Consider the following 70060-nt stretch of genomic DNA (forward strand, 5'->3'; position numbering starts at 1 on the left):
CGCTCTAAGGGGTGCCCCCCTCTCGGTCCCAACCGGAAACACCCATGCCCCCTGACCGGATGACTGGCTTTAATCCAGGGCCATGGAACCATCATCACGGCCTCTCCTTTTGGTGTGTACCAGAAAAGCGGTTTGCAACTTACTAAACCATATTCCTTGCGGAAAACATGTGGTAGTACAGGGAAGGAAATGAGAGGAACTGGACCGATACGGTTTGACACTGAAGTCACATAGTCTGGCATAAGACTGGCATGCTACGACACTGCCATCTTACCCATCCTCATGCCAACACATGGCCATTCATACTCACATCCATCCACTTATGGATCATCGAACTCACTTACCTCATATTGCATAAAATAACGTTCATCGATATGCTCCTCAACATGCCATGAAACTAACTAAATGCAAAACATGCCAGGACACTCATCATATCAAAAGTTCAAACATGCTTGCCTGGTTCAGAGTAGTCGGAGCCTAGCTCGGTGAAGTTCGCGGCTCCGTCACCTCCTTCGGTATCTACGGTATAAAGAAAATATATGCGCTATCGTAAATACCAAGGAGTGCACAAAAAGTATTCCAAATTTTTTTCAAATAAATCTGATAAAAAACTAGACAAAATTTTAAAGAGAACAGAAAAAGAATCAATCAAAAATACTTTTCTATTTAAAAGTTATAAAGGTTTTTGCCCAGGGACTCATCTGTAATGAAACGGAAAGTTTCCAGGGGCTAGCTTATAAAAACAGAAATGCTTCGGCAGAAACTACGCCAGCCCAAAGGGAAAACGCATTTTGCCCGAAGGCGCTTCCAGAAAACGATTCAATAGAGAGGGCAGAGACTCTGACGGTGGGGTCCCACTCGTCAGGTTTGAACTTTCAAAAAAAGGGGGGACGAAGCTCGTCGGCGCCCGAGAGCCGCGGTGGTCGCCGGCGGCGATCCACGGCGAGGCAGGGGAATCGGAGGGTACCTCCATGCTCAGGGCGCCATTCCGCGTCGGTTGGTGGTGGTGGTGGTCGCCGGCGAGTACCACGTCGACGGCGAGCTTTGCTCCGGCGGACGGCGGCTCGGGTGGTCGAGGGACTCGTCGGAGAGGGCTGCAGAGATCAAATTGAGGAGGGGGTTAGGCTCCTGGTAGCTAGAGGGAGTAATTGACGGGGTTTGGGCGCCGGAGATGGCCTCACCGGAGCGAATCGTGGTGGAGGCCGAGGCGGATCGGGGCGGCCGGAGTTGGGGGAGGAGACCTCCTCGAGGTCCTCCTAGTGGCCTGGCGGGGCGTTGGTGAGGAGTGGTGATGATGCGTACACGAGGGTGAGCTCGGGGGCCCTTTTTATAGGCGGCCCGAGGCGGTTGCCGTGAACGGGGGTCTCCGGCGAGTGATTACGGCGGTGCTGTGGTTGGGCAGTGGGATTAGGGGCTTGGGCATCGCCGTTGAGGTCCACCGGTTCCATTTAGGTGCTAAACGGGCTGGGATTTGGTGCTATGGGCGAGCTCGACGGAACGGGGGTGGCGCGGCCCGTCGGCGGCAGGGAGCACGTTCCGTGCTTGCCGGGCCACGGCGACGGTGCCACGGGCGTGCGCTGGCATGGCAGGGACACGCGGAGAGCCAGGGGGTGTTGGGCGGCGCCGGGTGGCGTGGCGAGAGGGCTCGGGCCCTTGTTGGCCGCCACGGAAGGTGCAGCCACCGCAGAAGCTTCCAACGCCGGCGAGGCTCGTTGCTACCGACGCCAGGAATCGGCCAAGCGTGCGTGCGGGGTGCTGGCCAGGGAGAAGAGGCTGCGTGCAACGCGCCAGGGCGCACTGTGGCCGCATGACCGAATCTGACGAAGGGAAAACGACTGAATCTCTGAACTTTCTGAACTTTGCAAAGGAACAGTGCAGCTCAGGTGTTCGACAGAATGAATTTGGCCTCTGGGGATTTTTCCTTGAGCTGATTTTTGGTGGAGTGGCTTCTCATTGCTCAAGTAGGCTGCCTGATTTTTGGTGGAATTTTTGGAGGAGTGTAGATATGAATTTCATCAAATTTGGCAAATCTGGTCCAAACTTGCAGAGACTGAATTTTGAAAAATTTGAAAAGAGGAGGAGTGGATCAAGATGGTTCTGGGTTGTGGGTACAAAGGACTATCCAGGAGAGTTGGTTTGAGGTCAAAACTCAAATGCAAAGGGTACTTGCTTTGAAAATCACTCAGGCTCCAAATAATTTTCAGAATTGATTTGAGAGGAAAAATAATTAGAATAAAATCCAAAACTTGCTTGGATTAGTTGGGACAGAGAACTTAGGTTGATTACAAGGAGTAGGGGAGGTTTTGGAGGGGTTTTACCACATGGGCAAAAATGCCAAGTCATGGGTGGTTTTCAAGATATGAAAATCCCAAATTTTCATAGAGTTTCATTTTAAAAGAAAAAGATTAAACTCCCAAAATAATTTGAGAGGGAACCAACAGAGAAGAAGTTTCAAAAGATCAAACACCAAAGTTTGAAAAAAATAAAATCCTTGCCAAAGCAAAGGAAGTTTTTAAGAGGAAGGTTTTCTGAAAGAAAAATTAAATGGCCTCTTTTCAAAAACCACAAAGTTTTTGATAAAAACCAAATTAAAATTTTGGAGTGTCACAACACCTACCCCCTTAGGAAAAATCTCGTCCCCGAGATTTCAGCTGATCCTTAAATAAGTGTGGATGCTCTGTCCGAAGAAAATCCTCGCTTTCCCAAGTTGCTTCACTGTCGGTGTGATTGCTCCATTGGACTTTGAAAAACTTGATGGTCTTCTGTCGGGTCCTCCTTTCAGACTCCTCTAATATTCTTACGGGACGTTCCCGATAAGTGAGGTCTGGCTGCACGTCAATGTTTTCATGGGATACTTGTTTCTCTGGGTTGCTTACGCACTTCCTTAATTGAGAGACGTGGAACACGTCGTGAATGTCGGACAAGTCTTCGGGTAAGTCTAGCTGGTAGGCTACAGTGCCTCTTCGTGCCACTATGCAGAATGGTCCAATGAATCTTGGTGCTAACTTTCCTTTAATCTTAAACCGTTGCAGTCCTCTCATAGGGGATACTCTCAGGTATACGAACTCACCGGGTTCGAAGCTGACCCTACGATGTTTCTGATCATAATAACTCTTCTGTCGACTTTGAGCGGTCTTAAGTCGGTCTCTGATTAGCTTGACCTTTTCCTCGGCTTCTCTGAGCATGTCTGGTCCGAAGATGCGGCTGTCTCCGGTCTCTGACCAATTTAACGGGGTACGACATCTTCGTCCGTATAAAGCCTCAAATGGTGCCATTTGTAGGCTGGCCTGGTAGCTATTGTTATACGCGAACTCGGCGTATGGCAGGCTTTCTTCCCAACTGGTTCCATATGTGAGGACACATGCTCTCAGCATGTCTTCTAAAACCTGGTTTACGCGTTCTGTTTGTCCATCAGTCTGTGGGTGGTATGCGGTACTGAAGGCTAGTTGGGTTCCCAGAGCCTGTTGTAAATGCTCCCAAAATCTTGAGACGAACTGAGTGCCTCTGTCGGATATTATAGTCTTCGGGACACCGTGCAGACAAACTATGCGGGAAAGATAAATCCTGGCAAGCCTCTGAGTGGTGTGGGTCGTCTTTATTGGAATAAAGTGTGCCACTTTGGTTAACCTGTCAGTGATGACCCATATGGCATCATTCCCGTGTCGTGACCGAGGTAGTCCGACAATGAAATCCATCCCTATTTCATCCCATTTCCACTCAGGTATTTTGTTCGGTTGCAGTAGTCCGGCTGGTCTCTGATGCTCAGCTTTTATGCGTTGACATGAGTCGCAACATGCAATGAAGGTGGCTATGTCCCTCTTCATACCGTGCCACCAAAATCTTTCCTGAATATCCTTATACATTTTGGTTCCTCCAGGGTGGATTGAATATGGAGTGGTGTGTGCTTCAGCTAAAATTTGCTGTTTAAGGTCTTCTATGTTTGGCACGCAGAGCCTTTCTCCGTACCATAATATTCCTTCATTGTCTATGACGAATTCCGAGGCCTTGCCCATACTCAACTTTCTTTTGATGCCTTCGATGCTGGTGTGACCGGGCTGAGCTTCTTTAATTTTCTCCACAAGGTTGGGTTGTATTTCCAAGTTTGATATGGTGCCTTCTGCTACCATTATCAAGTTGAGCTTGGCAAATTCTTGTTGGAATTCGGGCCTCAAGCTGTGCAGATTGTTTTCGTCGGAGCTGGGGTTCCGACTAAGGGCATCGGCCACTACATTTGCTTTCCCTGGATGGTAATGGATACCAACATCATAATCCTTTACCAACTCCAACCAACGTCGTTGCCGTAAGTTTAGTTCTGGCTGTGTGAAAATATATTTGAGACTTTTGTGATCCGTATATATTTCACATCGATTCCCAAGTAAGAAATGCCTCCATTCCTTGAGTGCATGAATAACTGCTGCCATTTCTAAGTCATGAGTGGGATAGTTTTCCTCATGCTTGCGAAGTTGCCTTGAAGCGTAGGCGACAACCTTGCCTTCCTGCATCAACACGCATCCGAGACCCTTTCTGGACGCGTCACAATATACTTCAAAATTCTTGTGTATGTCGGGTACAATTAATACCGGTGCTGTCGTTAACTTCCGCTTTAGCTCTTGGAAACTTTTCTCGCAGGCTTCTGTCCATTCAAACTTCTTATCTTTCTTGAGCAACTGTGTCATAGGCTTGGCTATGGTGGAAAATCCTTCAATAAATCTGCGGTAATATCCTGCCATTCCCAAGAAACTCCGTATGTCCGTTACGCTGGCTGGTGACTTCCAGCCAAGTACGGCCTTGACTTTCTCTGGGTCCACTGCGATACCGTCTTGGGTCAGTACGTGGCCTAGAAAGCCTACTTGTCTTAGCCAAAATTCGCACTTGCTGAACTTGGCATACAATTGGTGTTTTCTTAGCTCTCCTAGCACAATCCTGAGATGTTCTGCGTGCTCTTCTGGTGTCTTGGAGTATACCAGAATATCGTCGATGAATACCACGACGAACTTGTCCATAAACTTCATAAATACTTTGTTCATGAGGTGAACAAAATATGCTGGGGCGTTAGTTAATCCAAATGGCATCACTGTGAACTCGTACAGTCCATATCTGGAGGTGAAGGCTGTTTTGGGGATATCTTCCGTTCGTACCTTCAATTGATGGTATCCTGACCTTAAGTCAATTTTTGAGAATACCTTGGCCTGAGCGAGTTGATCAAACAAATCGTTTATCCTTGGCATCGGGTATTTGTTTTTGACTGTGACCATGTTAAGTGCTCGATAGTCAATACACAATCTCAGCGTTCCATCCTTCTTTTTGGCAAATAAAATTGGTGATCCCCAAGGTGAGGAGCTGGCTCGAATGTATCCTTTTTCCAGTAATTCCTTTATTTGCTTCTTCAACTCGATCAACTCGGATGGTGCCATTCTGTATGGTTTCTTGTATATGGGGGTGGTTCCTGGTGCTAGCTCAATGCGGAATTCTATTTCTCGATCTGGTGGCATGCCTGGTAGTTCTTCAGGGAATACATCTGGAAATTCACACACTACTGGAACCTTGTTTAGCTCAGAAACGTCCACCTTATTTAATCTCGGTTGCCGGGGTATTTTTCCTTCCTTGGCTGATACTCTTATTGTCTTCCCTTGGTGGTGTGTGAGAATTACGGTCCTGTTGAAACAGTCGATAAAACCCTTATTGGTGGTTAGCCAATCCATCCCTAGGATGACATCCAGTCCTTTATTTTCCAACACAATAAGATTTGCGTGAAACTCCAATCCTTCGAACTCAATGACCACATTCTGACAGTAATTCTGAGTAACTTGCTGAATCCCAGGGGACTTGATGATCATGGATTTCTCCAAAGGAAGCATCGAAAAATTATTTTGCAAAGCAAAACTTTTCGAAATGAAAGAGTGAGAAGCTCCAGAATCAAACAAAACCATTGCAGGTATTGTGTTGACAGGAAACGTACCGAGTACGATATCCGGAGCATTTTGTGCCTCCTCTTTGGTTACGTGGTTCAGATGACCCTTCCTGTGGTTATTGTTGGGATTGAAATTGTTTCGCTTGGGCGCGGAATTGTTGCCGCCGTTGTTCGGCTTTGGGGTTGAATTCCTTGGCTTGGGGCACTGTTTGGCATAGTGCCCTTCTTCTCCACAAGCGTAACAAGTAACGCCGGGGCGATAGGTGAATTCCTTGTCCCTTGCATGAAAATTCTTGATTGGGCGTGAGACATTGGATGAGGATTTGTGTGTCCCACCCTTTTGAAAATCTGTCTTGCTTCGGTGATTGCGAGCATGATTAGTCTGGTCCCTTTTTCGCTTGCGGATATCTTCCAGACTGCGTCTCTCATTTTCCAGAGTAATGGCTTTGTCCACCAGTGTTTTAAAATCAGGAAAAGTGTGCACGACCAGTTGGCATTTAAGCGCGGGCGCCAGACCGTCAAGGAATTTCTCCATCTTCTTGATTTCAGTCATACGCTCTTCATTGGCGTAGCGGGACAATAGAGTAAATTGACTGTTGTAATCTGACACTGTCATGTTCCTTTGTTTGAGGTCATCGAACTCTCTCTTCTTGATTTTCATAATACTCTTAGGAATGTGTGCACCACGGAAACCTTCCTTGAAATCATCCCAGGTTATGTCATTTTCGTTGGGATGCATGTGCAGAAAATTCTCCCACCACGATGCGGCTGCTCCTGTGAGATAGTGCGGAGCATACAATACCTTCTCGGGGTCTGAACATTTTGCAATAATTAATTTTCTCTCCATATCTCGAAGCCAGTCCTCGGCTTCAAGAGGTTTGTCAGTGTGAGAAAATGTTTGAGGACGTGTCTTCTGTAGCTCAGATAACTTGGAATGCTGCTGATACTGTCCATGGTGATTTCCCATGTTGATGACTTGGTTCATCATTTCCCGATGTTGTTGCTGACTCTGCTCATAAAGGCGGCACATTTGTGAAAGTGCCGATTCACTGCCCTGTTGGCTTGACTGTCCCTGAGTGAACTCGTTGCTGGGTTGTGCATCATAATTTTCCTCTGGTGGAGTTGGCATGGAGCGAGTCCAAGGACGAGACATTTTTCACTCTGGGGATATATTTGTAAGACCCATAAGAAAAGCGGAAAGAGTCGCAAAAACAAATCCATAAAATGCATAAAGCTGGCAAATAAAACTAAATAACCCAGCTTACTTAAGAAAAACAAATCGACTTGCGCACGGAGAAGGACTGCTCATTACATATCTTACACGCGGGCGGTAATTATACAATACATCACTCAGGATATGCGTACATAATCCTGACATGTTATTTAGGCTAGTGCACTTCTCCAGATCCTACATGATGCGCAAACAGGCTACTTCTCACAACCTATGTACATATCTTACAAAGCGGTACATTACATGGCAGCTAGGCGTACTCAGGCAGAGATGTTGACGACCTCCTTTGCCCTGCCGAGGGCGAGGCGTAGCGAGGTTGGGGACTCGACTTCCTCCTCGCTAATGGGCTCCATACGTGTAGTGTTGCGCAGAGTGGACGGAGCGGTTGCCAGGGGCGGAGCAACACGTACAGGAGTGGGCGCGAAGGGTGGTGCAGTGCGCGCTGAAGTGGGTGCAATGACTTGGTTGAATTCTTCGGTAGAAGGCAGGCGACGAGTAGGCGTATAAGATGCTGAGGACGAGACCAAAGTCAGTGGCGGTGCGATGGGTAGGAGCTCCCTCCTGTTGGCAGCACAGCCATGAACTGAGTCCATGCGGGTAGCTACGAAGTCGTCCACCAGGTTGTCGAAGGCTGCCTCCAGGGCCCGGAGATACTCAATGAGCATCTCAAAAGCCTCGTCTCGTTCTCCTCTGGGGCAGGAGTATGCGTAGTGACAGGTGTAAGGCACATGGCACGGAAGATAACGGTAACGACGAGTCTTCATCACGGGGAGGACATCCCTGAGACGAGCTATCGCCTCGCGGGCTGCCATCTGCATAGCATGCCTCTCCGTAGGCATGGCTCTTCCCACGAACCGGAAGCGGCGTAACTCACCACGCCCTCCCTTGAACTGCACCGCGGCCTGGTGCATGGTCAGACTGTCGTTGACTCGGTGCTGGCAGAGTGTGAAGACTGGGCGCACAGATGGCCCCATCGCGACCTGAACGATGAAGGAAAGAAGCTTGACGAACCCATCGGGCACGTTGGCGAAGGTCTGAGACTCGCAGCTGTTGTCGGCCATCTACAAAAGTAGGCAAAAATTCTGCATGGTCAGATCATAAATTTATGCTGACTGACAGAAAATGACTACAATTGCAAAAATATAAATTAGCTCTATCATGCTAATAACCAATTAGCGATCGCACCTAGTGGCTTCCTACAGTCAGCCTGGCTCTGGTACCAAGCTTGTCACGACCGGTTTTCCAATAAAAATATTTATTGAGAAACCAATCTTTTGAGTCCAGTATGAGAGAAATCCTCCTCACTGGTAGACAAATTCTTGATACAATAAGCCAGTAGCATAAAATATATTACAGGGTCGAACTACGGTTGCTCAACCAAATTATTACAAGCACGCCAATAATTATACATAATGGCGGACATGACACAGTGGTGTGGAGGCATACTACTGACTCGAGGATAGGGCGGTGGTGGAGAAACACAGCGGGGAGAGAAATACAAGACTCTAAGTCTGTCATCTCATCGAGCGTCGAGGTGAGGCTCGATGAATTTATTTGGTAGCGGAAGCGGATATAAAACAGTGACCAAATCCAGGGTCGCACGAGACTGACTGGGACTCCTCTAGGTGTCGGACTCGCTATCAAACTCTTCATCCATGAGATCGCCTTCGTCAGCATCTGGCCAAATCAACAAGCCAGTGAGTACTTTGAAAGTACTCGCAAGACAGTTCGGACGTAAGATATAACAAATGCATGCATGGATGCGTCATGAATAATTCACCAATGTACATTCAAAAATTAGCATAACAAGGTAAGTAAAAGGGAAACGGCGGTAGTCCGCCTGAAATCCCAACAAAACATAAATAACTACCGATCGGGTGTCTGAAGCGACGCCTCGAAAGGTGAACAAATAAATATAAGGAAATGATGCCACAGTCGGGCGTCTTAGCGACACCACATAAAGGGCTTTAAAAGAAATACCACAGTCGGATGTCGGGGCGACATCACAGAAAGGGCTTTAAAAGAAATGCCACAGTCGGACGTCGGGGCGACATCACAGAAAGGGCTTTAAAAATGCAAGGACGTCGGGCGACACAGAAGGCTTAAAGAATGCCAGTCGACGTCGGGGCGACATCACAGAAAGGGCTTTAAAAGAAATGCCACAGTCGGACGTCGGGGCGACATCACAGAAAGGGCTTTAAAAGAAATGCCACAGTCGGACGTCGGGGCGACATCACAGAAAGGGCTTGAAAAGAAAGTAAATACAACAATGCCACAGTCGGACGTCTGAGCGACATCGCAGAAAGGGCTTTTATTCACAAGTAAATAATACTCATAATAAACATTTAATTCATGAGAATAAATGGGTTAGTCCATCCACAGGAATAATCATTTAACCGGAATTAGCACTCATGCGAATCACCGGAGTCTCTGCCATCAAAACTGACATTTGATTAGGATAAGATAATATCGATCTAGGACAGGGAATAGATGATTTGGAGGAATATATGACTCTGCAGAGTTTGTACAAAATTTTCCCACAGCCAACGGATTTCCGTAGTCACGAAGGACTAGTTCCGTTTACGGTATTTCGGAAGAAAACACAGCTAACCAGTACACACCCATCCTACCTCTCGATGCTAGGAATCACCCTAGACATCGTCCAAGAAAAACTTTTGAGACGGGGAGATCACAATCTCGAATAGCATGGGATCAAATTTATATACGCGCGCTCTAAGGGGTGCCCCCCTCTCGGTCCCAACCGGAAACACCCATGCCCCCTGACCGGATGACTGGCTTTAATCCAGGGCCATGGAACCATCATCACGGCCTCTCCTTTTGGTGTGTACCAGAAAAGCGGTTTGCAACTTACTAAACCATATTCCTTGCGGAAAACATGTGGTAGTACAGGGAAGGAAATGAGAGGAACTGGACCGATACGGTTTGACACTGAAGTCACATAGTCTGGCATAAGACTGGCATGCTACGACACTGCCATCTTACCCATCCTCATGCCAACACATGGCCATTCATACTCACATCCATCCACTTATGGATCATCGAACTCACTTACCTCAATATTGCATAAAATAACGTTCATCGATATGCTCCTCAACATGCCATGAAACTAACTAAATGTAAAACATGCCAAGACACTCATCATATCAAAAGTTCAAACATGCTTGCCTGGTTCAGAGTAGTCGGAGCCTAGCTCGGTGAAGTTCGCGGCTCCGTCACCTCCTTCGGTATCTACGGTATAAAGAAAATATATGCGCTATCGTAAATACCAAGGAGTGCACAAAAAGTATTCCAAATATTTTTCAAATAAATCTGATAAAAAACTAGACAAAATTTTAAAGAGAACAGAAAAAGAATCAATCAAAAATTAATTTCTGATTAAAAGTTATAAATGTTTTTGCCCAGGGACTCATCTATAATGAAACAGAAAGTTTCCAGGGGCTAGCTTATAAAAACAGAAATGCTTCGGCAGAAACTACGCCAGCCCAAAGGGAAAACGCATTTTGCCCGAAGGTGCTTCCAGAAAACGATTCAATAGAGAGGGCAGAGAGGCTGACGGTGGGGTCCCACTCGTCAGGTTTGAACTTTCAAAAAAAGGGGGGGGGGGCGAAGCTCGTCGGCGCCCGAGAGCCGCGGTGGTCGCCGGCGGCGATCCACGGCGAGGCAGGGGGATCGGAGGGTACCTCCGTGCTCAGGGCGCCATTCCGCGTCGGTTGGTGGTGGTGGTGGTCGCCGGCGAGTACCACGTCGACGGCGAGCTTTGCTCCGGCGGACGGCGGCTCGGGTGGTCGAGGGACTCGTCGGAGAGGGCTGCAGAGATCAAATTGAGGAGGGGGTTAGGCTCCTGGTAGCTAGAGGGAGTAACGGACGGGGTTTGGGCGCCGGAGATGGCCTCACCGGAGCGAATCGTGGTGGAGGCCGAGGCGGATCGGGGCGGCCGGAGTTGGGGGAGGAGACCTCCTCGAGGTCCTCCTAGTGGCCTGGCGGGGCGTTGGTGAGGAGTGGTGATGATGCGTGCACGAGGGTGAGCTCGGGGGCCCTTTTTATAGGCGGCCCGAGGCGGTTGCCGTGAACGGGGGTCTCCGGCGAGTGATTACGGCGGTGCTGTGGATGTGCAGTGGGATTAGGGGCTTGGGCATCGCCGTTGAGGTCCACCGGTTCCATTTAGGTGCTAAACGGGCTGGGATTTGGTGCTATGGGCGAGCTCGACGGAACGGGGGTGGCGCGGCCCGTCGGCGGCAGGGAGCACGTTCCGTGCTTGCCGGGCCACGGCGACGGTGCCACGGGCGTGCGCTGGCATGGCAGGGACACGCGGAGAGCCAGGGGGTGTTGGGCGGCGCCGGGTGGCGTGGCGAGAGGGCTCGGGCCCTTGTTGGCCGCCACGGAAGGTGCAGCCACCGCAGAAGCTTCCAACGCCGGCGAGGCTCGTTGCTACCGACGCCAGGAATCGGCCAAGCGTGCGTGCGGGGTGCTGGCCAGGGAGAAGAGGCTGCGTGCAACGCGCCAGGGCGCACTGTGGCCGCGTGACCGAGTCTGACGAAGGGAAAAACGACTGAATCTCTGAACTTTCTGAACTTGCAAAGGAACAGTGCAGCTCAGGTGTTCGACAGAATGATTTTGGCCTCTGGGGATTTTTCCTTGAGCTGATTTTTGGTGGAGTGGCTTCTCATTGCTCAAGTAGGCTGCCTGAATTTTGGTGGAATTTTTGGAGGAGTGTAGATATGAATTTCATCAAATTTGGCAAATCTGGTCCAAACTTGCAGAGACTGAATTTTGAAAAATTTGAAAAGAGGAGGAGTGGATCAAGATGGTTCTGGGTTGTGGGTACAAAGGACTATCCAGGAGAGTTGGTTTGAGGTCAAAACTCAAATGCAAAAGGGTACTTGCTTTGAAAATCACTCAGGCTCCAAATAATTTTCAGAATTGATTTGAGAGGAAAAATAATTAGAATAAAATCCAAAACTTGCTTGGATTAGTTGGGACAGAGAACTTAGGTTGATCACAAGGAGTAGGGGAGGTTTTGGAGGGGTTTTACCACATGGGCAAAAATGCCAAGTCATGGGTGGTTTTCAAGATATGAAAATCCCAAATTTTCATAGAGTTTCATTTTAAAAGAAAAAGATTAAACTCCCAAAATGAATTTGAGAGGGAACCAACAGAGAAGAAGTTTCAAAAGATCAAACACCAAAGTTAAAAAAAAATCCTTGCCAAAGCAAAGGAAGTTTTTAAGAGGAAGGTTTTTTTGAAAGAAAATAAATGGCCTCTTTTCAAAAACCACAAATTTTTTGATAAAAACCAAATTAAAATTTTGGAGTGTCACATTATCAATCCTAAGAAACCTAATCATGTTTACAAACTTGGCAAAGCTCTTTATGGTCTTAAACAAGCTCCTAGAGCATGGTATAAATGCTTGACCAAATTCCTTATTGAAAAAGGTTTTGAGATTGGAAAGATTGATTCTACTCTTTTCACTAAAAGGGTTAATGGAGAATTATTTGTGTGCCAAATCTATGTTGGTGATATTATATTTGGTTCGACTAACCCTCATTTTAGTGAGAAGTTTGGAAAGCTAATGTCCGAGAAGTTTGAGATGTCGATGATGAGTGAACTCATATTCTTTCTCGGTTTGCAAATCAAGCAAACTAAGGAAGGTACTTTTGTCTCTCAAACAAAGTACACCAAGGACTTATTCAAGAAGTTCAATATGCAAGAATGCAAAGGTATGACTACACCCATGCCTACTAGTGGACATCTTGATTTGACCAAAGATGGTGAACCGGTTGATCAAAAGGTTTATTGCTCTATGATTGGTTCATTGTTATACCTATGTGCTTCACGTCCCGATATTATGCTAAGTGTGAGCATGTGTGCACGATATCAAGCTGCTCCTAAAGAATGTCATCTTAAGGCTGTGAAAAGGATAGTGAGATACTTAATTCATACACCAAATTTTGGCATTTGGTATCCAAAGAGGGCATCTTTTGATCTTGTTGGCTACTCCAACTCGGACTATGCCGGAGACAAGGTTGATAGAAAGTCCACTTTGAGTACTTGTCAATTTCTTGGTAGATCTCTTGTGTCTTGGTCTTCCAAGAAACAAAACTTGGTATCCTTATCCACCGCCGAAGCAGAATACATTGCCGCTAGTTCATGTTGTGCCCAATTACTTTGGAACTCTTAAAGATTATGGGATATATGTGAAACATGTTCCATTACTTTGTGACAATGAAAGTGATATCAAGATTGCTCACAATCCTGTGCAACATTCTCAAACTAAGCATATTGAAGTTCGTCATCATTTCATTCAAGATCATGTTTCCAAAGGGGACATTAATCTTAAGCATGTTCGCACCGATAAACACTTAGTGGATATATTCACTAAACCACTTGATGAGAAAGTGTTTTGCAGGTTGAGAGGAGAATTGAACATCATTGATGCTTCAAACTTGGAGTAGGAACTCCATTTGGATACGTGCAAGGCATGAGCCTATGACTAATCCTTGATGTTTCTCTTGAGAAGAAAATCTTATGTCTTGGATACATTTGCACCTTGCATGTCATCTAACCCTTGTAGGTACTTGGATAAATCTAAATCCATGAGATTGCAACTCACTCACATCTTGAGAAATCTCTACATCACCAAGTCTCTACACAATGGTGGTTGAAGACAAGGAAGCACGGAACCCTTCAACATATCCTTCGACAAATTCTATTTTGAACATTATGATTGTCATATTGGATACACAAGTGCTCTTCCTTGCAAAAACTAACCCATGTAGGTAGATGAACTCACACTCCAAGCGGTGCTCCCAACTCTTGATGAGCAACATCAACCTTGAGCAATCCACACAGGTTCAACTACATGATCAACACCACCACCCAAGGTATGTTATTCCATCTTAGAGAAGCTTTACTCCAAGTCATGAGTCAAAGCAACTCAACAAGATGAGAATACATCAAAATGCTTAAACGAAAAATGGTAACCCCATTTTGAGCTTAAACGGTGAGTATGACCTATGATCAAGTGATCTCACTTGACTCCTATGTCAATATACTCTAACATAGGTGACTTTGTCACCGACCAATTCTAGATGAAGTTCTCTCGTGTTCTTTTCTATGCTCTTGCACTTGTCCCATGCATATTTGTTTCCTCTATCAAAAAAAACTTCATCTAGATTCCCTTCTGTTTTCCTTTTGTGTTCTGCATTCCCTACATCCAATTCCTTGCAAATCTTTGTGAGATCTTACTTATCTAGTGAGCTGAGGTGACAAGTGTTTTCTTTGGCATGAACTCGGTCACACCGGTCTGTTGTGTTCGGTCCAACCGAATCCTTTCGGTGCCACCAAAGCATACAACTCGGTGTCGCCGATTTCACAACAGGAAAAACAACTTTCCACTTGTTCTTGTTTTTCCCTGATCCAGCTTCACTCAATGAATTTTGTCCTCTACCAGCATCACATTCATCTTGCTGCTTTGTTTTGGGTCTCAAGGACCAAACCCTCCTGTAACAAAATTCCAGAAGGACCCTTCTTGGAAATTGATGTCAAAGGGGGAGAGAGAGAGATCACATCAAAGCTTTATCATATCTATAGGGGGAGATAATACTCAAGGAGAGAGAGTAATCTTCAAGGACCCCAGATACCTGGTGATTCAAGAGGAGAGAAGTCACATGTCTTTAAGAGGGGAAAAGACATGTTCATATTTATTTGTCTGCATTTGCTCTGTTTCCTTTACTTGAGCTCTGATTTTTTGATTCCCTATCTTCTCCCAGTATCCCATGTTAGATTCAGGGGGAGCAAGACATCTAAGGGAAGAAAATCCTTGAATTCATTGCACATCTTTACCTTTGGGGACATGTCTATATCAAATGGAGTACTCAGTACTTACTCTCTACATGGCATCCCAGTCTTGGTATTCGTGTGGTTTCTTTTGTTTGCTCTGGCTAGTAGGTGCATCTATGTTATCTAACCTTGTTTTCACAGGTTCATTCCATCCTAAGCCAACTCAAGACCACAAGGTAAGTATATGCATCACAATCATGTGTATGAGGATCTCTTGCTGATGTACATACTGTTTGCAAGAAGGACTCATGAGCATGAAGGTACATTTCTCATATTCACATCTTTTGCTCTGATGCATATAGCCAAGATACATGTAACACATTGCCTTCTCTGTCATGCTTATGCATTCACATGCTCCTATATTCCATATTTACATGATTGCATACATGTAGGGGGAGCCTATGCAAGTTACATGTCTTTCCAAATCTTTACTTGTTATTCTCTATATATTTATCTAAAGCTTTGATGTATGTTGTCATCAATTACCAAAAAGGGGGGATTTAAAGCACATGTGCTCCCTGGGTGATTTTGGTAATTAATGTCAACATATCTCTTGTTGGACTAATACCTTTACCTAGTATGTTTCAAATAAGTTCAACAATGGAGTGGCATGGACTAGAGGAAGTGGAGCCCTCAAAGTACTAAGGACAAAAGGATTGGCTCAAGCTCAAAGCACAAGACTCTACATTTTCTATTTTAGTGATCCAAGATCACATTGAGTCTATAAGAAAAGCCAATACTATCAAGGAGGGATGAGGCGTTGCTTAATGAGGTTCTTGCTCAAAATGCTTAGTGATATGCTCCAAAGCCCTCAACTACTTTCTCACGTCCACCTATGACCTAAATCAAAAGTCAAACTCGGCCTCACCGATTCCTTCTATCCGGCACCACCGAGTTCAGATGTCATAGCCACTGCCACATACCCTAGGCAAATCGGTCTCACCGATAGGGATCTCGGTCTCACCGAGATGGGGTTGTAATCTCTCTGTATGTATCCATTACCAAAATCGGTCCCACCGAGTTTGTATAATCGGTCCTACCAAGATTACAATGCAAACTCTCTGTTTCCTTTTTGTAACATTTCGGTCCCAGCGAGAGGAGCGAATCGGTCCCACCGAGTTTGCGTGACCAACTCTTTGGTTAGCTTATTACCAAAATCGGTCTCACCGAGTTTGTGTAATCGGTCTCACCGAGATTACGTTATGCCCTAACCCTAACCATATCGGTCCTACCGAGTTGCATGTCGGTCCCACCGAAAATCCTAACGGTCACATAATTTGCTAAATCGGTCCAACCGAGTTTCTCAATCCGGTCCCACCGAGATTGGTAAGTTGTGTGTAACGGTTGGATTTTGTGTGGAGGCTATATATACCCCTCCACCCTCTCTTCATTCATGGAGAAAGCCATCAGAACATGCCTACACTTCCAACTTACATTTTCTGAGAGAGAACCACCTACACTTGTGTTGAGGTCAAGATATTCCAATCCTACCATATGAATCTTGATCTCTAGTCTTCCCCAAGTTTCTTTCCACTCAAATCTTCTTTCCACCAAATCCAAATCCTGTGAGAGAGAGTTGAGTGTTGGGGAGACTATCATTTGAAGCACAAGAGCAAGGAGTTCATCATCAACACACCATTTGTTACTTCTTGGAGAGTGGTGTCTCCTAGATTGGCTAGGTGTCACTTGGGAGCCTCCGACAAGATTGTGGGGTTGAACCAAGGAGTTTGTACGGGCAAGGAGATCGCCTACTTCATGAAGATCTACCCCTAGTGAGGCAAGTCCTTCGTGGGCGACGACCATGGTGGGATAGGCAAGGTTGCTTCTTCGTGGACCCTTCATGGGTGGAGCCCTCCGTGGACTCGTGCAGCCGTTACCCTTCGTGGTTGAAGTCTCCATCAACGTGGATGTACGATAGCACCACCTATCGGAACCACGGTTCAAAAATCTCCGTGTCTCCAAATTGCGTTTGCACACTCCAATCCCATCCCTTTACATTCTTGCAAGTTGCATGCTTTACATTCCGCTACCCATATACTCTTTGCATGCTTGCTTGATATGTATTGTGATTGTTAAACTTGTGCCAACTCCACTTCAATCTAAGGAAATTAAAAACTGCAACTTTTGGTTATAGTGTCTAATCACCCCCCCCCCCCTCTAGACACCTCTTCTCGATCCTTTCATATGTAAATAAAAGTGTGATGATCATCATTATTAGAGCATTGTCCCAGTGAGGAAAGGATGATGGAGACTATGATTCCCCCACAAGTCGGGATGAGACTCAGGACGAAAAATTAAAAAAAGGCCATAAAAAAGAGAAAAGGCCCAAATAAAAAATAAAAATAAAAAAATGAGAGAAAAAGAGAGAAGGGGCAATGCTACTATCCCTTTACCACACTTGTGCTTCAAAGTAGCACGATGATCTTCATGATAGAGAGTCTCCTATGTTGTCACTTTCATATACTAGTGGGAATTTTTCATTATAGAACTTGGCTTGTATATTCCATTGATGGGCTTCCTCAAATTGCCCTAGGTCTTCGTGAGCAAGTGAGTTGGATGCACACCCACTTAGTTTCTTTTGTTGAACTTTCATACACTTATAGCTCTAGTGCATCCATTGCATGTCAATCCCTACTCACTCACATTGATATCTATTGATGGGCATCTCCATAGCCCGTTGATACGCCTAGTTGATGTGAGACTATCTTCTCCTTTTTGTCTTCTCCACAACCACCATTCTATTTCACCTATAGTGTTATGTCCATGGCTCACACTCATGTATTGCGTGAAGATTAAAAAAGTTTGAGAACATCAAAAGTATGAAAAATTGCTTGGCTTGTCATCGGGGTTGTGCATGATTTAAATATTTTATGTGGTGAAGATAGAGCATAGCCAGACTATATGATTTTGTAGGGATAACTTTCTTTGGCCATGTTATTTTGAGAAGACATGATTGCTTTGTTAGTGTGCTTAAAGTATTATTGTTTTATGTCAATATTAAACTTTTGTTTTGAATCTTATGGATCTGTATATTCTTGCAGAATAAAGAAGATTACATTGATAAATATGTTAGGTAGCATTCCACATCAAAAATTCTGTTTTTATCATTTACCTACTCGAGGACGAGTAGGAATTAAGCTTGGGGATGCTTGATACGTCTCCAACGTATCTATAATTTTTTATTGTTCCATGCTATTATATTATCCATCTAGGATGTTTTATATGCATTTATATGCTATTTTATATGATTTTTGGGACTAACCTATTAACCTAGAGGCCACTGCCAGTTTTTGTCTTTTCCTTGTTTTTGAGTATTGCAGAAAAGGAATACCAAACAGAGTCCAATTGACCTGAAAATTCACGGAGATTGTTTTTGGACTAGAAGAAGCCCACGGAGCATCGGAGATGGACCAGAAGAGTCCTGAGGCCACCACGAGGGTGGAGGCCCTACCTCGTGGCTGCCTTGTGGACCCCTCCTGACTTGTTCCCGACGCCAACACCTCTTATATATCCCCAAACTTCCAAAACATAACATAGATCAGGAGTTTCGCCGCCGCAAGCCTCTGTAGCCACCAAAAATCAATCAGGACCCTGTTCCGGCACCCTGCCGGAGGGGGAGGGTCCATCACCGGTGGCCATCTTCATCATCGTGGCGCTCTCCATGACGAGGAGGGAGTAGTTCACCCTCGGGGCTGAGGGTATGTACCAGTAGCTATGTGTTTGATCTCTCTCTCTCTCTCATGTTCTTGATTCGGCACAATCTTGATGTATCGTGAGCTTTGCTATTATAGTTGGATCTTATGATGTTTCTCCCCCTCTACTCTCTTGTAATGGATGGAGTTTTCCCTTTGAAGTATCTTATTAGATTGAGCTTTAAGGATTTGAGAACACTTGATGTATGTCTTGCATGTGCTTATCTGTGGTGACAATGGGATATTCACGTGATCTACTTGATGTATGTTTTGGTGATCAACTTGCGGGTTCAGTGACCTTGTGAACTTATGCATAGGGGTTGGCACACGTTTTCGTCTTGACTCTCCGGTAGAAACTTTGGGGCACTCTTTGAAGTACTTTGTGTTGGTTTGAATAGATGAATCTGAGATTGTGTGATGCATATCGTATAATCATACCCACGAATACTTGTGGTGACATTGGAGTATCTAGGTGACATTAGGGTTTTGGTTGATGTGTGTCTTAAGGTGTTTTTCTAGTATGAACTCTAGGATAGATCGAACGGAAAGAATAGCTTCGTTTTATTTTACTACGGACTCTTGAATAGATCGATCAGAAAGGATAACTTTGAGGTGGTTTCGTAGTTCGTACCCTACAATAATCTCTTCGTTTGTTCTCCGCTATTAGTGACTTTGGAGTGACTCTTTGTTGCATGTTGAGGGATAGTTATATGATCCAATTATGTTATCCTTGTTGAGATAACTTGCACTAGTGAAAGTATGAACCCTAGGCCTTGTTTCGAAGCATTGCAATACCGTTTACGCTCACTTTATCATTAGTTACCTTGCTGTTTTTATATTTTCATATTACAAAACCTATATCTACCATCCATATTGCACTTGTATCACCATCTCTTCGCCGAACTAGTGCACCTATACAATTTACCATTGTATTGGGTGTGTTGAGGACACAAGAGACTCTTTGTTATTTGGTTACAGGGTTGTTCAAGAGAGACCATCTTCATCCTACGCCTCCCATGAACTGATAAACCTTAGGTCATCCACTTGAGGGAAATTTGCTACTCTCCTACAAACCTCTGCACTTGGAGGCCCAACAACGTCTACAAGAAGAAGGTTGTGTAGTAGACATCAAGAAGCACCTAGCCCGTACACCATCACTCTAGGCCCTTTTTTGCGTTAAATAAAAAGGAAAATAAAACTCAGTTTACCCAAAAACTATTTTGACTAAGAAAGCCCACTTTTCGCTGTGAATAATACAGGTCAGATTTGCCATACTCTAAAAAAGTTGAAATGGTCGAAAAATAACTTTTGTCGTGATAGATAGAAAATAAAGAAGAAGATACTACTAAAAAATCACTATGGTTGAAGCCAAAAACATTGCCATGATCTTTATAAGCAAAATTTGCCATGGTCAAAAAAAGATATTTTTATACAAATGGCGAAAAAGGAAAAAGTTCATGGCAATTTTGCATCTCTACCATGATGGCAAGAAATGTGGATTAAAATTTTGTATGCTATTTTTACTATATAATTGAGGAGACAAAAAATATGGATTAGAAATCGCCATCATGTGGAGCAGAAACAAAAATGCACAATCTTTTGTTTAGTAATAATTGCCATGTTTTGTAAAGTGAATGTGCTATAGTCAATAGAAGCAAAAATTACCATGAACAGTGGAAAAAGGCAAAATTTGCCGTGGATGTAAAGTAGTTTTGCCATGTCAAACTTGCCATGCTCCATAGAAGTAAATGTGTCATGAGTGACAAAAGGTAAATTTGCCATGTATGTTACATAAAAATTGTCATGGCAATAAAAAGCTAATTTTGCCATGTTAATAAAGGTAAATTAGCCATGGAAAAATAGAAAGTAAAACTGTCCATAGCAATAAAAGTTCAAAATTGCCAAGGGGATTTAGGTAAAATTGCCATGGTAATAAGGGTCAATTTGCCATCAACAAATAAAAAAGTAAAACTTGCCATGGTAATAAAAGTTAAATATTGACATGGAGATTTAGGTAAAATTGCCATGTTAATAAAGGTCAATTTTCCATCGGTAAATAAAAAAGTAAAACTTGCCATGGCAATAAAAGTTAAATATTGCCAAGGGGATTTAGGTAAAATTGCCATGTTAATAAGGGTCAATTTGCCATCAACAAATGAAAAAGCAAAACTTGCCATGGCAATAAAAGTTAAATATTGCCATGGGGATTTAGATAAAATTACCATGTTAATAAAGGTCAATTTTCCATCGGTAAATAAAAAAGTAAAACTTGCCATGCCAATAAAAGTTAAATATTGCCATGGGATTTAGGTAAATTTGTCATGTTAATGAAAGTACATTAGCCATGGAAAATAAATAGTAAAACTTGCCATGGCAATAAAAGTTCAATATTACCATGTGGATTTAGGTAAATTTACCATGTTAATGAAAGTACATTAGCCATGGCAAATAAATAGTAAAACTTTCCATGGCAATAAAAGTTCAATATTACCATGTGGATTTAGGATTTGCCATGTTAATGGAAGTCAAATAAATTGTAAAACTTGCCATGGCAATAAAATTTAAATTTTTCCATGGAGATTTAGTTAAATTTGCCATGTTGATAAAAAGGTAAAACTTGCCATGGCAAATAAATAGTAAAACTTGCCACGGCAATAAATGTTAACAAATTGTCATGGGGATTTAGGTAAAATTCATCATGTCAATACAGGTGAAATAATTAGTAAAACATGCCATGGCAATATTTTCCATTTTGTGGTGTTTTTTGACAATTTAAATAATTACAACAGTGATTTTAAAAATCAAAAAGTTGCCATGGCAAGAAAACAATGAATTTGCCATGATCCATTAACTAAATTTGCCATGCTTCGATAACTATATTTGCCATTTTCCAGGAAGCACTTTTGCTATGATGTGTAAACTAAATTTGCCATGATCAGTTAACTAAAGTTTTGATGTTTACATGGCAGAAAGTATAATAATAGTTGTCATGGTCTACCAAAAGAATGCCATGGTAGAACAACAGTAAAAATTGCGCCATGGTCCAAAAGCAAAATTGCCATGGCAAGAAAGCAATGATATTTTTCATGATCCAAGAACTAAATTTGCCATGATTTGATAACTATATTTGCCATCTTCCTGGAAATTTAAGAAAAATTGTACAGTGAAGCGGCAAATTTAAGAAAAAAAATTATAGCGAGACATGGCAACTTTGGAGGAAAAAATGTACATCAAAGTTTTTTTTATTTTGCGGAAAATTTTCGATCTATTCGTCTTCAATCATGGCAGTATAACGAACACCTGAAATAATAAAAATTACATCCAGATTCGTAGACCATCTAGCAACGACTACAAGCACTGAAGCGAGACGAAGGCGCGCCGCCGTCATCACCCCTCCCTCGCCGGAGTCGGGCATAACTTGTTGTAGTAGACAGTCGGGAAGTTGTCGTGCTAAGGCCTCATAGGACCAACACACCAGAACAACAACCGCTGCCAATGAAGAATAACGTAGATCGAAAAAATCCAATCTGAAGACACATGGACATAGACTAACCACAACCAGGTCTGAGCAAATCCACCGAGGATAGATTCGCCGGAGACACACCTCCACACGCCCACCAACAATTCTAGACGCACCACCAGAAGGGGGACTAGCAGGCGGGGAGACATTTATTCCATCTTTAGGGAGCCACCATCGTCCCGCCTTCCTAAGCAGGACACAAACCCTAACATATCTCAAAGAAACGACTAACAACGGAGCCCTCCCGCCGTCCCTTGCCAGGATCCACCGTGCCCCCATAGCCCTAGGGCCACCGAAGACGAGACGAACCTGCGGCGGAGCCAGCGAGAGGCACGAACCCTAGCTTTTCTTGGAGGAGGGGGCGGGGGCTGCGTGTATCGGAGATGTGTTTGTTGAGACTAATCACTAAATATCTATATACTGGTTTCCGAAAAATATGTAGTTCCTCTAAATGACAGAAGCTTCACACGGGGGGTGATGTAATGTACATCAAAGTTGTAGTTGACAAGATGGTAATTGTGTCTATTCTCGAGGAATATCTTGCTAAATACGATGGAGAATATATGTCTAATACAATGGTAACTATTTGAAGCAGAGCCTCAAGTACACACGAAACTAAACTAACTTCAGTACATAGCAAACTAACTAATTTATCACAACTTGAGTCAGAAAATCAGCTAGCAAAAATATCACAGAATTTGAGACATGCCAAAGTGAACTAGAATCTGATGGTAACGTCCAAGCTGCTTCAAAATTTGAGCAATCCACATATCAGTGTAAACACAAGAAAAATAGTGTAAGGTACACAGATTACTCAACACGGAGATAGCAGGTGAAGATCTTCAGGCATCCAGTAGAACAGCAGATCTTCCTTTCTTCCCTTCCGTATGAATTATACAAAACACTAGATCATTGATGGCGCGCGTTGCTGCGCCCGTCTATTTTGGCTCTTGTTAGTGATACAAAGCAACTTGTATACTTTGTATAGTGCATTCTTTATTTTGCAATTTAAGCCATTTGCTTCCATCCACATTCATGATCTAGGTTTCTGAAATATAGATACATCAAACACAATATATAAAAAAGGGTCATCCAGAAGTTTTCATAGTTGCTTAGCATGAATCAGTAAGACAATTTGGAATAAAGGGTGGATTGAAATTGTCCATCTCATGCCATGAAGGTACCTACAAGATTATATGTTTGAGTTAGTTCATAAAGAGTTGTTTAATGAATGAAGATTTATCCATCAAACAAAAAGAAGTTGATGTGAGAGAGCACGGATTAACTTGTACAAAGATATGGGGCTAACCTACAAACGTGTAAGCAACTTAAGAAGAACAACCTTGCTTTCTCTCTCCCACATTCTCCAATAGACGAACGACCCCCACAGAACTCCTCAACGAATAACAGAACAAAAAGATAGGATGGAGGATATGCTAATGAAAGTTGTTGTAGGACACATAAATAAACTTTCAATCGAACATCTCATGTTTCAATGATAGGAAGTTCAACATAACTTCTGTTATGTTGAGTACTAAGTGAATACAATGTTTTTCCCATCAAAGTAACTAAATAATCTTTGACATGCTTCAGCTTAATAAAATAAAACAATTGTTCTATCTATATGCCTTCCACGGAGATTGTGGCGTTCAAACATTGAAAACATTCGCTATTCAAATCTCGACAGTCACTCCATTAATTAGAAAGCACAGAAGAAACCTTTAGTGAGATAGTGTGTTATTAGGCTAAAGGGATGATGAAACACTTTATATCACATAAAAATGAGTATCTTAGGATTAAACCCCAAATTATCATGCAATGTTGTTATGTAAAGTTATCTTTAACCAAAGGGGGGCTCATAGTGGTGATAACTTATTACTTTTATTGTCTTCTGCACCGAATTTGCTTGGGTTGTTGTTCATCTTTGCGCAATGGAGCCGAAGTAGGATAAAATTAACCTCGAGCAAGACAGCTCCAGCGTCACCTCTGTGTGCATTGACCTTGATGAAAGCTTTGTAATACCAGTACAAAACATGCGAAAAGTCTAAGAACAGAAAGACAAATCGTAGTGGGAACAAAACACCCTTAACAACACTACTCTGGTGACCTCCCATATCGATAATTTGGAAATACTACAATATACATTTGTCTTGATGTGCTGGAATGGTATGCTCACCTAAATTTGGCTTAGCAAATCTCAAATAAAATAATTTATCAACAATCATGCACAAAGAAAGTTCAGACCGTCATATAAAATTCAGATTTTCCACAAATTATCCAATTTGCTCAAAAAAGCACACAACAATCAAGCATACCATGGAGTAGCAAACATTCAATAATCCATTCCTTTTTGCAAGAACTGGACAAAGAGTAGATATCATTTGGTCAGATAGGAAAATAATTAAAGTGTGTATGTGGGAACAACTGCATCAACATGTGTTAGTTTGTATCTGACTTCACACTTGAACGCCACTTCTCTGTGCATAACACATTTCTTAAGGGTTGAATGATAAAATTGGCTTTTAGGATAAAGCTTAATTAATTATCGGAATGGTCAAGGGAAAGCAATACCTATGAAAAGCCGTGTTGTGGAGGATGTGGTCACTAAAATAAACACAATCAGACCATACTGCCACAAGTACAAATCTCGATGTGTCAAAAATTTAAATTCCAATTTTTCATACAATTGTGGAAACCACCAAAACTCTTAATTTAGTAATTAAAAACCTTTTTTGCAGTATCTTCGGTTTTGTGACGATTTCCTGATTTTGATCTGATCCAAATATCCTAATGGTCTGTTCTTATTCCCTGAGTCTTCTTCCCAGTCGTGATTTTTATTTAGCCATAACTGCAGGAATTGATATACAACAATCATGATAAGATGGACAACAGATCATAAATTAAATAGTTTATAAGCACCACAACCAACTGCAGTGCGTATATACACCACATTTTCTACTATATGCCAATGTTCATTTTACTCGGTACTAAATACCTTTTGTTTTCCCGATACTTTCCATACATGCCACCCTCCTGTAAACAGGGCCATTATCTTGCCATAGGAGGAAAGCAATCAAGGCAATTCCTACAATTTCCAGCTGCCCGAAGACACAATTCATCTCAAAGAAAACTGCAGTTTATAAATATTTGACACTGTACTGGACAAATTTCTCAGGTCCGTCCATCAATATGAAGATTTTATTTCCAATATCAAGACACGTATACATGACAAAGGAAGCAAAGACTCTTTTGTGTGGAAAAGATTAAGTGAATCCTCATGCACAGACTGAGGAACAAGCAAACAGCTGGTCAAACAGATTTAGCCCAAGAACACTATATAGCCAAGGACAAACGGAAGGGATTGAAGGAGCACCTCTTGCACTTGTAGTTGAGGATGACCTGCGGGTAGCTGCTGAACGACCGGGCGAGAAGGCGGTCCACCTAATCGATGACCTAGTAGAGCACCTCCAGCCCCAACATATTCCACGACGACGACATCGCCGGCGGTCCCCGAAACTCTCTGTTGCTTTTGTTGCTCACCGCTGCATCGCTATAGTGTACACGAGCGTGGCAGATCTGGCAGCGGCCCCGCCCAAGGACTCCAGAAAAAAATTGGATACATGCTTCAGGGGTGCGGTGCGCCACCGATCTGGTGATGGATCTCGTGGCCGGCCTCCCCCAGAAATAGATGCTCTCTGTTGGCGTATTAGACGGAAGACAAGAGATGGAGGACATCGACGGCTAAACGGAGACGGAGGCGACATTCCAACGGGGTGGGCATGGACTGCGCCATGAGGAGGTGGGAGCCAAACGAAACGACGACGGTGGCGGCGCAACCTGTTCGAGGGCGAGGGAGAGAGAGGAGAGATCGGGTGTGGGAATTGATTGAGATAGACGAGAGGCCGTGGGCAGTTTTTTTAAGCATCTCCTCGCATCGTCAGTTGTACGCAGTCGCTCGAAGCCCAGGCGGTATAATGGGCTGCCCGACGGCCCAATGCACGAGAGCCCTTCGTTTCGGCCTCTGGAGCCGCAGCCCAGAGGACAGCTGGGCCAGATTACCCAGATTACGGGGCAGATCGCTTTGGACGTGAAATCTGACGGCCAGTAAAGATCAGATTGTGAAACGGATGGCCAAAAACGCTAATTCGTTGAGAGAGCTCGGTTTAGGCTCAGTTTTACTGTCCTTAATGGTTTCTTTTAACTTGCAGATGCAAGCGACAAGATAAGCCGGTAAACTGTACCGCCGCCGCTCTGTTCCTCGCCTTGTTGGCAGGCCATGTTTTCTTTCGTTGAATCAAGAAATGGAAGTGCCACTATCACAAGTACTCTTTTTAGCACAGCTCACATGAGGATTTCACCCACTCATGCATGAGAGTGGCAATGCTTATGAGATGTTTTCTGTTGGGCATTATATGCTAAGGCCTCACATATGGAAGATGTCCGCGAGAGTTGGGGTTAATACTCTTGCGATGGTACTATCATGTGGACTAATTTCCCGTTTAGATCATGTGTACTTGTGATATTACGTTGATCAGAAAAAAGGCTGATCCATAATTCGAACACTACTATGTTAATCCTTTTTTTCTTTTCTGTTTTGCGGATGATACTATGTGAATCTTTAACATGTCTAGTCAGAGTTCCCCGTTGCACGACCTTGACCACTTCCAACCTATCATATTCCTCCATGATCCTGTTGCATCCCACTTGTCCCGCGCGCTAAAGTCAAGACGGCATGGTGCTCGGGCTTCACCGATTGCAATATCGTCTAACAAACAGATCCCACAGCCGCTAGGTGACACAAAATGACCATGAGCATCTATCAGGACGACGGCATGATTTCTTCGTGGTTGTTTTTCACGTCAACCAAGTGTGGGACTCTTCACCGGGTATGCAACGGCTACGCGGTTTTCTATGGTTCCTTTTAATTCCAAGGCTCGGTTTTTGGTTGTTGGACTTTGTTGTGATGGTTTTTACCACACAATTATATGAAGAATGGACATAAAAAATAGTGAAAAGCTAGCTAGCTAGCTAAACCGAGAAACATATATTGTTGCAACAAGTATAGAAATACTATCATGTAAACCATGGAATGCCAAACCAAGCATCATTGCTGGTGTTGTATGCTTGCACGCATATGTTAGGCCACGTTTCTACAGTCCAGCTCCGTCCAAGCCCCAAGTCCAAACAGAAACAGTCGACTCACTGCACACGGCACGAGCACGGAGAGGCAGCCACGCAAAAACCGCGACCGAGCCAGCCCGAGCCGAACCTACACTCCAAGCCGCCGCGGTTGCTTCCGGTTCGCCACCACTCGCTCGGTCGCTCTGCTCGCCGCACCTGCACTGCAGTCTGCATCGCCCTTCCCTTCCCCATGGCCGCCTCGCCTTCCCTCCACGCCCCCCGCCTCCTCCCGCTCCTCCCGAACCCCGCCCCGAGCCTCGCCAGGCCCCGCCGCCGCTTCACGGCGGCGTCGGCGGTGCCGCCGTCGCGGAACGGGAGCTCGGCGGGGACGGACTGGTGCCCGGTGCCCCCGGAGCAGCGGCCCGTGAACGAGTACGAGGCGCTGGCCGCGTCGCTGCCCTTCTCCTGGGCGGCGGGGGACCTGCGCCTCTACTGCTCCCGCCTCGCCTTCACGGGGGCCGCCTTCGCGCTCTTCGTCGGCCTCCCCGTCGCGGCCTTCGGCGGCCGCGGGGGCGCCGGCGGCGACGCCCTGCACCTCGCGCTCGGGGCCACCGGCTCCGGCATCCTCGCCGTCACGCTCGCCGTCGTAAGGATGTACCTCGGCTGGGCCTACGTCGGGAACCGCCTGCTCAGCGCCACCGTCGAGTGTGAGGCGCCCGCCCAATTTTATATATTCCCCTCTGATTGGTGTGTCTGTGTGTCTCTGTTCCTGAATTGTGCGCTTGATTCCTCGCAGATGAGGAGACGGGATGGTACGACGGGCAGGTGAGATGATACTCATGATCATACTCCTGATCACTCGTTTCTGTGATCTGTTTTTTATTCTGGTAACATGCTGACCTGACAACCCTCATATGCTATGATTGTTCAAGAGTAACTGGCTTTTAGTGAAGCAAACAGCGGGATGTATGTAAGGGGTTTGAATTGTGGAAGTGACCGGTCGCGCTGAATATAATATAAGTAGCGTGACGCCACCAAAATATCACTGGATAAGTAATATAATTAGCACCACACCACCAAAAGATCACCGCGTAATTGACCCAAGTAGCATCACGCCACCAAAATATCATTCGCAATAGGTGTTCGCTTGCTTATAAGTTATAACTCTGTACCTGACATTACTGATTTTCAATATGTACCAAGTGCTGAAGTGTTACCTTCGCTTCTGTACGATTTTTGTATGTTTATAATAGAAGCCTTGCATGATGAACTTTGTTGGCAAGACTGGTATAGAAATTCAAAGATGACATAGCATGGACATTTTCATTGGACGCCAATTATTCAATCATCTCTGAAGCATGTACACTAACTTGTTGATGGAGTTCCGTTTCAGTTTGTTATTCCAATTCATCATTTGTATTCATTCATACATTGATGCATTTTTATGCTCCAGTTCTAAGGAGGAACAACTTAGTAAGGAAACCCAATTAACTCTTTATTCTACCTTGCACATAAGCTGTGATGTAAACATGAGAAAACTTATTTCACCCTTGTAGTATTGACACATTCCTCGGATGCCATTAGAACTGGGCTATTTTATTTACTCTAGGTAGGTCAAGTTACCCCCTTCACTGATTTCGTTATTGATGATGTACAGGATGTAAGGGATTTGAACTAGAGAAGCGACAGGCAGCACCCAATATAATATAAGTAGCGTCACAGCACCAAAGTACCAAGCTGGATAAGTAATATAGAAGTAGCATCGTGCCACCAAAAGATCACTGAATAAGAGATGCAAGTAGCATCACACCACCTAAAGATCACCGAGCAAGTGACACAAGTAGCATCACGACACGAAAAGATCATTCACAATACTTGTTTAATTCCAAGTTACTATAACTGTGTGCCTGAAATTACTGATGTATTCAGTATAACTCTGTGCCTGAAATTACTGATGTAATCAGCATAACTCTGTGCCTGAAATTACTGATGTACGACTGTAGGGTTACCTTTACTTCTGTATGCTTATGTATTTTTGTAACTGAAGCCCCACATAATGGACTTTGTTGCCAACATTGCTATGAAATTCAAAAATGATATACCAAAAACACATTTTCACTGGATGCCAATTAATTAATCGTCTCTGAAGAGTACACATTAACTCACAGATGGAGTTTCAGTTCTGTTGGTTATGACGATGCTTCATTTGCTTTGATTCATACACTTCATGCATTTTATGCTGCAACTCTAGCGCGGAACAATTTAGTAAAGAAACCCAGCTACCTTTCACAGAAGTTATGATGTAAACATGATGACTTATTTCCCGTGTAGTATTAACCCACTCTGGCGATGCTATTAAAACAGGGCTAATTTTTTTGGTCTAGATGGGTTAGGTTACCCCCTTCACTGATTTCATTCTTGATGATGTTATTGCAGATATTATTCTGACTAGATTAATTTATGCATGGAGATATGTGAGAAAATAGTGTACATATTCAGTACCAGACATTGGAATTAGCTCTGGCATCCTGACTCTGTTTCTTACTCTTGTCAGATATGGGTTAAAACCCCAGAAGTTCTAGCTCGTGATCGTCTTCTCGGATCATTTTCTGTAAGTTGACATCATACATGTTAACCTCTGACATCCTAGTCCACTTTGGTCTGATCGGTTATGTTAACAGTCAAAGTGCTTCTTTTCTGATGAGATACCTGTCAAGAAGCTAGGGAAATGAATATTGAATGGTGTATGCACATGGCATGAGCTGTGTAATTATTGAAAAGAATATACTCGTATAAAGAACCGATTGCTTGGATCTACCTTTTGTGGGCGTTATCTGGACCAGTCTGTTTCTAAAATGATGCACATTATTAAAATGCCATGTTTCTATAAAAAAGAGTACCGGTACTTAAACAGTTTAAACTGTGATATGTGTGGGCCACTGGGAGCTACTAAATCATGCATTAGGAATCTTTCCTTAGTAGTTTGTCCGGTGTAACAGGCTACGCATCATAGCTGACGAGACAAAGCAATAAGAAACAGTTGATCTTTACATCGTCTCAAGTCTTCTCCCTGATGATGGTGTCTATTTCCAGTATCCCGTCTCGAACAAGCGGCGCCGTGCTGGCCACCTTCTGTGTAACGCTGACCCCTTAGTGAACTGAGTTTTATGATAGTAGTCGTACTTGCATTGCATGGTCATGCTGTAAAAGGGGGGGGAAAACTAACATGGTAGCACATGCTTCTTCTTCTTCTTCTTCAGGTGAAGCCGGTGCTGAACAGAGTGAAGTTCACCCTGGTGGGCCTGGCGGTGTCGCTGACCCTCTGCATCCTCCTCTACGCCAACACCGAGAAGCCTCGGGAGCCGCTCGAGAACCCCGCCGGCGGGAGGGCCGTCCCCGGGGTGTACAGCGACGCCGCCGCGAGGTCGTTCGAGCCCGACGCCTTCTGCGGGGAGCCCGACCTCGGCGACCAGGCGGAACTGTAACTGTAAATGGTGGTTCTAGTGGATGGAAGGTACATACATAGCGATAGCCCATACGAACGAAATCCCTTGCATAGCTGTATGTATAGCTGGGTTGGTTTTTTTTCCTTTCTTGGAAAATTTGCTGTATAGTAGCTAGCTGTTGGTCCCGTGTGTATCTTGTTAGCAGAAGAATGGTCTTGGTCCGGTTTGGCTGGCGCGGACGTGACGTGACAGGTGAGGTGACGGCGACGCCATTGGGTTATCCGCCAGGAATGTCGTTGACGCGGTTGGGAGCGTTCGCGTCTTGTGTGGCGGGCGTGCCGGCCGCCGAAGCCGAGCGGAAGCTGCCTGCCTGAGAAAACGATGCGCCTCCACTTGCTCGGAACGTATCTCTCTCGGCGCGCGCTTTTCCGGATCGAATCCAGGAAAGAGTCCATTTTTCGGACGGAGCTCGGCGTTTCCTCGGGCCGGCAACTCTTCGTCGCTACGGCACCTGATGCCGGCATAAAATCGCCCGTGGACCTTCCTTTTAAGAAAAACCGGGTATCGGGCACGGACTTGCTAAATTTGTTACGGGCACTCACTTGTCTTATTTTTTTTGGAAGAGGGGAGGAAATATCTATTTAGGCCAACTCCACCGCACGAGCCTATCATGTCCGGGTATGTCCGTTTGAGGTAAAATGAACAAAAGACGGCACCCACCCGCAGACCCCATCTGATTTTTCTGTCCGTTCGACCCCATTCGCGGCCCAAATTTGGTCTGGCTTTGGGGTGAAAGCGGACACGAAACAGACACCTTTGTGGCGTCCTCGTCCGCTGCATGTTCGGCTGGGCCCATGTGTCATCCTCACCTCTCTCTCTTCCTTTTTTCTCTCTGACCATGGAAGAGCACCGACATCTCCGGCGATGCAGCGAGTGGGGCGAGGCGAGGCGTGGACGACGACAAGGCGGGGGCGGGGCGGGGCGAGACGCGCGCGGGTGCGGCCGGGCACGCCGCGGCCTGGGCCGGGAGGGGCGCGCGCGGGCGCGGCCGGGCATGCCGCGACCTGGGCGAGGCGCGGCCGGTGGCGCGGGGCGCAGCCTGGGCCGGGCGGGGCGCGCGGCGGCACGGCCGGGCACGCCGCGGCCGGGTCCGGGGCGGGGCGCGCGCGGGCCGGCGATGCGAGCTCGGCCACGGCGGGGCTGCCAGGGCGCGGGCGCGGCGCGACCACGGCGGGGCGCGGCTCGTCACAGCCTCGTCCACTGCACCGACGTGGCAAGAGCACGAGCTCGTGGGCGGGAAGGCGCATGCGTGGGCGTGTGGCCGAGGCGGACGCGAGGCGGACAGTTTGGGGTTGTAGCCGCGTTGGGCGCCTCGAGCAAGAGCTGGACATGCATGTCCGTTTTAGTCCTCATTGTCACTTCAAACGGACAAAAAACAGTCAAAGCGGACGTCCGTTTGGGGTCTTGTGATGGAGTTGGCCCTAGGATCCCAATAGCCAACGAATGTTCGCTATAGGAAGCATGTCATTTGTGAATGTTTTTCGAAAGCACGTGGCAATTTCTTAAGGAACACACGGCAACTTCTGCGCAAAGGGATTTTGCTGCGGAAATGACCATGGCCGGACTTGCTGTAATCCAAAGCTGTGGGTGGCCAGCAAAAGTTACGGGCACTCAGTTTGTCGCTGTGATCTAAAGCTTTGAAAATGATAGCCACAACCTCCAACATCACAAATCCGTCTAGTTCTTCACCGGATACCCGTGACATGGCCGTATTCCTCTCCTCCCGAAAGTTGGAGCTCAGCGTCGAGTACGACCACGAGCATCTCCACTCGCGTCCTCAAGACGCCCTCCCCCCTCCCCCACTTTTTTTAGCACCGGCGCTAAAAAAAGACCCCATCCACACCTGCAAGACATTGTTTTGCGTCGGATTTAAACAAAAATAGCCCCGGCGACCTGAGGCCAAATCCAGTCCATCGGGGGGCACTTGAGGCCGCCGACGTTATTTTTTGCATGGCCAAACCCTACCGGTCAGCCTCTCTCCTCCTTTTTCTGCTAGCTCCACCCGTGCATGCAAAAAGGAATCTCTCCTCTCTCTCCTCCCGCCGCATCTCCTGCTCCTCCCTCTGACCGAGCTCGCCGCCCTGCCATCTCCGCCTCGCCTCGGCAGCGGCAGCGGCACAAGCAGCAACAGCGGCGGCGGCAACAAGCAGCTGAACCGCGTGCGAGAGGCGGCGGCTGGGTGCATGCACTGGCCGCGACCAGGCAGCAACGACGGCCATAACGGGCGGGGGCAGCAGCAGTTGCCACCGGCGGCCGGTGTGTGTGTGCACGCGCGGGGCGGTAGCAGCGGAGGGCGGCCGCGGTCAAGCCGTGGCAGGGGCACGCGTGGGCCGCTGCAGGGCGCAGCCACGGCACAAGGCGCTAGCGCGGTCAACGGTACGCGGGCGCGAGCAGCTACAGCGCTGGGCCAGCGGAGGCGCTACGGGCAGGCGGGTGTGCGCACGCGAGGCAGGGGCGCGACGAGGTGCGGCATGGAAGCACTGCTGGAAGGCAACGCGTTCGGCGACCCCGCGGCCGAGAAGCTCGCCGCCCGCCCAGCTGCTGTGGCTCGGGTAGAAGATGGCCGAGTGCGGCGCCGCGACTTCTCGTCGGGGGCGTCTATTGCCGTGGCCTCATGCTGCTCGAGCTCGGCGTCCATGGAGCTCGGGGCGAGGCCGGGCCGCCCGTGGCATGGGGCGGGCGTGGGCTCGCTGTCTCCTTCCTCGCTTGGGGGTGGACACGGCTGGAACTTTTTTCATCCCCAAGCCAAAAAATTCCGCCGGCAGCCCCCAAGCGGCGGAAAAAATGCCTCCTGGGAGGGCTCAACGACCGGAGATGCTCTAACCATTCGCTACCGCACACGATTTTTCATGCACGCTCATAGCCCTTCCATTTCTGTTTTTCAGTTAGGAAAACTACTGCATTTATATTACAAAAAAAAAAACCAGAGAATTCTACTTCCACGAAGGTTTTGAAATGTCTGCTTCGAGAAGGTTTGAAAAAGAGATCTCTTTGAAAAATAGTAGTACAAATCCCCGAAAAATCCGAGACGAGGGGGAATGTGTCCGTGCCGCTTCGGGTCAAACATGCCGTCGCCGCCGCCCCGGCTGGAATCCAAACCCCTCGCCCTCGCCCTCGCCCTCGCCCTCGGGTCCGTCCACCCCGCAAAACGCCCACACGCAGACCTCACCAGCACCACCACCTTCCCCCACACGGCAGCCAGCGAAGCAGCAGCCCAGCCGCCGCGCCGGCACAATCCTTCCCTCTCGCTAGCTAATCACCCACTAAATACTCGCTCGCTCCTCCCCCGGCCTCGCCTGCGCCCCATTCGTTTCCATTCCGCCCGCGCTTTATTGATTGGTTGATTAATTAATTAGCCGAGCCCACTTGCGCCGCTCTAATTCCGCCAGCGGCAGGAGGAGGATCCAGCGGGCGAGCGGCGGGATCGGGCGGCGGTCGATGCCGGCTGGTGGGGCATGGCGGGGCGCCGAGCGATGAGGCCGGCCGGCACGGGCATGCGGGGGCTCGCCGCCGCGGCGCGGTCCTCGCCCGCGCTCTCCTTCCTGCTCGCCGCGGCCGCGGCCGCCGCGCTCGTCGGGGGCGCCTACTTCTGGGTGGTCGTCGCCTCGTTCCGCCTGCCCGAGCCCGGGGCCCTCGGGTGCCGGCCCGACGGCGAGGGCTCCTGGGCCATCGGGGTCTTCTACGGCAGCAGCCCCTTCCACCTCCGCCCCATCGAGCTGGTGAGGAGCCTCGAGCTTCAAGGCTGTGTGTGGTGTGGGTTTTGACTTTCGGGGAGGCGCTGGGGTGCTCACTGCTGTTTTGATTTGGTTCGCGCAGGAAGGGAAGAGCAGCGCCAACGGCTCCGCGTGGCCGGTGGCCAACCCGGTGCTCACCTGCGCCTCCGCCACCGACGCCGGATACCCCAGCAACTTCGTCGCCGACCCCTTCCTCTACCTGCAGGTACGGTCCGTCAACTCCGTGGAATTGCGCTCTACTGCCTTGTACATGTACGGACATCTTGCGAAATTTACGGCGTCAGGGCTGCAACAAATCCTTGAGCTGCGAAATTCAGCTTGACTGGGTGGATTTTGGTGCCGGTTGCGGTGTTTCTGGATTCAGCTCCTCTGCAAGTGAGTGAGGATTGGGAAGGCTTGCGGTTTGACTCTCGGATGCTTGGGACATGATTTGGGAGTGCGATGTCTAGTTGGGTAGCTGGATATGGTGTTCTGACGGTGTGTTATTAGTATGTGAAAGACATTGTATCAACTGTTCTAGTCGGGGATGCAAAATAAACTACCAAGCCTGCTGCGTACTGAATTGCCAGTGCATCATCAACAATTTGACTTGATAACTTTACCTGGGGAGGACTGCAACCTTGTTTACACTGAAACATGTCTCCATGGCATAACTGAACACTTCACCTATATTATATTAATCCTATGTAATTTGATTGTAAAACAGACTAACTACCACTGGAACATGCTTGCATGAAATTCTTTTGTGCGATTCTGAAATGTAATTTTAAGGAAATGTAGCTTCTGAAATGCTGCTGATTTGATTGATGGTTCCAAACTTGCATGTACCAAAGTACCAAACAAAAGCATGTCGTTAGCGTACTTGTACACTGCATGACAACATGAGTGGATTTGCCCAATAAATCGTTTTTATAAGGCCCGATACACATTTGAGGATATTTATTTGTGCATTTATCTGTTTTGGATGATATTTATGTTACACTTCATACAAGAAATCATGTTTCTTAATATTATTTGTCAACCTAGAAATGCCATCTTCATGGATTATATGTTTGGACTTATGTTCATAGAAGCATTCTTGAGTTGAGAAAGAACTTCATGCGATTTACCTTCTGCATTCTTTTCTACTTACCATAATATGTTTTCCATTGATATTTTCTAGAATTCTCAACCTGATATTACTTTTTATTCGTCTCTCAGGGCGACACACTGTTTCTTTTCTTTGAAACAAAAACAACTACCTCAATGCATGGTGATATTGGTGTTGCAAGAAGCTTCGATCAAGGTGCAACATGGGAGTTTCTTGGTATTGCTCTAGATGAGGCATGGCACCTGTCCTACCCTTTTGTGTTCAAATATGAGAATGAGGTATATTTTTCACTCTGTATCTGTTACTTGAGAACTAAGTGGCTATTTCTGGAGATGTCAAGGCACTAACTTCCTCTTTTTTCAGATTTATATGATGCCAGAGGGGAACAAAAAGAAGGAGCTTCGACTTTATCGTGCTACTAAATTTCCGCTTGAGTGGACATTGGAGAAGGTGCTCATCAACAAACCACTTATTGACGCCTCATTAGTCCAATATGAGGATAACTGGTGGCTCTTTGCCTCGGATTTTACACGGTATGGAACTGAGAAGAATGCAGAGCTTGAGATTTGGTACAGTAGCTCTCCTCTTGGTCCTTGGAAAGAGCACAGGCAGAACCCTATTTACAAAGCTGACAAAAGTTTGGGAGCTCGAAATGGTGGAAGGCTCTTCATGTTTGAAGGGTCGTTGTATCGTCCAGGTCAGGATTGCAGTGGAACCTATGGGCGGAAGATTAAGTTGTACAAAGTTGAAAAGCTAAGCAAGGAAGAATACAAAGAGGTGCCAATAGAACTTGGGATTGAAGAGCCAAAGAAGGGGAGAAATGCCTGGAATGGTATGAGGTATCATCACTTGGACGCGCAGCAACTTGACTCTGGTAGATGGATAGCTGTAATGGATGGTGACCGTGTTCCTTCAGGCGATTCAACGCGAAGGTCCATCTCTGGTTACCTGGGTCTCTTGCTAGCCATTGTTCTGGTCACTTCTGTGGGTTTTGTGAAAGGTGCAATCAATTGCTACATCCCTCCGAGTTTCTGGGCTGCCCCGGCAAGGAGAAATGAATTGTCCCGTATCTTGCCTGTCTACCGCTTCAACCAGAAAGTCCGCAGATATTCTACCAGCCTTGGCAGATACATCACAGCCACCAAAGCAAGGCTCAATGAGAAAACATGGTCCAACAAGCTGTTCTTCTGCGTGATTGCTCTATTAGGGACCATGAACGTCTGCATTGCTGTGCACTTCCTACTTGGTGGTAATGGCACGGAAGAGGCATACACACATCAAGGTCAGCGCTCTCAGTTCACGTTGGTCACCATGACATATGAAGCTCGGCTCTGGAACTTGAAAATGTTCGTCGAACACTACTCCAGATGCGAGTCGGTCAGGGAGATAGTTGTTGTCTGGAACAAAGGCAACCCTCCAGGCAGCGATGCCTTCGACTCCACGGTGCCTGTCAGGATACGAGTGGAGGAGCTCAACTCTCTCAACAACAGGTTCAGGGTCGACCCTCTGATAAAGACCCGGGCCGTCCTCGAGCTGGACGACGACATCATGATGACCTGCAGCGACGTAGAGAAAGGGTTCAAGGTGTGGAGGGAGCACCCCGAGCGGATGGTCGGCTTCTACCCGCGGATGATCGACGGTGACCCTCCGCAGTACAGGAACGAGCGGTACGCCAGGGGCAAGAAGGGCTACAACCTGATCCTCACAGGCGCTGCCTTCATGGACAGTGAGTTTGCTTTCAAGAGGTACTGGAGCGAGGAGGCCAGGGAAGGGAGGGACTACGTGCACAAGAACTTCAACTGCGAGGACCTGCTGATGAACTTCATGTACGCGAACGCGAGCTCCGGTGCCGGGTGGAGGACGGTGGAGTACGTGCACCCGGCGTGGGCCATCGACACCTCCAAACTCTCCTCGGTCGCCATCAGCCGCGACACCCAGAAGCACTACGACGTCAGGACCAAGTGCCTGGCCAAGTTCTCCTCCATATACGGCCCTCTGCCACAGAAATGGGAGTTTGGCAGGCGGCAAGATGGCTGGGACAAATAGCCCGGACTCTGGACAGTGTGGGCGGGAGATAGTACACAGCCAACAGATGCAAATGCTTAGAACTTTTTTCGTTGTTGGTCCCGTGGGAAGTTTTGCAGCATGGGACGGAAGTGCTATAACCTTGGTAGAAGTGTCGTCTATTAGATTTGGCTAGAAGCCTAGAGTGCAGTAGATCAAAATCTTCTTCCCCGGTGTCTAATTCTCCAGGAACTTGTGAGATCAAATGCTCATATAGGCCAGCTGCAATGCGCTAAGATTCAATTGGGTTGTATGCATGTCGTTCTTTTCCCATAGATGTTCTTTTTGCACTTGTTTTCCAATTGTAAATGGTGTGATTTTGCTTATGTACAGTACTAGGACTTCATCTGGATGTTTCACAATTTTGTTCACGTCACTGGAGTGGACTGCCGTTGCAGGAGAAATTCTAGTACTCCCTCCAATCCATATTAATTGACGCTGCTTTAATACAATTTTATTACAATGTTGTACTAAAAGTGTCAATTAATTTGGACCGGAGGAAGTACCATTTTGTGGCGTGCAGCCTAGATGGTTGGTATTAGTCCAAACTTTCTCCGTCTTAACTAAAATTGCATGCAATCAACCAAAGCAATCCACCCTAAAATTGCAACAATGAATTCTCCATAACAGGAAAGTACGATCCTACAACTATCAGCAGATGAACAAACATGAGACAGAGTTTTGTTTTTCCCTTCTCAAGTCGCTAATTTACCTAATCTTTGAACATGAGACGACGAGAGAGCACCGAACAAAGATTTGAGTTACACAACAGGAGGAGACTGATCTAGCTGAGCACGCGACTGCAGCTTTTAGTTCGCGCATTCAACTTATTTCTTCCTTCCGCGGGTTGACTTCGTCTTCTTGCTAGCGGCTGCACTGGCTGGTTTCTCTGCAGTTTCCTGCGATTCATACCATACAGAAATTCATGTGCTGAAATGTTGTCATGCAAAAAAAGATATAGTAGCACTGCCCCAGCAGGGCAAATGCATTGTTAGTGCACGATTCAACAATAAACACAATATATAGGTGTCCCGGGGGGAATCGTCTGGAATTACTATAGCACTAGTTTTCAAAATATAGGGTCTGCTATTTGTATCTACGGGGATTGATTATTCATTTGAAAATACTGTTGGGAAATGTGCATCTCTCTTGTGGTGATGTTGATATCAGGCGCGCTGCACAATGGAATCATGTACGGTTCAAACTAGGGCAGGCAGCCTGGTGGTGAATTGGTGATGTCTAGCACTACCCAAATAGTGGTACGAATATCAGAGACACAGTAGACCAAAGTTTGAATTGCATGCACAGTTCTAAAATATATTTATTGGGCTGCATATATATGATGCTAGAAAATGATGTTTCTGGACAAGGCCAAAAAGTACATATATAAGCACTATAACATGAAGAGGCATTTTGGTGGATGTATGTACCTTCCGCTTCAATGGCACTGATGTGCTAACAGTTGGCTTGAAAAATGACTCGAGCCTGATTACATCAAGTCAACAATTATTACAGTATGATCAAGTTCAAGTGCTAAGAAAGCGACTATGCACACATGTATTAATTCTTAAGAACCGTGTATGTGAATATATAATACAATGCTCACCTTCCTTGGGATGATTTATTCTTCGCTGATTTAATCTTCTCTATGGCCTAACATGAAACCCATGACATATATGGTTGATAAAAATGTTTAAATAACTGGAACAGAGAGAGACAAGAAAAATGCATGCCTTTGTCACACGATCTTGATTGAAACCATTTTCTTTCACCAGAAAGTTCACGAGGCCCTGGGGAAAGATTAGAAGTAATGGGTATTTTCAGTTGTTCACTTCCTGTTCAGGAGGCAAGTAACAAGGACAGCAGACATACCTCCTCATCAGGTGCAGTCCATTTGAGCTCGGGAATATCCAGTGTTACATCGGGTTCCTTGAACATGCGCCGAGCCTCTTGATAAGGCCAGTCCTCAGGAATTTGATATCTACAGTAGACAATGGACACATGCAAAGAAATTAACAAAGAAACCAACACAAACCAGAATTTCACTGGCCAAGAGGTGCATGACTTCAAAGTAGATAAATCTTGGGCCACTGCTACACAACTGACATGTTGGATTCAGCTGAGTACTAAGTCAATAGAAAAACCTTCAAAATGGATAAGGACTAACTTGTCTTTATTAATATTTTCCAGAATGCCCTCAATGGACCCGTGCTGACGAATGAGCTTCAGAGCTGTAAGACCACCAATGCCTAGTGGACAAGATCCCATACAGTTAGAAAACTTCTCTACTAGCTACATAATTTGATAAATGTGGGCAACAAAATGAAAGCAAAAGAGTAAGCAATGATACCTTTAATGCTATCACAGTAGTCACATCCACAGAGGATGCACAAGTCAATGAATTGGTCCATAGTGAATTCAAGCTCCTCAAGAATCTGCAGTATGAAATTTGGTTAAGTGTATACAAGATAAGGATGAAATTTAAGCTCAACAAAATATTTCATACTTTCGCAACTTCAAATTCCATAACAGGTATTTTCCTGGAACTTGGATCCATCAAATGACGAACAAACCGTGTAGCTCCAAAAGTAAGTGAGTCCATATCTTCGGATGCAACAGCATACACCTACAAAATAAACTGTACTAAATAAAAATGGAAGCAGAGGGTGAAAACAAGAAGGTAGTGGACGTCCACTATGTTAATATTACCTTGTCATTCTTGCAAAGGGCAGCACATTGTGATTCTGCTTCACAAGGAGCCTATTGGTGGTACAGGAGAGGGAACTTTAAGTGAAATTACAGCATCACGAACACACTATAAATCATAAATTATATGCTGATAGAAAGCGAATTTACCGATTCCATATAAAAACATGATTATATATGGTAATGTGTACCCTGTAAAATATGTATGGCAGTGAGCAAAACTGAATTTACCTCCACAACAGGAACACCCATCAGTCTTAGTAGACGCTTACAATCATCATTGTGCTGCTTCGTGACCTGCTCATAAAGGACATGGAAAGATGTAAAGCTAGACCTTACTCTGAAAACTAATTCATCGCATATACTCTTACATAACATCACTTTATGCAAATAAAAATATACAAAAATTCAGTTGATAATTGATCAGTGAAAGAACCAGTTGGCTCCTAACACAATGCAAATCGTCTTACATTAAGGAGATTACGACTGATGAAAATTTTCAAGACTCTTTATCACAAACAACTGAAAATAATAATTTCTCACCTTTACAGTTCTCTTGCTGAATTTTTCAATTGCATCCGTATCTCCTGCCTAGAACAACAAAATGCATTCCCCATAGGGGTCAAAAAAGAGAGCATAGAAGAACGTGGATAAAAAACTGATCAAAGCAACGTCAGCAAACCTCTACTGCCTTCGTCAGCTCTTCTGTTGCTTCATTCCTCTTTGCGTGTCTGACAAGTATTCCAGGTTAGCATTGTATAACCTAAAAAGTAGTGTAGGCAAACATATAAAGTGTGCTAGGAAACAACCAACGGATAAATAACCTTTTTAAAAGCTCGTCCTTCTTCATTTCAGGAGGCTTGCCATCAAAAACATATCTGCATGAGCAATGTTGTGACCCCGTTAAAAATAGACTTATATTTTCAGCTGTAATTATATGGAAGACTTCTGATATTGAGAAATGAAAGAATTTGGATTTACACTGGTTTAATTCCTGCCTCGAGCAACCTTATTGTCCGGCTGAACATGCCTTGCAAATGACTGTTCAAGAAAAAGAAAGAGCCGCATGAACATACATACTAGGACTATAAATTCTGTGCAGTACTTCAAATAATACTAAGTATGGTTGGAGAGAGAGAGAGAGATCTGAACCTGGTGATATCACCGGCTTCGTTTGTAAGGGTTTCCATCCCTGTCCTTCCAACTACAATCTGTACAAGGGAAAGCATAAGAAACATATCCCACCTTTCATCGCGGTGGGTAAAAAAATTGTTTGCTATTATCTCACAACTGCTTGTTAACATCCACACAGAAGACAGTTCATCAGTGCAACTTTAAATTGTTCCTTCCTTTATGTTGTAAATAAGAGAAAACATCCTATGCTAGAGGCAATCAGCTCATTGTTAATCAACTCAGGCAAACTAAGAAGACACTAACTTATATGCCCAAGGGGTGGGCGCAAATTTGGCAGTAGCCTACTGCAACAATCTTCTTCTAAGAGTATAAAATGGGAAAATATTCCAGCACTAGGCGACCAGTACCAGAAAACTGTCACCACACGAGGGTCTACAGAACCCTAAACCCAACCTAAGAAAGCAGATCTTCTGTGCCGGATCGCCGAATGTGCGTGGAGCCAGCGACCAGCCGCGTATAGAGATGGACTCTTCAGCACAAAACTCTGGCCCAGATTACTGGCGTGCAAGCACGATACGAGAAACAAACAGTAAATGGAGGAGAGGCCGTGTGGGTCAGGGGGGAGAATGGGGGCTATACGAGGAACTGGTAGATGCACATGCTGGCGTCGACGGCGATGCGGCGGCCGAAGTAGCTCTCGAACTTCTGCTCCCTCATCGACTTGGGCGCGTTGTCCGCCAGTAGCTTCGTCAAACCCTACAGCCACGCACAAAATGAATCGCCTCTCCATTCGAATGTGACGGGGAAAGGCGTCCCCAGATACTCCGCCGAACAAATCCACAGGGTACTCATGGCGCACTCACCTTGACCCCCATCTCGCCGGCGGCAGGCAGGCGGCGCGCGAAGGCGGCGGGGGCGGGGCGGGGAGAGGGGGAGAGGAGGCCGCGGGCTATTTTGAGTTTTTTTTTTCTTCCTTTCCGTCCCCCCCGGTCTTTGTATTCTGGGAGCGCCGTGGTACATATGGGCCGGACCGGGCCGGACCGGGCGGGCTCAAATAGCCAGCCGGGCAGGAAAGCGTCCAGGCCCAGAGGCCAGAGGAGCGAACCTGATCTCGGACCGAACCCACGCCAGCGTCGCCGCCGGTCGCCGGGGAGGCTGCAGCGAGCTGCCGGAGGGAAGAAGGGGAGATGGCGAGCCGGCTGTGGAGGTGGTACGCGGACCGGCAGTTCCACAAGTGGGAGAAGACGGTGCTGTGGGACATGGTGGAGCCCTACCGCCCGCCGCGCTCCTTCGCGCCGCTCGTCGGCACCTACGTCGCCGCCTTCTACACCGCCGTCGTCGCCGCCGCCGTCACCGAGCAGCTCTACAAGGTCAGGCCATTCACTCTCGGACCGACGCCGGGGCCTCCTCGGACGTCGCTCCCCCTTCCTGTCTGCGCGCTCGCTCGCGCGGTAGATGCTCGACGAAATGCCTCCTTGCTCAGGATAGCACAGCCCGTGCTCGCATCATAAAATTGTCCAGCTCCAGCCATGGCATCATTTGCATTCTTCACTTGCCAGATTCCTCTGATCTCCTACGGTGATATGTGGCTTCAGATTTAGGAACTCATTTGAAAATCGGAAGATCGCAATTATGATACTGCATTGGAGAGGCTTAGTTCTGTGTGCTTAAATCGCCTCTGGGTTTCACCTGATTGTGTGTTGCTGTTGTATTTTTGGAGCAGGAGAAGTACTGGGAGGATCACCCGGGCGAGGCGGTGCCGATCATGCCGCCCATGTTCTACTGGGGGCCATGGAGGGTGGTGAACGGAGAGGTTCCCCGCTTCATCCAGACGCCCGAGGAAGCTAAGCCGGCATAGAGCTCCTTCGAGTTCGAAGGGGTCATGGGAGTAGTTTGCTCTTCTCCTTTTTCTTGATCGGAGGCCTCTCATAAGTAACTCACTGTTTGCTGTGTAGCTATGGCATTGCTGCATTTCTTGTAATTTACATTCTGGTGATTGGGCAGTGCCGTGGAATCATAATGGTCTTTTTATGTATGCTTGTTTGCACAAATAAATTGATACTTCTATCGCGGAGCAGATTGTTTGCATTTTATCGATTTGATGATCTTCCAGGCGAAATAGATAGGGCTGGGAGGCACCCATTTTGCATCATCTACTCCCTCCGTTCCGATTTACTCGTCGTGGGTTTAGTTCAAATTCAAAAACAAAGGTTCTAGTCATTGCCAGCTTAACAGTTATCATGTTCTGGAATACATCAAAAGTTCCCAACGCTCACTGGGCAAGGTTGGACAAGGTTGAGATGGTGATCAACACCAGAAATTTGTAGTGTGCAGCCAACGATAGGCAATGTCACGAGACCTAATACGTGAAGTAACTGAAATGGAGGGAGTATATACTTTTCATGTATGCAGCACCGGAGCAGCCACGAGCACACCACCATGAAAAGTTGAAAACACAAGGAGGGCACAGGCAAATTGCACTGATCAGAGAAGCACTTCAATAACACCAGGCGTTGCCCAGTAAACATTCAAAGCCCCAAATGCTTGTCTTGTCAGAATCTATCTGAGTTTTGACCCAAAATGAAAGGGTTCTAAATCTAGTTAAGGCTACATCAGCACTGAACCACGAGTTTTTCAGAAACCAAAATAGGTGCCAGCTTTGCACCTCTCACTTGATAGGGAGGGGAGTTCCTATTCATGTATACGCCGGGGTAGTTAAAGTTTGTCATGTCTTTAACCAAAAAAACAGGTAAATGAGACGGCATGCCGCACTCGACCTCAGAAACCCATTCCGCTCATGTCCGGCATGCGACTGGCAATTCTGGCTTTTGTCGACGGAAGCTCAGCGACTGCGGCCTCTGTGGTTGTCATCAGCAGAGAAACGCTGTACCAGAAACACAGATTGTCAGACAAGTTTGATTGTTTCTGTCGGTCGTGCAAAGGTACATGGTTAGAGAACTTGAGCTGTACCTTGCTGCATCTTGAAGTGCAGTTCGGATCACCTTCACGGGGTCGATGATACCAGCCTTGATCATGTCAACATACTCCCCTGCATTAGGCAAAACGCAAGAATCAGCTACTGAACCTCTAGAGATTATTATTCTGTTGGAGAAATATTAGGATTGCCATTTTTACTGCAACTAAGAATCGACAGCTGAAATACAGTTAATTTGCGCAGACCTTTTGCTGCATCATAGCCCAGACTAAGATTATCTTGTTCCAGTAGCTTCCCAATAACTATGGCACCATCGATGCCGGCATTTGCAGCTATGGTCATCAGAGGGGCCTGCAGAAATTACGGAATAATTCATGTACGTCCGGATATGGAATAACCAAGTGCGTGAAGTGCAGAAGAGCATCATAATCAGCACAAGAAGTAACCTTCAAAGCATTCTTGATAATCTGAACTCCAATCTTTTCATCCTCATGCGATGTGCTAATATTGTCGATCTCCTTGGTGGCATATAAAAGTGCAACTCCACCACCTGTTAGGCATGACGTTAATTGGGAACACATACAACATAAAATCAGGTTGCGGAAACAAAGTAATAAGAAATAGTGGAGAAATATTGTACAAGCTGCTCAAGAAAAATGTGATTACCTGGAACAATACCCTCCTCCACAGCAGCCCTTGCAGCATTTAGAGCATCTGTTACCCTGTCTTTTTTCTCACCAACTTCAGCTTCACTAGCTCCACCAATCTGCAAAATAAATGTGTATGCTGTGACGAGCACACAAAACAAGGGACCTTACACCATACTTAGAAACTAACAAACCTTGAGAATAGCAACGCCTCCAGATAATTTTGATAAACGCTCTTGAGCCTTTTCTTTGTCGAACATGGAGGTGCTGTTCTCAAGTGATTCTCTAAGCTGTGAAGGGCATCCACATGACAAAAATTGTGACTTATACTGAAAGAATTACCTGAACCAGTATCCAGATAGCTTAACTTGAGACAAAGAGTCAAATGTGATGATTCTTAGAGTACCTGTTGACACCTCTCTTCTATCTGTTGCCTTTCACCTCCACCATCTAGAATGATAGTGTCATCAAGAGATACAGTAACCTGTGAAGAAAATGTCACTGTATGGTTCTTTTTCTTCAAATAATGTTACTATATTGCTCTCAAGTGTAACAATTTATGGAAGTTGACAAACCTTCTTAGCTGTGCCGAGCATTTGTAGTTCGACTTTATCAAGATCAAGACCTTGGTCCTCGCTAATAACCTTGACATTAAAATGAAATATCAAGTCAAATTCATTCATAGTAATGTCAGTCATGTTAACCAACTTGATTGTTCTGTTAACAACTAACCTGCCCTCCTGTTAAAACAGCCATATCATCCAGATTGGCCCTTCTGTTTTCACCAAATCCAGGAGCTTTGACGGCACATATCTACAGCCAAGGCCTCAAAATTAGTTCGGAATTTTGCTTAAATAAGCTTCTCTGGGACAACAATCCAGAGTAGCTTGAGCCTAGTGAAGGAAATAGACACCACAGACAAAAGGAAAAACAAACTGAAAAGGCTTACTTCAATGCCAAGAGTGCACATTGCCAACCAGCTTATAAGAGTACGGAAGGATGACAGAAGTAAGAACTAAAGAAATGATTCATAATACCTTTAGTCCAGCACGATGCTTGTTCAGTACAAGCATTGATAGAGCTTCTCCATCTACATCCTCAGCAAAAATGAGAAGAGGTCTGCGGTTCTACATAGATCAATCATGATTTATCAGTTGCCACCAAATTTCCATCATGGGATAAACAAAAGCAAGCACTGAACTTAATGGAGTTACCTGAATAGAAATTTGCACTGCTGGAAGAAGTGAATTCATGTTTGAGATTTTCTTGTCATGAATAAGAATCAGAGGATCTTTCAACTCCTGCACATGAAAAAAGGATAAATCAGAAACATGGATTCAGTTCAGATCATTCATATAAAATCTTCATTGTCTATTGATATGCATGGTATCCCTCTCATCTTTATTTTCTATCTGCTCTTATCAAATACTCCCTCCGTCCCAAAATAAGTATCTTAACTTTAGTACAACTTTGTACTAGAGGAAGTATGTGACATGCCTACAATAATCTCTGCAGACAGATACCAAACAATTGTAATTCAAGTTTACAAGAGAAAACACAAGCAGCATGTGTCATCCTCAAAAGTAGGAAGTGTAGTAGTCTATTTAAGAATACATTGAAGCAACTGTAAACAAAGAGGAAACAAACTACAGCCATTGACTTCCCAAGTACAACCTCCGTCCCTAATTACTTGTCTTAGATTTGTCTACATACGGATGTATCTAACACTAAATACATCCGTATCTAGACAAATCTAAGACAAGTAATTTGGGACGGAGGGAGTACTACTGATAAGTTCCCACCTACATGCATATTGCCATGGAAAAGTTAAAACAAAAGGAGGATTTGAAGAAATCCCTTACAGACAGTAAACATGCTGAATTTGTCAGTATAGAAAAGAAGAAAAGGAAATAAAAACTCACACATTTCTGAGTCTTCTGATCAGTTACAAAGTAAGGGGATATGTAGCCTCTAGTCAACTTCATTCCCTGGACTGCTTCAAGCTCATTATCCAATGTTTTGCCATCCTGCCCATTTGTAAGAATTAGTAGCAGAATACCAGATAAACCCAATATAGTAGCAAAAACAGCTGGTAGCACTCACAGCAATAGTAATGACGCCATCCTTTCCAACTATTCCCATAGCTTTTGATATCAGATCTCCAATTTCCTTTTCGCCATTTGCAGAAATTGTAGCTACCTGGTTTACAAGACAAAAATGAGGTGGGTATGTCTAGGCCAGGTTTCCAATTAAAGTACAAACAATGAATGTTAAGTTACTATGTACTCCCTCCGTAAACTAATATAAGAGTGTTTAGAATACTAAAATAGTGATCTAAACACTCTTATATTAGTTTACAGAGGGAGTAGTGTCTAGTAATGAATCATAATGATGATTTTTGATTACCCATGGCAGATACAAATAATAACTACATCAAAGATACATAAGCACACATAACAGGCCACCGCAGCAAATGAGAGTATCTTACCTGGTTTATTTCATCTGGGGAATCAATCATCCATGCTTTACTTTTGAGGTGAGCAGTGACGGCGCTTATAGCCTTGTTTATGCCTTTCCGCAAATCCATAACATTGACCCCTGCTGCCACAGCCTTGCAGCCTTCCGTGAGAATTGCCTGTGTAAGCACAGTTGCGCAAGTGGTACCTGTTGACCCACACGATCAGAAACAAAGTAAATGCCATGCGATGCTCCATTCACATAAATAGGCAAGTAGTTCCCTACCCTCAGATCTTGATGAAAGGACAAGGCATTTCACAGAGACCACACACATGAGAAGTTCCTACTCTTTATAGCATGTTGCTTCAGATTAAATGCCAGCTACTCCCTCCGTCCGGAAATACTTGTCCTCGAAATGGTTGTATCTAGACTTATTTTTGTTATAGACACATCCATTTTATCCATTTCGAGGACAAGTATTTCCGGACGGAGGGAGTATTTCTCATCTCACTTATGGCAAAACAACGAGTAACAATGTTTGGAAACGAATCCCACGTTTTCCTAAAGAACGGTACAGCGTGATTGCATGTCTGAAAACTAAATGATTTCTTCAAGAATGCCTAGGTTAAAATTAGTTGATCCATCAGTAGAAATCAAATTGTGAGAACTAGTGCAGATCGCAAAATATGGGAAATTGTTAGTTACTCCATCTGCATGAGGAATAAAATATGGCAAGTATCAAATCACAATGTAATCTAGGCGACTAGGCCTAAACTAGAAGTAGGTCAAATCATGTAGAGATCATAGTGATCAGAACTAGTGCACTGGATCTGAAGGTAGAGCCTGGAGGCACACCACACAGGTGAGGCACAAAAATAATACAAAGCACGAGCTATTGCTATTCATCTGTCGTGGGAATACTGCAGGCACGAATGACTGAACATCACATTGCAGCGAGCAACAACAGTTAAATACACTGAACTAGCATCAAAACTTCCTAGTCCTGGGGCAGCACAACAATCTGCTACTACTTGCTAACAAAGGGATTAACTACACATGATAGAGAAGGTAAGACATCAGAATTAACACCACACTCACTGGCATGAAATTATTAGCATGTAAATAAAAGAGAAAAGGGGATGCTTTGCTCAACAAAACAGCTAAGTAGATGAGATGATTATCAAGTTCAGGAATTTCCAAGAGCCCTCGGTGCTTACCATCTCCTGCTGCCTTGTTAGTGGCATCCGCGACCTGCTTCACCAGGCTCGCCCCGACATTCTTGGCGCTGTCCTCGAACTCTATGCTCTTGGCAACGGTGACCCCGTCCTTGGTGACCTTAGGGGATCTGTTCGATCTCTCGATAACCACATTGCGCCCCTGCGACACAAGCAAGCAACCCAACTCAGCCGACAAATCAAACCCTACGAGCTGGCCAGGCGTTTTCCCGCCAGATCCGCGCCGACTGCCGCATCGCGCCGGCCAATCCGCGCTGATCGGGAGCGAGAGGGGGGAACGGACGAACCTTGGGGCCCATGGTGACCTTGACGGCGTCCGCGAGGTCGTTGACGCCCCGCAGCATGGCGGCGCGCGCGCCGACGCCGAAGGTGACCTCCTTCGCCGCATACCCGCGCACCCACTGCCGCTGCTCCCCGCCCCCGCCGCCGAAGCCGCCGCGGGCGAGCTGCCGCCGCAGCGCCGAGGAGGAGGACCGCGAAATGGCCGCCGCCGCCGCCCGGTACATGGCCGCGTGTTTGTGTGTGTGAGAGAGGTGGGGTTTGGCGAGAATCGAACTTGTGTGGCGCCTCTGGGTTCGAGGGACGGGGAGAGGGTTTATGTGGGTTTGGGGGTTCTGGAAGCTTCTCGGTCGTACTTCCGCAGCGAGAGCACCGCGGCGTCTCAGAGTTACTAGTAGAGCCCTCAAACCCTCAAACCTCTAAAAATAACTGTTTTTTTATAGTTTTTGCGAAAAAAATGCCGTAGACTAGAACCTTTAAACCCTCAAACCTGTAAAAAAAATTAGAGGTCCAACCCTCAAACCAGTTTGTAATCCGTAGAAGTAGGGGTTGAGAGGAAAATCGCCCCCCCCCCAACCCGCACTTGCTCGCTCGCTCCTCGCTTGCGCGGGAGCCAACTGCTCCTCCTCCCCGGCCTTCTTCTCCGGCCATGGAGGGCCCCGCCGCCGCCGCGCCTGCCCCGGCCGCCTCCCCGCCCCCGCCTCGCCCCGCCACGGCCGCCGCGCCCGCCCCGGCCCCCGTCCCCACCCCGGCCACCTCGCCCGCCCCCGCTCCTGCCCCTGCCCGCCCGACCGTCGCCGACGTGGTGGCGGCGACCCACGTCGGGGCGAAGCGGCGGCGGGCGGGCCTCGCCGCGCCTCCTCCCGCCTCCCAGGCTCCCGCCCCGGCTCCCGTCCCCGCCCCGGCGCCCGCCCCCGCCACGGCCGCTGCGCCCGCCCCCAAGAAGAGCCGGCCGAAGGCGGTCGGCCGTGGGCCTCGAGGGGCTTCGGCCAAGGTTGTCGGCTCATCCCCGTCCGTGAAGAAGCCGCGGAAGAAGCCCGCCGCCGCGGCCGCGGCCCCGCCCGCCACCGTCGTCGAACCTCCTCCCGCCACGCACGAGGTGTTCGAGGAAATGGCAACCCCATCCTCGTTCATGGACCTCCTCCAAAACGCGGAGGTGGACCTCGGAGCTCCGCCTCTAGACCCTTTTAGGTTGGTGGCGACTTGGAGGAAAAGGAGGAAGATGAGGAGGATGAAGGGGATGACGAGGAGGAGGTGGCCGAGATAGGGGTGGAGTCATTCACCGCCGCTTCCCGCCCACACGCTCGGTCGACAAACTACACCGAGGCGGAAGATGTCCTCTTGGTTCGTGCTTGGGCAGCTGTGGGAATGGATGCTACCACCGGCACCGATCAAACCGGTAAACTGTATTGGCAAAGGATCGAGGACGTCTATTGTAGGATCAAGCCGAAGAATAGTGGGTTCATCCATCGCACTTTCCGGTCGCTTCAAGGCCGGTGGGAGTTGATCAAGCCCGCTTGTTCTCGTTGGAGTGCGGCCATGGACCAAGTGAGGGATGCACCACCTAGTGGAACCGTGGAGAGTGACTATGTGAGTACATATTTCTTCACTATTTTGATTATGTGTGTGCACTATGCTATTGGTGGGTTCTTATGTGATTTATGTGTGGTTGATAGGAGACAATTGCCGGCTTGAGGTACAAGGATATGGCCGCTTCCAAGGGCAAGCCATTCCCATTTAAGCATGTTTGGTCAATTCTTCAAACCTTTGACAAGTGGAAGTTGAGGGATCAAGAGACCGCACCTAAGAAGTCGGCAATGCTAAGGATGGACGATAGTGAAGATGAGGAGGAGAGGAACGTGGGCAAGCCCGAGGGAAACAAGAAGGGCAAGCTAAGGGTGAAGATGGAAGAAGAGGCGAGAAGATGGACCACATGATGAAGGCAAGAGAGGAATTGACAACGAAGACATTGGAGATGAAGCTTCTTATCACCGAGAAGAAGAAAGAGGTCAAGCTTGCACAAGTTGAAGCAAAACGTGAAGAAGCAAAGCGCAAGGCCGAGTTGGAGGAGAGGATGATCAAGCTCAAAGAGGCAAAGGTATGGAAAGAACTCATGGTGAAAGAGAAAGAGCACATGATGATGTCCAAGAAGGACATGGATCAAGACCAATTGCAATGGTGGAAGGACTACAAGGAAGACATCACGGAGAGGAAGAGGATGTTCCGTGTTGCGTCCTCTACTTTTCGAGGTGACACTCCGATGAGTAGTTGTGGTGATGGCGGTGTGTACGACTCCACCGGTGCCGATGGAGATGCTTGATGGAGCCCGCTTGTGGTCTAGGAGATGGCGCGGAGGTGCAACTTTTGGTGATGGTGCCGATGAGAGGAGGAAGATGATGATTTTGTGATGTAAACTATTAAACCATGCATCAATGATTGTCATTTGGTAGTTTGTTTGGAAGTTGATTGTGTTCTTGTTGTCATAAATTGTGAGATGTCAAATGATAGATTTAAAGGTTTGGGTTGAGGCAAAGACTAGAACCCTCAAATCCAACCCTTAAAGCAGTTTACGGGTTGGGTTTAAGGGTTCTAGTATTTGCCCCTGTTTTTCAACCCTTAAAAGTGTTAAAAAGTGGCACTTCTCAACCCTTAAAAGTGTTTTAAGGATTTGAGGGTTTGAGGGTTCTACTAGTAATGCTCTCAGTCTTGTGGGGGAGATGATGATTTGTGAAATCTGAGCCGTCAGAGCTCTAAGATCGTGTGGCCACTCGTGCTCCTCGCCTCCTCAGTTGACAGCTCCGATTATCATTAACAACATGACTTAGCTTTTATTGATTTGTATATATAAAAACAAGGTTATTGTTTTTTCATAAATCACCACTCATGCTGAATGGAGATAAAAAAGAGTAGAGAAGTTCATCGACCCATTTGTCCAAGACTCTATGTCTCAAAAATTTAGTCAAGAGCCGCAATCAAACTCCTCATATTTGTGTCATCACAGCTCTCGTCGGCACTGTACATCGAGAAATCCAACCACCAATATACATGTAAAGATCAATACAGAGGACCGAATCCCATCGAACCATCGCAATAGTAGACCCCACGTATAACGGGGATCGCCATCACCCCATCAACGTTTGTGGGTAGGCTCTAGAGGGTGGCGGTTAGGGTCTTCAATTCGAAATTTTCATCTTTCGACTATTTTTCCCCTGCTTTGCTAAGAGAAAGCATAATAAGAACATATAACAACACGAGTACTACTTTAATATGAAGTTTGAAAGGGCTTGAACATGTAGTTCTTTCCTCAATGTAGATGATGCGCAAACGCTAAGAAAATACTATCTTTATTACAAACATGTATAAGAAGACATCAGTGGTGAATTATAACATCTTTTTGTCGAGTTGTCCATGTCATCTACAAAAGAGGAAAACTATTTAGCACACATTGGTTGACCTTTTAAATCTTCTTTCACATACATATGGGTGAATAATGAAACTTGAATGGTTGTGATGGATAGACATTATGTAAAACGGAGAGCAGTGTGCCGTCTTTGAGATTGACGAAATAGAGAACAGTAGGTGGTTTTTCTAATATACGATGGGTGATAATTTGAGAGTTGTGTGTAGTGTTGTGGGTGTGCCTCTACTTTGTACTAGTATAATGCCCGTGCGTTGCCATGGGCCTTTAATTTTTTTTTCATGTTGGTGTATAAAACTTGATGATATTTTTGCGCCTTTCAATGACATCGCTTAGGGACCCTTGTCGATGTTTTTAAACGTCGACATAATACATCTTTATCTCTCTCATCCCCTACAATAATAACATATATGTAGAAATATACCTTTTGTGTTATCATGTGCAAAATATATACAAAAATAACAATTATTTGTATGCACCTCTTCTAATTGTGTAGAACTCGACGAGATCGCAATCCAATCCATCAAAGCATCATCCGAAGCCATCAATTTTAAACTCTGACCCGAAAAAGTAAAGATATATTCATCGGTCAGCTGCTAGATAACAGCATGTGACATTTTTAGTCGAAGTGAGTGGCATTGTGCCTTCTATTAGAGTGGGTCACATCCAATTTCGATAATGGCTCACCTTTGAATCACTTGTTGGTAATTATTCCATAGAAATGACTTATTAGGATACGTGATATTATTCACTATAAAAAATGTGTGACATTTCTTTCAAAGCAAATAGTGGCTTTTCCCTTAAAAAAGCAATCAACAACTCCTTTTCTTCTTATCTAAAAAAGGCGATTCACTCTCTCACCCCACAACACATTGCTCACACTCATATCTCATTCCCCCAACCTACTCACCCCACGCCGTCGCCATCTCTCCCCACCATGGAAAATCATATCCAAATAAATCCAACTCTATCAAAAAAATGAAAAAAAAATCTGAAGATACTTTAACATTGTTATCTATCTTGGTACTGCTGCTCATCTCACTTGAAAAGAATATTTACAAATGATAATACTTTTGCTCATATCTCTTCTAAGCAACCTGATGAACATTGTAGTCAATGATACGTCCTTGGTGCTCAAATGGTGAAGCTTCTACTTCACTCCTTGCTTTCTTTAAGAATTGGCACATTACAATCAAGGACTCCTAATCTCTTAGGCATATATCACATCAAACGATAGGGCATTCTACACAATTGTTTCCCTCGCACTGAACCTTAAGTTATTAGCCCTAGAGTGTTGTTATGCACCGTCACAGCACCGCCCGCTTCAGCTTCTTCGACTGTGGGGCTACTGGATATATCTCGGAACGACACCCGCACCTGGATCCTTCGGTTCAATGATAGTATTGTTTTTCATGAAAATAGTTGCATTAAGAGTGAGTTAATTCTAATCTTTCTTTGGTTCTATGCTATTTTTCTGTAGTACCTTTGTCCACAGTACAAGGGCTGTAATTCTTAGCTATTTGTGCTTCTGTAACAAAAAAGCTATGTAAATAAATGACTGGTCCTAAGCTAGTCTTGCTATCATTCATCCTGTCAAAACAAAACTAAATTGGTCCAAATAGTTTTACGGTAATTATACATAAACAACAAATGTAAATGTAATAATAAACAGGTATGAGCATATATACCTCATTGTGGTCGTCGTTCTTCTTGAGGCGAGTGGATCCCTTCCCTTTTATTGTTTTCCCAAATGGAGTTATTCATGTTGATCTTAACCTTGATGGTATACCAGGTGGATCTACCATTGAATATATTACTGCATATGAGGATATATGTGCCTGAATGTGATAGGGACCTGCATCCTTGATCCCAGGCTTATTAATCTTGGTGGACTCGATGAGGTCAATGTTGGCAATACTGCCATCACAAAGCCACATTTTATAATGGAAGCAACATGGTGAGACTCAAATATTGTATTAGGATTTGCGAGCAGCATGTTGAACCCCAAACTAGATTCATTCTTGTCCTTGAGGCTGAGGTATAGCTTGGTAGCAGTCTTTTCAAAGTAGAAGTGGCGGAACTTGATCTTGTCTTCGCCGGTTTTTTATTGGATCAACATGCTACCACACTTGTTAGAACGACCCTCTATTATGAAATAAAATATTTTAAGAGACATTGGAACAATGCTTTGACAGTACAGGGTTTGTTAGCATGCACTAATCCACTAATCTTTGAAATCAATATATGTTAGTAATTATATCAAAACCAGAAGATGAACAACACTATTGCTCTCTCCACGACATAAACCGACGAATTCTAGACTCTAACAATCCTGAATATGTATGAATAAAACAACCATGCTCAGCTATTTTGCATAAACCATGAAAAACGATAGGAACTTCATTGTGTTCAATTGAAAAAATAGCACATGACTATAGAAAGAACAGCATGCTTGATAATAACTAATCCATGAACAGAACTTGTTTAACACATGACTAATCCATGACTATAAAAAGTTCATTATACTCGGTCACTTGTCTTTTGCGTGCCATGATTTGTCCGTCTTTATTGACCATCATTACTTTGATCCGTCTAGCTTGTTTAGCATGTAGCATGTATTCCCATATTGTATGGCTCAATCATTCAAACCTCTATATCGATCATTTACTTGCTTGTGTGGTCTGGGATGCCTTGTGTCCTGTCTATTTGTAATATGATTTTGCTGGCAGGATTTGCTTGTCTTTCTGGAAGGACTGGTTTATCGAGCGATTCTGACCAAGGTGGCCCTTGTCAGCTATTCACGTCCATAGCGATGAATTACTCAATCACTTGGCGCTCTGTCTAGAAAAACAAATCATATAAAGTTGGCCCTAGGCATTTCTAGTGATTACACAAGAAGAATCGATATAAAGTCTTATAGTCTTCCTGTAGTTGTCATTCTCACGTCTGAAATTTTCAATCTTCTTCCGGATGTAGTCTGGTCCACTTAACCATGTACGTGGGTTTGTGCTTCAGGGATGGACATTCCTTATGTGAAATCCAATATGGGATACATAGTACATCAACATGTCAGGCAAAGAGTCACATCGAAGAAAAAACACAAGAAAACTATGAACAGGTTTGTTTCTGTTGAACACAATCAACAATAGATCATCATTTTTCTGTTTATCTGTTTTTATTTTATTTTAACAATAGATCATCATTTTTCATAGGCTAGTCACTTAATTGGTCTCATTGAAATCATTTTGACAACACCCTAAAGGTAAAACAGAACTTGCCATGGTTTTCCGTTGAGCTGAAGAATAAAATAAACCACATGCCTGGGAAGTAGATTGATATTGTTGAGTCCAAGAAGATCCATCAGAAACAGCTGATTTAGTGGTCCAAGCTTCTATAGTATATGGTGCAGTATTGCTGATGAATGTAGCAGAAATGCTTTCCTCCAATTTAGCCATTTTTAAATCAAAATCAACAATATTTTCACTGCATTTCACCACATTCAGTTATATTAAAATTTCAGGAATACAAAGTAATAATTTGACAATGGTGCTAAATAAATAAATTATTTCACTCGTAGAGTGCTAGTTCTGGTATCCTAGCAAAGTAAGCTAAATGAAAGTGTCATAGCTAAGAAAGCATACTCAAAACCTCTCTCGATTTTTTTGTTACACCATTACCCTACGTGTTTCCAGACTTGATTTTGCTGTTAGGAGCCAGCAACAGCAGCCAGAAGCATTGGCGTTATTGATGATAACTAAACCTTTATGTAGCAAGTGTTTCAGAGATTTATATCCGACACAACAACTTGCTGAATACTACTTTGAACTTAAAAGGTGAGGGAGAAATCAAAACTTGAGTCACACAGTCACATGAATGATACGATGAGAATGAAAAAATCAATGGAAAAGTACCGCTTAATATTTCACAGTTTCATCATGGTCATCAACACCGCTAAGTTTGAATTCTAGAGTTTTAGGAAATGTGACTATGATTCAGTAAATTTCCCTTCTGCCATAAATAATGATGTATGGAGCTGCAACTTCTCTTCATACTATCCCAACGCACGGACACATGTAGGACAACAAAATGACAGCAATCATGGGAAAACATACCATTACCAAAATCAAAGGTATAACATAATATATTGTCAGTATGACAAAACGGAGATCATGTTAATTTCCCTATAAACTTCAGATCAAAGGTATGTATTTCAGAGGAATTTGACAACCACGATCATATGTTCTGAATGGCGCTTCAAGGATTAAAAAAAAACAGATAGAAGGATAGAAATTCTACATGTACTGGGAACTACCACCAAAGCCATGTTCTACTGGATCCAGCTTGAACAAAAAAAATTATATTGATTCATCAATCATAGACATAAATTTTGGCTCAAAGAAGGAGGACTACATAAAACTTCCAAAATTTTATGTGTGCCAGCGAGTGGTTTCGGGCTGACATTCAGATAGACAATGCAGCTTGGAAGTAATTCTAAATGTCAGTCATTTTCCATATTATATCTGCAGGTGCATGCTAGTGCAAAATAGTGCTACATCACGAAGTTGTTGTAAGGTACAGCGGGAGATAAATAAAAATTCAGTGCAAGCATGGTTGCAAATTATTTGGCAAGAGCGTGGCGTGCAGGCCACTTACCAGGTCTGGCACCCATACTCCCCTAGTAAATAGCAATGGTGAAAAGTCTAAACCAATTGGATGGCACAATCAACAGAAGCAAAAAATCCTTGGGCGCCAATCCACGATCTGTTGCCCGGTCCACCTCGGAGTTTGCCCTGCTCCGAGCCCTGTTTGTGTTCAGCAACGACGGCGGCCCTGCAACTGCAATCATTTATCCTAGTCTCCACAGTAGAACAATGGATGATCACAACTTCAAATTCTAGTATATACTGAATTAGTAAGGCCCAACGGGATAGCAAAATTCAGAAAATTTCGTTCCAAAATAGAAACCTCTAATTAATCAGACAATAAACTTGCCGTTTGATCTGATGATGAAAGGCACAAATGAATGGTTGTCATGCATGCATATAAAAAATCCACATGAGAGTATGCAATCATCAATTCAATTTTTACAGCCTGGGAGTTAACACTGATAGGCCTTGCCTTGGATCAGCTCAAAATGAATGACCATAAGATTTTATTAGTATAGACTGCAGACCAAAAATTCCTCTTAAACACTTTTTACTGACTTCTGTATTGTTTTGTTCAGTACTTCAGTTCTTCAGTTTAGCATTCTAAACAAGCCAATGATGTTGAAAACAAGGTATGCTATTACAGATAGTTTTAAGGCTTGGCAACCAATGAATTTAGTAGCACACGATTAAACAACATCAGGTGACAAATTTAGCTTCCATGCTGATCCTAAATACTGCAACAAAATGTTTGACAGAATATGCAGGTCAGTTTGGCACTATAAGTTCCCAATCATTAGCTCGCCTCAGGGGTAAAACAAGCTACCATATAGTAAAATACCAAATCACATGAGCAGTGTTGTAATCAATCATGTAGATATTATAGAAGATCACTAATTTTAACCAGTTCTGTAGTAGCTGTATAACCATAGTGATTTTGGAAGCTTTGTAATACTAATTCCCAAATTCCATCTGGTAGTAATTAAAAAAAATTCCATATAATGAAAATACTCATATATATTTCCATCATGAACTCAATATAAGATTATAAGTGTGAATAAATTGATAAGTAAATCAATATGGTGCATACTCTAAAATCTCAGAGATCTTTGATGTCTTAGAAGTTATTAGTCTTCTACTCGTTTCGGAAATCCCTACAGAAAAAGGGAGTACATTTCAAACTCCAGAACATGATGGTGCAAACAGTGAACTGAATAAAGCTATAATGGGCCAGTATACTACATGGAGCATAAATCTGCAACATGAATTTTGTAGTTATAGTATTATTACTTTCTTCGAAAATGAAAATCTGTTTGCAGCATGGGTGTGAAGCATGCATACCCGTGCATAATCAAGGATTGAATTCCAAATCTCAGCATGTTCCACGTCACCAGAACATCATTGTATTCCCAAGTAACCAAAAGTATTGTTACTCCTGGTTGCCGTGAAATTTCTGCAACAAAGAGGGGACAATTCAGTACAAAGAGAGATAACAGAGAGAAGGGAGACGTAGTGTTGTTGTCGTTGTGCCCCCTCACCTCCCGGCCCTGCAACTTGAAATCACGGGCGCCTCTGCACTGCAACCCCGTATGAACATACGTCCCTCTCCCTCGCCCGACACAAGACACACAAGCTAGCACCGGCCAAAAATCAATCAATCAATCAGTCAGTGAGGGGAAGCTTGTTGATTGACATCCAAAAATTCAATGTGTTAGAGAGTAGAATGAACTCATTAACAACACACATAAACAACCAACCATCCCCTGGTTCAAACTGGTACTGGTAAAGATTTACAGATTCGACGGTTCGGTTTAGGCACCTGCCTTGGATGTTCCTCGTGATTTTTCGAGGCCGATTTCAAAGGCCGGCATAGAGGAGAGCTTGGCATTGAGGTCTGAAAAAGCACATCATGTATCACACGTACAGTAGCACCCAAGATGACTGAAATCAGCCTGATAGAGAGGGAAAGAAGACGTACCGAAGAGGATGGGGCACCGGTCGTCGCCGTACTTGGAGCCCTCACCATATTTCGCCGGGCGCAATCAGCGGCATGACAGAGGAGACAAGGGTGCGAGCAAAAGAGATGCCGACAGCTAGGGTTACACCGCAACAAAGCATAGACACACCGGTTGTGGAGGCTTGGAGCACCTTTCGCCACGACCGCCGTGGTTGCAAACCGGCAGTCCCTGGCGCACCTGCTGGCCTGCCTGCCTGCGTGAGGAAAGGAAACCTGCGTCAGGGAAGAAAGCGAGTGGAGACACACCAGGGGGCGGAGGAAGAGGGGAGGTACCTTCCTTGGTGACCGGCATGGACACGGTGGAGGAGGAGGATGCATCGTCGCCCGAGAAGATCTTCTCTTTCCACCCCCTCGTCTCTCGGTTGAACACGGAGGGGGCTAGGTCTTGGGCGGCGGGGCGGCCCTCTGGAGCAGCGCAAGAGCGCGGATCCGAGAGGCCTTGGTTGCTGCCACCTTGAAGCGATGCTTCCTTGACGAGGACACGGCTGTCAGCCGTGACGTACGGTGGCGCGTCACCGATCTGGGAACGCCGCTGTCGGTGTCAAAACCGGCGGATCTCGGGTAGGGGGTCCCGAACTGTGCGTCTAGGCGGATGGTAACAGGAGACAAGGGACACGATGTTTTACCCAGGTTCGGGCCCTCTTGATGGAGGTAAAACCCTACGTCATGCTTGATTAATATTGACGATGTGTGTTACAAGAGTGGATCTACCACGAGATCAAGGAGGCTAAACCCTAGAAGCTAGCCTATGGTATGATTGTTGTTCGTCCTATGGACTAAAGCCGTCCGGTTTATATAGACACCAGAGAGGGCTAGGGTTACACAAAGTCGGTTACAATGGTAGGAGATCTACATATCTGTATCGCCAAGCTTGCCTTCCACGCCAAGGAAAGTCCCATCCGGACACGGGACGAAGTCTTCAATCTTGTATCTTCATAGTCTTGGAGTCCGGCCGATGATGATAGTTCGGCTATCCGGACACCCCCTAGTCCGGAACTCCCTCAGTAGCCCCTGAACCAGGCTTCAATGACGACGAGTCCGGCGCGCATGTTGTCTTCGGCATTGCAAGGCGGGTTCTTCCTCCGAATAATTTATAGAAGATTGTGAACACCAGGATAGTGTCTGGCTCTGCAAAATAAATTCCACATACCACCGTAGAGAAAATAATATTACACAAGTTCAATCTGCTGACGTATTTTGTGGTGTGACGTCACACCATTACCAAGCCTTTACTCGAATTGTTTTTATTGTTCCACCTCCGCCGTTTAGCGAGGCGGTTTCCTTGGCACGTCTTGTCGAAGCAGAGATCGTGTTCCCCTTATTCCGGGATTCTCATCAATACGGACGTGGGTAACCCAACCGCGCCCATTGCCACGCCCCCTCCATCGAAGGCGGGTTCCAAACGGTCACGCATACGGCTCTTGGTATTCTCCCTCTTTATAATGAGACCAAGGCCCATTCTTTTTCTTCAATCCTCTATCAAATCCGCCCCTCGCCCCAAGTTCCAGCACCCAGGGTTCCATATTTGGGTACCTTTGATCTTCGACAATGTCCGGCCCCGACCTACGAGGCTGGTGGATGCCCTCCTCCATCACGGAAGAGGACGTGCTAAAGCTAAGAGACGCCAGGTATTTAACCTACGAGATTTCGCATAGGCTGCCTGCCCGAGGGCAAGTTATTCCTACTCCCGAGCCTGGTGAGAGCGTCGTGTTCGTGTCTCACCTCCGTCGGGGTTTAGGCTTCCCGACGGATCCCTTCGTGAGGGGGCTCATGTTTTACTATGGGCTGGAATTCCACGACCTGGCTCCGGAGTCTATCCTCCATATCTCATCATTCATTGTCGTCTGCGAAGCCTTCCTCCGCACTACCCCTCACTTCGGCTTGTGGCTCAAAACCTTCGATGTGGAGCCGAAGATGATCGAGGGGCGCCAGGCAGAGTGCGGCGGGGCGGTTATAAGCAAGAGAGCCGATGCTCCATGGCCCGAGGGCTCTTTTCAAGAGGAGCTCAGCGTGTGGCAACAGGAGTGGTTCTATATCACCGCTCCCAGGGGCAGCAGGCAGAGGCCGCCGCCCGTCTTCCGCTCGGGCCCTCCACAACAGTTGACGTCATGGGTCAACAAGGGGCGTGACTGGGGGCCGCCTAAAGACGTACCCCTTTTGCAGGACCGGATTCGAGGCCTCCAAGAAAGGGAGATCAATCTGGTCACAGTAGTACAGGTTATGCTGATCCGGCACCTACTGCCCTGTAAACGTCGCCCCTTCGCCTATGGGAATTTAATCCGGAGGGGCCACGAGCTCTTCAACACTTCATGGGTTTGACACCCATGGAGATGTACAAACTGTTCTTCGGATCACAAGAGATGCGTCCGGTCTTGACCAAGGATGCTGGCCTAAGTTGCAATCACCCGGATACTCAAGTAAGTAGCCCTATGTCTGGACACACTGTCCAGTTATTTATCATGGGTTTGCCTTTTAACCAACTATCCCTTGGACATGAGTGGATAGCGCTAGCAAAACTAATACGGTGTCCGGCCCCCTCCCTGAGACCACGCGGGATCCCGTGCTAATTAAAATGTTGGAGGTTGCGCCCTCGGAGGAGAGCGAAGGGGGGCACAGGGGAACTACCACCTCTGCCAAGGAGGCTTTTAGTAAGGGAGGAGTCAAGAGTCCCTCCTTCCAGGGGGAGAAGAGGACAGCTTCCAGAGACCCGAAAGCCAAGGCCTTGAAGCGGGGAAAGAAATCTGCACCGGAAGGTCCTGTGCCGGGGAGAGTCCTGGTCACACTGTCTCCTCGGAGGAATCAGCCCTCCAGCGAGCCGTAAGTAGAAAAGGGGGAATTTTGTAATAGTGGATACCCCTGCTTAATTTTTAAGGGTAACCGAAGTTTTCATCTTGTAGTTCGGATCTCAGCCCGTCTCAACACAGCTCATCTTCGGGAGACCTTCATCCGGAGATGATGGAGAGTGAAACGCCTCCATCTGCCGCCCCATCATGCGGGGCGGACGACCCTGAGGTGTCGTCGCGGAGGGTCTCCCCGAGTCCGGTGGGGCCAGAGAGTTCGGCACCCATTGGAATATGGCCGGTGGAGCTGCAGGATTTACTTAGGAGGGCGTCCATCTCAGAAGATCACCGCACATTAATGAGTATGGTTATTGAAAGGATCTCGTCCGACGAGAGTGGGTTGTATGAGGCCGTCGGAAGCTTGCTGACGGGATTTGAGGTATGCAAAAAATGACATACCGTTTGATAGTTTTGCACATGAAGTGCGCCCTATATAGATAGTAGCCCCTGAGACTTGGTATGCTGTCGAAAGTGATAGCGTGCCGAGGATCATAATCTCAGTTATAGATTGTCGCCTTTCCTATGCAGGTGGCGGAACGTTCGATGGCCAGCCGGACTGATGGAGATGCCGAACTGAAGAGGCAACTCGACATTGCGGATGCGGACATCTCGCTGGTTAATAAACGACTTGATGAGTCACAAGGTAAGTGGTTGCTCCGCGGTCGCCTAGTAAGGGAGCTGATGCCCATTCCTTACAATTTGTATGCTTGATGCAGATGGTGCTGCTGCTGTGGAAGACCTTCGAGCAGAACTTGCTCGGGCCAAGGAGCAAGCCAGAAAAAGCGAGGCAGCTGCCTTGAAGGCAGCGGAAGAGCTAGAAGCCGAGAAGGCTGCTCACTGCCGAAGCAGGGAGGAGATGGCCGGAATGGCCACGAAATTAAAAGTTGCTACCGACCGCCTGGAAGTTCTTGAAGGAGAACGCCGAGCGGAGCAAGAGGACCTGAAGAAGGCCGACGCCGAAGCCAAGGATGCCCGTAGTGCGATGCGGGCTATGAAGGAGGAACTGTGTCAGGTTGAAGACATTGTGGCTGGAAAGCCCTTTATGCTGTGTAGGAAGTTCACGGATCCAAAGTATGCCCAGCTGGGCCGATTGTACGGTGCGGAGGATCCTTATCTGGACTTGGCGGCGAGTGCGGCAGACGCAGTCGTGCACTTTCGAAGCCAGGAGGATCATGAAATGGAAGAGCTTTTCTGGTCTCAATTCCATAGTCCGGAGCGTCCACTTCCGTTGAGTGATCGGCTGGTTGAGTGGGCTGAGCTGAATAGATTGTCCGGACTAGCCATGACGGATGTGGTCGCTCATCTGTGGCCGAAAAGGCCCAAGCCGAAGAGTTATTTTGGCTTGTTGCAACAATTCCTTGGGGCGGTGCCGCATATTGGGGCGATGAAGCGGTCGGCATGCATAGAAGGTGCACGGATGGCTCTCGCCCGTGGCAAGACATACTGGGCGGAGATGGATGCCACCGCTGTTGCATCCCGGGGTTCGGACAAAAGCCGATTTCCCACCGAGCACTATTTTGAGGAAGTCCTACAGGGCGCTCGTATAATAGAGTCGCAGTGCTCGAAAGATGTTATGTTTGAATGACATGTATGATTTCTGAGATTATATTTATAATGCAATAACTTTTTATACTTGTGTGTTCAAGTATTGAACTATCTCCTGTGCGGCCGTATATGTATGAATAACCTGAAAGTTGTAGTCTTTGGCTTCAGCCCCCACGCACATGGTGCGGGGGTGTTTGCAAAAAGAAAAGCGCTTTTTCACACTTAATCCAACGTCTTGGTCCTTGTAGGGAGGTGATAGCGTAGCAAACTAGGCAACCGGACTATAATGCTTTATTACTTTCACTTAGCCATAGGAGCTCGAATGTGGGGCTACTATATAGCCCCTAGCGGCACCGCTCCTCTCCGAACTTCGGGGTGCGTATGTGCCTGACCGGGAAGCGGTCCTTCGTCAAAGCGGAGGAATTCTAAACATTCCAATGGTCGATCGAGTGGTTGACCAGTCTCTCGCTATATCATGACAGTCAGTTGTCGGCTTTCTCTACTGAGGCGCTCGCCCGGCCGAACCGGGGCACAATCACAGTAGTTCTCCTGGTGCCGCGTTAGCCGACGATGCGGAACGTAAGGCAGCAAAACACAGGAGCCGGGCAAACCCAACATTTGACCAAAGACATGATTCGGAGCTGATGCATATAAGGCCTAACTCGAGACGCCGAACACTCCCTGAGGTGTTCGGTCTTTATGATACCGGGCAGAACGATGCCCTAAGCCCCTAGTGTCCAGGTTCAGGCGGGAACTTCTGACGCGGCCGATGCCAAAACGCCAGCCTCCTCCTCGGTTATGGTTTGAAACCGGGGGATGTGTATCAACAAGAGACAGTAAGAAAGGTTGACGCAGGGTCTTAATCTGAAAAGAATCCTTGCGACGGGTCCCTGCTGCACGTCTGCGCCTGTGTCTCCGTTGTGCTGTATCCTGGACGGGTGTAGCACGTGCTTCATCTGTAAAAGAGAAGGACTTAGTTTCCAAGAAATATCGTGCAGAGGTTGTATAAAAATAGAATAAAAGGAAGAAAATTGAGCTTTATTGGCTCTCATCATTTATACACGCAGCCCCTTATAAAGGGGATATGCGGCTGGGAAGCCCCTTGCCGGACTCGCCTAACCATGTCCGAGGTCTGAATGACCTGTTTTTAGGGGCTTTGACCCGCAAGGTCTGATTAGTGTGTGGCTGTCGAGGCAGTCTCACATTTATCCATGGTCGAGGAACACTCGGAGTTACTTTTTAATGAAATTATGCCACGTTGACCGGGCATTTTTAAGCGTAAAAACGCGTAATGTGGTATTGCGTTAGGGATGGCGAAAGCTGCGTGCCCCAGTAGTGCTTAAGGGCTACTGTTTGAATGGGGCGATGGGTAGTGAGCTTTTCGTGACGGAGGTTGTCGGATAAACCGAACACAACCTCTAGTGGTACAAAGCCTGTATAATTGGCTTAAAGGCCTGGTGTCACTCCTTTAAAGGAAGTGCTGCTATGGCGAATTTTTGTATGGTCTATCCCCATTCTGCGGCCGGTGTCCTGGTATCGCAGGTGCCGTGCTGTCTTTTCGTTTTATCACATGAAGTGAGTTCACTGTTTTTACTTCTAGTGGGAAAGTCTTCTGTTTTCCGGAGTGCTGCTGTTGGGTTTCGTCACTTTCGCTTGGTGTGTCGAGCCCCTTGTGTTCGGCATTAAGTCGGCCGGACTGTTTGAAGACCCAACAATCTCTATGGGTATGGTTTGCAGGCTTCCCGGGGGTACCATGTATTTGACATAGTCTGTCCAGAATCTTATTTAGGTTGGATAGCTCGTCACTGTTGTCCTTGAGGGGCAGTGTTTTGTTGTTCGGCCGAGAGCTTTTGAATCCGGCGTTGACCGCCGTACTATTCGGGCCTTTTTCCTTATTCCGGCGCTGATCTTTTCTGCGTCGTGATTTCCCATTTCCATCCCTAACTTCGGATGTACTCGGGTTGCTGGTGCTGCACCTAGCCAGCCAGCTGTCTTCCCCCGTGCAAAAGCGGGTCATGAGGCTTGTTAGTGCGGCCATTGTTCTTGGTTTTTCCTGGCCGAGGTGTCTGGCAAGCCATTCGTCTCAGACGTTGTGTTTAAAGGCTGCTAAGGCTTCAGCATCCGGACAGTCTACTATTTGGTTCTTTTTAGTGAGGAACCTGTTCCAGAATTTGCATGCTGACTCTCCGGGCTGTTGAGTTATGTGACTTAAATCGTTTGCATCCGGAGGGCGGACATAGGTCCCCTGAAAGTTTGCTCGAAACGCATCCTCAAGATCTTCCCAACTTCCAATGGTATTTTCTGGGAGGCTTTTAAGCCAATGCCGAGCTGGCCCTTTGAGCTTGAGGGGTAGGTATTTTATGGCGTGGAGATCGTCTCCTCTGGCCATATGTATGTGTAGGATATAATCCTCAATCCAGACTCCGGGGTCTGTTGTTCCGTCATATGCTTCTATGTTTACGGGTTTGAATCCCGCTGGAAATCCATGATCCAGTACCTCATCGGTGAAACATAGTGGGTGTGCGGCGCCCCTGTATTTGGGTGTGCCGTTGTCTTTGAATGCTCGGCGGGTTATGTTGCTTCCTGGAGTCTTCTTTTTTGGCCCATAAATAGATCTGACTGGGTCGTCCCTTTTCCGAGGATCTTTATGATAATCATGTGCCGGCTTGTGTGCGGCGCCCCTTGTTGCTCTTGGCCTGTCCTCTGGTCGTCTATCCGGCCAGGCGACTTCTTTCTTTTTTGACTGCGGGGGCTCTAAGGCCTCCTCGTCAAATTCGGGCAACAACTTGCGCTTCGGGTAGCTCTTTGTCTGGTGACTAGCGCCATGTTTATCTACGTTGTTGAGTACTTTGCTCCATCTCATTCTGAGTGCGTCCTCCGCTGTTTTGAGCTTCCACTTTTGCTTCTTCAAACTTCTTGCAGTGGCGACAAGCCTTTTATGAAGATTCATATGCTCTGGTGATGTGAGATCATCTTCGCCGGGGATGGGTTGCTTGTCTAGTTCCTGTCCGGCTGGCTGCTTGTTGACATGTGCGTCGTCCACTGCTTCGCCCTGCTCTAGGGCCGGGTCCGTACGGGTGCCGTTTTTATCGGTGCCGGTCTTCGGGCGGCGCTTGCGTCGCCGCTTTGGTTGTTTCTTGGGGGAGTTGTCCTTCACCACGTCCCGTTTTTCCTCATTATCGCTTCCTTTTGGTATATCCACCATGTATACATCATGAGTTGGGGTGGCTTTCCCGTGCCCTTTAGGCGCTGGTTCTTGGTCGTCTCCGGCATCGTCGTCCATACCGTCGATGTCTTCGGAGTCATAGTTTAGCATGTCGGTTAGATTGTCGACAGCGGCTACCAAGTGGGTGGTGGGTGGGCTTTGAATTTCTTCGTCCTCCGCATCCCAACCGTCCTGACCGCAGTCCGGCCAGGGCTCTCTTGATAACGAGAGATACCTTAGCAAACTCAAGATGTCGTCGAAAGGTGAGAGTTGAAAGATGTCCGCTGCGGTGAACTCCATGATCGGCGCCTGATCGGATTCGATCGGAGGGGGCGCGGGAGGTTCGGAGTCCGGCAAGGAGTCCAGCACCTCGGAGTCACGAGCTTTATGAGGGACAAGGTCAATGTTCGGCTCTATCGCCGCAGAGGTTGCAGCCCCCGAGGCGGTGTCTAGCCATCCGTCCTCGATCTGCGTGGCCGGCTCTGAATTGAAGGTCGGAGCGGGTTCGAGTGCGGCCTCCAGGTTACTGTCCGGCCGCAGAGCTAAATCATGCCCGTCGTGATAGTGCGGCATGCTCGGCTGTGGCTCGAATCCATCGAGGGTCAAGTCCCCGTGGATGTCAGCCATGAAGTTCAAGCTTCCAAATCTGACCTGACGGCCAGGGGCGTAGCTTTCGATCTGCTCCAGATGGCCAAGCGAATTGGCCCACAGTGCAAAGCCGCCGAATACGAAGATCTGTCCGGGGAGAAAGGTCTCACCCTGGACTGCATCGTTGATGATGATCGAAGAAGCCATCGAGCCTATCGGTGACGACACAGAGGAACTCTCAATGAAAGCACCAATGTCGGTGTCAAAACCGGCGGATCTCGGGTAGGGGGTCCCGAACTGTGTGTCTAGGCGGATGGTAACAGGAGACAAGGGACACGATGTTTTACCCAGGTTCGGGCCCTCTTGATGGAGGTAAAACCATACGTCCTGCTTGATTAATATTGATGATGTGTGTTACAAGAGTGGATCTACCACGAGATCAAGGAGGCTAAACCCTAGAAGCTAGCCTATGGTATGATTGTTGTTCGTCCTATGGACTAAAGCCGTCCGGTTTATATAGACACTGGAGAGGGCTAGGGTTACACAAAGTCGGTTACAATGGTAGGAGATCTACATATCCGTATCGCCAAGCTTGCCTTCCACGCCAAGGAAAGTCCCATCCGGACACGGGACGAAGTCTTCAATCTTGTATCTTCATAGTCTTGGAGTCCGGCCGATGATGATAGTTCGACTATTCGGACACCCCCTAGTCCGGAACTCCCTCAGCCGCCGTCGTGGGCTTCAATATGGAAGCGCAAGCGCCGAGGCGGAGAGGCGATCCCGGCGCGCCGCCGATCTGGTGGCGCATCGCGCTGTTGGTCGACCCCGGCGGAGATCGGGAGCCATCTCTTTCACGGCGGAGAGACGGCAACTAAGGCAAGATCCGGCACGTTAGCGGCGGTGGCAAAGGGATGGAGGGCAGCGGCGGCGAAGGGATGGAGGGCGGCCGCGAATGAGGGCAGTGAGTCGGGCATGCGATTAGGAGAGTTGTGCGATTGGTTTAGGATTTTTTTTCGCTGGTTAATTTTTGCTAGTTTGTTTAGGCTGGTTTATTTTCGATCGTGTCAGTTCATTGCGACGGGAGGTTGGGCGCGTGGGAGCGGGTGTGGGACTCGGTCGCCGGGTTTTTCTTGGTTTTTCGCGGCTGAGCGGGAGGTGGGAGCAAGTACCAAAAAAGACCATAGTAGGTGGGTCGAAAATAAAACCCGGAACGTGACCTACCAACTGAGACATTAGGAGTAGAGATTTTTTGTTTACTAGCAATGTGCCCGTGCGTTGCAACGGATCCAGAGTAGAATAGTACTTGTTCACAAACTTGAAAGAAAACACTCTTGTTTTGATATACATAGACCACTAAAAATATATTACATTTCACTCAAAATATACTCCCTCCGTCCCGAAATTCTTGTCTTAGATTAGTCTAAATACGAATGTATCAAGTTATACATCCGTATCTAGACTAATCTAAGACAATAATTTTGGGATGGAGGGATTATTTCTCAGGTTGTTTTGATGAGGTGAGGGAGGGATGTGGTTGCTTTCAAGATAATAAGGGATTTTCTGCAAATTGAAGCAGAGAAGTGGGCTATTGTTGCAAAAATGCCAGAACTTACCTCGCAGCCATTAGATGCAGATCTAATGGTCAGAAATGATGGATGGCAGACACACCATCATCACCAACTAAGTCTTTTATAGGAGTAGAGATAAAAAATGATTATATCTCTATTATCTTTAATCTTCGTTTAATTCATTTCCCCTCTCACAAGAATACTCTATCTGTGATTACAGATTACATTGGTCTATTTTTTCCTTCCAAAAATTCATTTCCCAACAAACTAAAAAAATTTGCAAGTTTTTTCCCTATGCTCCCGCGACTAGGGTTGTTTCCTTCTTACATTGATCACATAAGCATCACATCCCCAAACTTTAAGAAACGACAGCTTAGGTTTCTTGCCAAACCATAATTCATACAGTGTCGTCTCAACGGATTTAGACGGTGTCGTATTTAACGTGAATGCAACTGTCTCTAATGCATAACCCCAAAACAATAGTGGTAAATTGGTAAGAGACATCATAGAAAGCACCATATTTGATAAAGTAAGGTTATGACGTTCGGATACACCATTACGCTGTGATGTTCTAGGTGGTGTGGGTTGTGAAATTATTCCACATTGTTTTAAATGAAGGCCAAACTCGTAACTCAAATATTCGCTTCCACGATCAGATCGTAGAAACTTTATTTTCTTGTTACGATGATTCTCCACTTCACTCTGAAATTCTTTAAACTTTTCAAATGTTTCAGACTTGTGTTTCATTAAGTAGATATACCTATATCTGCTTAAATCATCTGTGAAGGTCAGAAAATAACGATACCCGTCGCGTGCTTCAATACTCATCGGATCGCATACATCGGTACGTATTATTTCCAATAAGTCATTAGCTCGCTCCATTGTTCCGGGGAACGGAGTTTTAGTCATCTTGCCCATGAGGCATGGTTTGAAAGTATCAAATGATTCATAATCAAGTGATTCCAAAAGTCCATCTGTATGGAGTTTCTTCATGCGCTTTACACCAATATGACTTAAACGGCAGTGCCACAAGTATGTTGCGCTATCATTATCAACTTTGCATCTTTTGGCATCAATATTATGAATATGTGTATCACTACGATCGAGATTC

At 46.1% G+C, this 70060-nt stretch overlaps 5 protein-coding genes and 1 long non-coding RNA gene across 6 annotated transcripts; 3 read left to right on the plus strand and 3 right to left on the minus strand.

Annotated features, from left to right (window-relative positions):
* Positions 1 to 23190: 23190 nt before the first annotated feature.
* On the minus strand, positions 23191 to 26113 carry LOC123142688 (uncharacterized). Its single transcript, XR_006470593.1, has 2 exons — positions 24094 to 26113; positions 23191 to 23398 (listed from the first exon to the last, which is right to left on the minus strand). It is a non-coding gene; the product is annotated as an uncharacterized lncRNA (long non-coding RNA).
* Positions 26114 to 27486: 1373 nt separating this feature from the next.
* Positions 27487 to 30966, plus strand: LOC123142695 (uncharacterized protein ycf36). The gene is made up of 4 exons (XM_044561489.1): positions 27487 to 28042; positions 28132 to 28160; positions 29890 to 29946; positions 30596 to 30966. The coding sequence occupies exons 1-4, from the start codon at positions 27586 to 27588 to the stop codon at positions 30818 to 30820; spliced, it is 768 nt and encodes a 255-aa protein (XP_044417424.1). The 5' UTR covers positions 27487 to 27585; the 3' UTR covers positions 30821 to 30966.
* A 2987-nt stretch (positions 30967 to 33953) lies between these two features.
* LOC123142706 (glucosamine inositolphosphorylceramide transferase 1) lies at positions 33954 to 38105 on the plus strand. Its single transcript, XM_044561493.1, has 4 exons — positions 33954 to 34560; positions 34658 to 34780; positions 35776 to 35943; positions 36029 to 38105. The coding sequence occupies exons 1-4, from the start codon at positions 34297 to 34299 to the stop codon at positions 37709 to 37711; spliced, it is 2238 nt and encodes a 745-aa protein (XP_044417428.1). The 5' UTR covers positions 33954 to 34296; the 3' UTR covers positions 37712 to 38105.
* A 203-nt stretch (positions 38106 to 38308) lies between these two features.
* Positions 38309 to 42578, minus strand: LOC123142727 (flap endonuclease 1-A). Its single transcript, XM_044561503.1, has 17 exons — positions 42433 to 42578; positions 42209 to 42325; positions 41588 to 41646; positions 41417 to 41476; positions 41260 to 41313; positions 41118 to 41166; positions 40979 to 41026; positions 40667 to 40732; positions 40439 to 40489; positions 40236 to 40355; positions 40080 to 40164; positions 39897 to 39978; positions 39602 to 39710; positions 39463 to 39519; positions 39336 to 39382; positions 39160 to 39214; positions 38309 to 38628 (listed from the first exon to the last, which is right to left on the minus strand). Exons 1-17 carry the CDS (start codon positions 42442 to 42444, stop codon positions 38557 to 38559), a joined length of 1143 nt encoding a protein of 380 aa, XP_044417438.1. The 5' UTR covers positions 42445 to 42578; the 3' UTR covers positions 38309 to 38556.
* A 40-nt stretch (positions 42579 to 42618) lies between these two features.
* LOC123142737 (uncharacterized protein At4g29660) lies at positions 42619 to 43662 on the plus strand. The gene is made up of 2 exons (XM_044561510.1): positions 42619 to 42939; positions 43293 to 43662. Exons 1-2 carry the CDS (start codon positions 42757 to 42759, stop codon positions 43425 to 43427), a joined length of 318 nt encoding a protein of 105 aa, XP_044417445.1. The 5' UTR covers positions 42619 to 42756; the 3' UTR covers positions 43428 to 43662.
* Positions 43663 to 44044: 382 nt separating this feature from the next.
* Positions 44045 to 49429, minus strand: LOC123142717 (chaperonin CPN60-like 2, mitochondrial). The gene is made up of 16 exons (XM_044561496.1): positions 49131 to 49429; positions 48826 to 48985; positions 47640 to 47815; positions 47255 to 47350; positions 47074 to 47178; positions 46366 to 46452; positions 46189 to 46278; positions 45884 to 45964; positions 45727 to 45795; positions 45558 to 45635; positions 45346 to 45441; positions 45171 to 45270; positions 44951 to 45054; positions 44750 to 44855; positions 44540 to 44618; positions 44045 to 44453 (listed from the first exon to the last, which is right to left on the minus strand). The coding sequence occupies exons 1-16, from the start codon at positions 49347 to 49349 to the stop codon at positions 44348 to 44350; spliced, it is 1752 nt and encodes a 583-aa protein (XP_044417431.1). The 5' UTR covers positions 49350 to 49429; the 3' UTR covers positions 44045 to 44347.
* Between the last annotated feature and the right edge of the window lie 20631 nt (positions 49430 to 70060).

Source organism: Triticum aestivum, chromosome 1B, assembly GCF_018294505.1.
Source record: "Triticum aestivum cultivar Chinese Spring chromosome 1B, IWGSC CS RefSeq v2.1, whole genome shotgun sequence".
Classification (NCBI taxonomy): Eukaryota; Viridiplantae; Streptophyta; class Magnoliopsida; order Poales; family Poaceae; genus Triticum; species Triticum aestivum.

Bases quoted from the DNA above. Each gene is read 5' to 3' on its own strand.
- LOC123142727 (XM_044561503.1), bottom strand. The intron at 39,979-40,079 runs GTATCATTGCTT...CTTGTCCACTAG, and splicing joins CTACTGTGATAGCATTAAAG to GCATTGGTGGTCTTACAGCT. The intron at 39,711-39,896 runs GTTAGTCCTTAT...TGTCTACTGTAG, and splicing joins GAAAATATTAATAAAGACAA to ATATCAAATTCCTGAGGACT.
- LOC123142737 (XM_044561510.1), top strand. From the start codon at position 42,757: ATGGCGAGCCGGCTGTGGAGGTGGTACGCGGACCGGCAGTTCCACAAG. The intron at 42,940-43,292 runs GTCAGGCCATTC...TTTTTGGAGCAG, and splicing joins TCACCGAGCAGCTCTACAAG to GAGAAGTACTGGGAGGATCA.
- LOC123142706 (XM_044561493.1), top strand. From the start codon at position 34,297: ATGGCGGGGCGCCGAGCGATGAGGCCGGCCGGCACGGGCATGCGGGGG. The intron at 34,561-34,657 runs GTGAGGAGCCTC...TGGTTCGCGCAG, and splicing joins ACCTCCGCCCCATCGAGCTG to GAAGGGAAGAGCAGCGCCAA. The intron at 35,944-36,028 runs GTATATTTTTCA...CTCTTTTTTCAG, and splicing joins TGTTCAAATATGAGAATGAG to ATTTATATGATGCCAGAGGG.
- LOC123142717 (XM_044561496.1), bottom strand. From the start codon at position 49,349: ATGTACCGGGCGGCGGCGGCGGCCATTTCGCGGTCCTCCTCCTCGGCG. The intron at 47,351-47,639 runs GTAAGATACTCT...CTTGTAAACCAG, and splicing joins CCCCAGATGAAATAAACCAG to GTAGCTACAATTTCTGCAAA. The intron at 45,442-45,557 runs GTACTCTAAGAA...TGCCCTTCACAG, and splicing joins TAGAAGAGAGGTGTCAACAG to CTTAGAGAATCACTTGAGAA.
- LOC123142695 (XM_044561489.1), top strand. From the start codon at position 27,586: ATGGCCGCCTCGCCTTCCCTCCACGCCCCCCGCCTCCTCCCGCTCCTC. The intron at 28,161-29,889 runs GTGAGATGATAC...TACTCTTGTCAG, and splicing joins CGGGATGGTACGACGGGCAG to ATATGGGTTAAAACCCCAGA. The intron at 29,947-30,595 runs GTAAGTTGACAT...CTTCTTCTTCAG, and splicing joins GTCTTCTCGGATCATTTTCT to GTGAAGCCGGTGCTGAACAG.